Below are 71871 nucleotides of genomic sequence, written 5' to 3'. Positions count from 1 at the left end.
CAAGAAAAAACCCACTACAAAGCCCTTACCATTCTAACTAATATTCATGTTTTTTTTTTAATTGAATAAGCAATCCTCAGATTTTTGGAAGCCTTTGGTTAATTTACAGAGTTCTGGACGTGTTGTTTTTGACAATTTTTGTCCATGTTCTTATTGCTTTAATGGAGGAGTGGAATTTGGAGGTTAGTACTCTGCCATTCCTGATGACATCCTGGGAATGTGGACATTTTGATGTCCCCCTTTCCCGCTCTTTTCCGGGCGCCGTGGCAGGCACCTGTAATCCCAGCTACTGGGGAGGCTGAGGCAGAAGAATCGCTTGAACCCAGGCAGCAGAATCGCTTGAACCCAGGCAGCAGAGGTTGCAGTGAGCTGAGACTGCGCCACTGCACTCCAGCCTGGCAACGGAGTGAGATTCCATCTCAAAATAAATAAAATAAAATAAAATAAAATAAAATAAAATAAAAACAATACAATAAAATACAGCCAAGCAGCCATTTGCTGACTAGAGGTTATACGTGTACTCTGCATTCCCAGAGGGCTCACACTTTTTTAACTTTGGGACTTACAGCTCTCACCTGAGCCAACCAATCAGAGGTCACCTGCCTTGACCAATCAGGGCTCAACTGTATTGACCAATCGGAACAAAGGAAGTTTGAATCCTTCATTTGCATAAATGGACTTAATTGGGAACTGGGGTGGGAAGTTTTGCTATAAAACCTGGGCTTTCCCTACCATCAGAGTGAACAGGCAACCTACAGAATGGGAGAAAATTTTTGCAATTTACTCATCTGACAAAGGCTAATATTGAGAATCTACAATGAACTCAAACAAATTTACAAGAAAAAAACAAACAACCCCATCAAAAAGTGGGCAAAGGACATGAACAGACACTTCTCAAAAGAAGACATTTATGCAGCCAAAAAAACACATGAAAAAATGCTCTTCATCACTGGCCATCAGAGAAATGCAAATCAAAACCACAGTGAGATACCATCTCACACCAGTTAGAATGGCCATCATTAAAAAGTCAGGAAACAACAGGTGCTGGAGAGGATGTGGAGAAATAGGAACACTTTTACACTGTTGGTGGGACTGTAAACTAGTTCAACCATTGTGGAAGTCAGTGTGGCGATTCCTCAGGGATCTAGAACTAGAAATACCATTTGACCCAGCCATCCCATTACTGGGTATATACCCAAAGGACTATAAATTATGCTGCTATAAAGACACATGCACACGTATGTTTATTGCAGCAGTATTCACAATAGCAAAGAGTTGGAACCAACCCAAATGTCCAACAATGATAGACTGGATTAAGAAAATGTGGCACATATACACCATGGAATACTATGCAGCCATAAAAAATGATGAGTTCGTGTCCTTTGTAGGGACATGGATGAAACTGGAAAACATCATTCTCAGTAAACTATCACAAGGACAAAAAACCAAACACCGCATGTTCTCACTCATAGGTGGGAATCGAACAATGAGAACTCATGGACACAGGAAGGGGAACATCACACTCTGGGGACTGTTGTGGGGTGGGGGGTGGGGGGAGGGACAGCATTAGGAGATATACCTAATGCTAAATGACAAGTTAATGGGTGCAGCAAAACATCATGGCACATGGATGCATATGTAACAAACCTGCACATTGTGCACATGTACCCTAAAACCTAAAGTATAATAATAAAAATAAAAATAAAAATAAATAAATAAATACAATTTACCAAAAACAGAAAAAAAAAAAAAAAATAAAACCTGGGCTTTCCTTTTGTTCTCTGGAAAGCATCTTCATTTTACATGCAGGGTGTGTTTTCCCAGTTTGCAAACTTTTCACTGGAATAAGTATCTTTCCTCCAAATTCCTTTTCTAAGAAATTTTGTTCACAGTGCATTTTTAAGTGTCTAACCCATTTTTAATTGAGTTATCTGTGTGTTCTTTATAGACGTCTATTGGATATAAACTTCCGCCCATTTTACGTGTCACATATATTTTCTTTCATTTTATAGTTTGCCCTTTTACTTTCTTAGTGGCATTTTTTGATTAACACAATGTCTTAAATTTTAATGTAGTTCAATTTATTAATGTTTTCCTTTATGGTTAATGCTTTTTTGTGTGCGTCATTTAATAAATCTTTCCTATTCTAAGGTAGCAGTTTTTTTTATGTTATCTTTATTGTCTTACCCTTCACAGTTAGATTTGCCATCTACCCGGAATTTATTTTTGTGAATGCTGTGGGGTAGTGTTCCACGAAAGGACCGTATAGGTAAAGTGACCCCTGACTGTTCTGTGAAAGGGCTGGATATGCAAAGTGACCTACAAATGCAGAAAGAGCCAATAAACCAAAGAATGAGGCAGACAAATCTCTTTGGTGAGTAGGGGATGGTTTATTAGAGAACTTATGTACAGAAGCCTAGTCTTAGGTTGCAGCAAGACAGGTAGATTTCCCCACTGTTACTCCCTAAAATCAGAGCTTATATACCATAGGGAAAGAGTGTATGTGTTCTATAAAGACGATGAAGGGCAACCCTGCAGAACAGGCAAGAATGCTGTGTGTGTCATAGCCTATAAGTTGTATGATAACATCAAGGTTGCTTTGATTTAAAGGCAGGATTTATAGTGAGTACATGTTCTCACACTATGGACAGTAAATAAAATAGGAATCAGGAGGCATTCATGGGACTGGGGTTAATCAGAAGTCAACATGGTGTATTAGCATCCAAGATGGAGTCACGTTTGTCTTCACAGGTACGGTTTGGATTTTAATTTTTTTCTTTTTTTTTTTTTGAGATGGAGTCTCACTCTGTCACCTAGGCTGGAGTGTAGTGGCACAATATCTGCTCTCTGTAACCTCTGCCTCTAGAGTTCAGGCGATTCTCCTGCCTCAGCCTCCCCAGAAGCTGGGATTACAGGCACCTGCCATCATGCCTGCTAATTTTTGTATTTTTGTAGAGACGGGGTTTCACCACGTTGGCCAGGCTGGTCTCGAACTCCTCGCCCCAGGTGATCCGTCCACCTTGGCCTCCCAAAGCGCTGGGATCACAGGCATGAGCCACTGTGCCCAGACGGATTTTAATTTTTTCTGTGGATATTCAACTGACCCAACATCATTCATTTAAAAAACCTTAATTATATTTTATTATAAATCAAATATCCATCCACGGATCTATTTCTGGCCTCCATTTTGTTCCATTGGCCTTATCTTCCTCCTGTCGTACCTCATCATATTAATCAATATAGCTTTATAATGAACCTTGATATCTAGTAGGGAAAGTCTTCTCATTTTGTTCTTCTTTAAAATACTCTTTGCTACTTTTGGGTTTTTGCATTTCCATATACATTTTAGGATAGTTGGATAGATAGTAATTTTTATTGCAATTGCACTGCACCCATAGAACAATTTGTAGTCTTCCAATTCATGAACCTGATATATTTCTTCACCTATATAGATCTGTCATTTTTCTCATTAATATTTTATAGTTTTCTGGGTAGAGGCCTTACATGTCTTTTGTTATATTCTTTTTTCCAAGTATTTCATGACTTTTGATGCTGTTGTAATGGTATCTTTTAAAATTTATTTTAAAAAATTTTTGTTGCTGGTATATAGAAATATGATTACTCTTTTATATTAACCTTATATCCAGTAATTTTACTAAATTCACTTATTAATCCTACTAACTATCCTTAGATACTTTTGGATTTTTCTATAATTGTACACAATCATGTCGACTGTGAATAAAGACAGTTTTAGTTCTTCTTTTCCAATCCTTACCCTTTTAATGTCTGTTTCTTACTTTATTGCACTGGAAGCTCCAGTACATTGCCAAATGGAAGTAATAATAATGAACATCTTTTCCTCATTCCCAATCACAACTCCCACTTCCTCCCTCTGGGTACTCAAGAAATGTAAGTGCTGGCCAGGCACAGTGGCTCATGCCTGTAATCCCAGCAGTTTGAGAGGCTGAGGCGGGCGGATCACTTGAGGTCATGAGTTTGAGACCAGTCTGGCCAACGTGGTGAAAACCCATCTCTACCAAAAAATAAAAAAATTAGCTGGGCGTGGTGTCGCATGCCTATAGTCCCAGTTACTCAGAAGGCTGAGATGGGAGAATCACTTGAACCCAGGAGGTGGAGGTTGCAGTGAGCCGAGATCGTGTGACTGCACTCCAGACCTGGGCAACAGAGTGAGACCCTGTCTCAAAAAGGCAACAGAGTAAGTGCATCACCATACCACCCTCTCATCTATCCAGGTCAGCTCTGAGGTTATGGAAATGGGGTTTAGCCCTTGTCTGGAGATTAAAAAGGCCACAGTCTCCCCTAAGCATAACCTCCCTGGGTTCACACAGCTCAGAAGCTCAACCCATTCCTTGTTGGCATCTTGGTTGACAACTTCTCTGGAGAGAAGGGAGAGTAAAGAGGGGCATATTTCTAGGCTAGGCTGTGTCACTTGACCTGGTCTAGTGAGACAGGATTCTGGAACCTCGCCCAGTTCTGGAGCCAGCCTAAAATTTGAGTGATTGTTGGGAAGTCCTGTAATCCAAATAGGTTCCCTTGCTAATACTTTAAATTCCCCCAAGACAGTAATACGTAATCCTGTAATCTGGATTAAGTATTGCCTTCTCCTGATACTTCTCTAAAAATGCAAATGCCTTTGAAAGAGGGAAGAAATGAAGTCAGTGTCACATGGTGTCCAAGTGTCAAACAGTTGCTATAATACCAGCAACACACATGCACATACATGCAAAACATATACTGTATGGCATGTTCACCGAACTGCCCTTTTCTCATTCCAGAAAGACGTTGGGGAAATGTCCCAGGCAAAGAAAAGAAATGTCCTTTTTGGTGGTTGTGCACATGGGCTCTGGAGCCAGACTGCCTGAATTCACTGTCTGCTTTGCCATTACTAACTCATTAATGAGAAGCTACTGAGAAGCTACTCGACATCTCAGGGACTCAGCTTCCTTCTCTGTAAAATAGAAATAACAATACTATCTATTTGTGAGTGATAAGTGTTCATTAAATATTGTTGTTATTAGACAATATTAGCTCCCTGCCTCCCGTGCCTATGTTTGATGCAAACCAATTTTACAAATAGCAATAGCCAACCTAGACTGCCACTGCCTTCTAAGGTCTATTCAATGGCCAACTTCATTCAGCACTGTGATGGTCAGTTATAGTGTGTCAATTTGACTTGGCCATGGGGTGCCCAGGCATTTGGTCAAACATTATTCTGGACACTTCTATGAGGGTTTCTTGGATGCGATTAACATTTAAATTGGTAGACTTTGAGTAAAGCAGATTGCCCTCCCTGATGTGGGTGGGCGTAATCCAATCAGTTGAAGGCCTGAATGGGACAATAGGCTGACCTTCCTCTGTGTTAAGGGGAATTCCTCATGCCTCACTGCCTTCAAACTCAGCTTTCCCCTGCCTTTGGGCTTGAACTGAAATGCTGGCTCTTCCTGGATCTCAAGCCTGCTGGCCTTTTGACTAAAACTACACCATTGACTCTCCTGGTTCTCAGGCTTTCAGACACAGATTGAGCCTACACCACCAGCCCTCCTGGGTCTCCAACTTGCCAACTGCAGATCTTGGGACTTGTTAGCCTTCATAATTCCGTGAGCCGGTTCCTTGTAATCAATCTCTTCTGTCCATATGTTGAAAGAATTAAACATAAGAAACAGTTATAACCTCCTTTGGCTGACCGATGAACAAGAGGCCAGGGATCTTTCTGAAGGACATCCCTTTAGGCCTGAAGAAACTACAAAGATGACTTGAACGAGAAGATGTTGGAGTGGTCAGAATCAAGGTATTGGCCTCTGAATCTCCTTCTTTGGTTACCATCTAGGGATTGAAGGTCAGGGCAACTGACCAGTGTCAAGAAGAGGGTGATAAGCTGCAGGACACTTCGGGCACATTGGCTTCACTCTGTTCCTTAGATGCATCCAGCTCATCTCTACGTCAGTGCCTGTATGGGTCAGCGTTCTTTGTCACAAGGAGAAGAAACTGACTCTTGATGGCTTAAGCAAAAGGGGATGGCGAGTGGAAATTAAGCACAAATTGGAGAGGATGCTAAGAGACAGACCAGACCTAGGGAATACTGGATCCCATGAATTTCCAGAGGGTCAAGAAGCAGGCAGCAAGAAACAGCATGGCAGATTGTATACTTCCAAAAATAGCTACAGCAATATTTCCAGTCCCATAAGCTCTTCCAGAATGTTTCCACCTCTTATGATGAGTTGGAGTCTACTGGAACTGGGAGGAGCTGCCTCGATGAATAGAATGTGGCAGAAACAACACTAGGTGACTTCCAACACAAGGCCATAAAGGCGAGATGGCTTTCCTCTGGTGCTCCTTCTCTCTGGATATACTTGGCCTTGCAACCCAGCTACCATGTTGTGAGGAAGCCCAGGCCATGTGGAGGGGTCATGGGTAGGTGTTCTAGCTGACAGCCACAGCTTAGGGCCCAGCCAACAGCCAGCGTCAACCACCAGCAAGGTGAGTAAATGAGCTTTCAGATGATTCCAGCCTCCAGGCTTTGAGCCACCCCAGCTGTTGCTGAGTTGACCAGAGATGACCTGTCCCCACCAAGCCCCACCCAAATTGCAGATTCAAGAACAAAATAACTGTCATTATTATTATTATTATTTATTTTATTTATTTATTTTTGAGACGGAGTTTCGTTCTTGTTGCCCAGGCTAGAGTGCAATGGTGCGATCTCAGCTCACCACAACCTCAGCCTCCTGCGTTCAAGTGATTCTTCTGCCTCAGCCTCCCGAGTAGCTGGGATTATAGGCATGCGCCACCATGCCTGGCTAATTTTGTATTTTTAGTAGAGATGGGGTTTTTCCATGTTGGTCAGGCTGGTCTGGAACTCCTAACCTCAGGTGATCCGCCCACCTCGGCATCCCAAAGTGCTGGGATTACAGGCATGAGCCACTGTGCCTGGCCAATAACTGTCATTATTTTAAGCCTTAAGTTATCATTTGCTTGTTACCAGCAATTGGTAACTGGAACACAGCAACTGTATCAGCAGAAATCACCTGGTTAGAAGACTGCCTAGGGCTCTACCACCACCACCACCTTTAGTGCCTTCTGAAGCTTCTCTCTGTTCTGCTCTCTTAAGATCCAAGTTCCAGGAGGGAGCATATGCATCTTCTGAGTCAAGGCGCCCACTGTGGGCTGTACTGAGGGCAGGCTGCAGAAAGATCTGTCTTCCTCAGCCTAAGGAAGAGAAAGGGGCCGTGGGAGATGGGAGCCACGGGTCACCCTCCCCACAAGACTGTGTGGGAAAAGTGATTCCCCGTAAGTGTTACAGGAAAGGCCTCAAACTGATGCATGTGGCCTCTGCCTGGAACATAGTTCTCTACATCTTCGCACAGCTGACTCTTCACGTGCAGTAAAGCATAGCAGCTGAGAGTACAGTCTCTGCTGGCCTGAGTTCAAATATCAGGTCTGCATCTTATGTGCTGTGCCATTGTGTATAAAGTGGCTTCATTTCTCTGTGCCTCAGTTTCCTCATTTGGAAAAAGTAAAGAATAATAGCACCTACTTTCTTACGTTACTATGAAAATTAAATAAATATGTGTAAGGCACCTGAAACAGTTCCTGGCAGGTAGGAAGCACATTAACTAAGTTAAATTTTAATCATTATTTTTATTGTAATTATTAACATTTCAGCTCAAACATCACTTCCTCAGAAAGTCTTTCTCTGGTGCCTCCATCCAAAGTAGGGCTATCTTGGCTGGGTGCAGTGGCTCAGGCCTGTAATCCCAGCACTTTGGGAGGCTGAGGCAGGCAGATCATCTGAGGTCAGGAGTTCGAGACCAGCCTGGCCAATGTGGTGAAACCCTGTCTCTACTAAAAGAAACAAAGAAAAACAAACAAACAAACAAAAACTAGCCAGGTGTGGTGGTGTGTGCCTGTACTCCTAGCTATTTGGGAGGCTGAGGCAGGAGAATTGCTTGAACCCGGGAGGTGGAGGTTGCAGTGAAACAAGATTGCACCACTGCACTCCAGCCTGGGCAACAGAGCAAGATTGTGTCTAAAATAAATAAATAAAGTAAGGCTATAGGGCTATCTTAACTCCACCACTCAGGGAGAGGTGGCTGTCACTTTTATTTTCTTTTTGGCACTTATTCACTAAATTTAATTAGCTTATTTATTCACGAATTTGTCTACTTGTTTACTTTTATTTCTCACTGTACTTTTCATATCTTTTCAAATGTGATTGAACACCTGTCTCCACCGGCTAGAGGATAATCCCTGTGAGCACGAGCCTAGGCAACCTATCATGTCACTGCTCTGTTCTTGGGGTGGGACAGAATGTAGGTGGGGGACATGGAAACACATGGCTCAGAGTCCCCTCAATGGAGGGCTCATTCCTCAAACTGCTGTGAGTGCTGCAGACAGATGATCCTTAGCTGTCAGCTGCTCCAGGGCTGGCCCCTGCTGTAGAGAGCTGTCTTACCCAAAGTCATGTCCCTTCCTGGGTGAATCGCTAACAGAGGCAGGCATAGGAAGGCCCAGCCATCGTGGCTCAAACTGGATAACTCAGATAGGCCATTCTAGCTCCAGAGCTGCCTGGGGTCAGGACAGGCTGTCTCTGGGCCTGCCCCATGGTTCGATTCTTCCCTCTGCACACCCATGCTCCCCCACTCCCTTCCATGGGTGTTGAACCCTAGATCACTCCTTGATCAACATCCTGCATCCTAAACTCCATCTCACAATCAGCTTTCTAGGAACTCAGCCTTCAGCAGCCGAGCTCGAGGCATACAGATAGTTGGCATTTGCTGGAAGGATGCGTCTGGAGCCACCACAAGGGGAAATGGATCTGGGACACGTGGAGCCTCCCTGAGGGAAGGAGCATCTTTATACGTGGAGTAGCAGATGGCCTCCTGTTCCAGGGAAGATGCTTACAGGGTTCCTTTCACTTGTGACAGATGCATAATAGGAGAAAGGAACCCACATGATGAGAGGAGGGGTCCCTGGTCAGTCGCTCCATAAGGATTGGGCCATGAATGCAGATTCTCACAGCGTGACAGAGCTAAAAGATCCAGGGGGTCACCATGCTTCTCAAATATTTCTACCCAAGTATCTCAAAAGGAAAGGAAGGTGAGCGCAGATCCCTGGCTCAGGGACAGGCTGTCTTCACCCAGTGACCAGGGATATGGGAAACTCAGATCAGAATGGAAATCCAAAGCTAAGGCCAGATCCATCTGGGATCTGAGTGAGGTCAGGGGTCAGCCAGAGCCTGGATCAAGGCTCAGTGTAGGCTCAGAGCTCAGTCTTGGATCAGAGCTCTGCTTGAGGTTAGGGCTTAGTGTGGGGTCAGGGTTCACTTAGTCAGGATTGGAGCTCAGTCTGGGGTCAGGACTTAATCTGAGGTTGGCATGAGAGCTCAGTCTGGGGTCAGGATTGTCTGGGACTGGACCAGGGCTCCATGTGGAGCCAGAGGTCTGTCTACAGCCAGAGTCAAGTCAGGATTTAGCTGTGGTAGGATCCAGGGCTTAGTGTGAGGCCAAGGTCTAGGGCTCATCTGGCATCAAGGTCATGACCTAGTTAGCCTCTGCGTCACGGCTGTCTCTGGGGTCACAAGCACAAGCTGGAGCCTCATCCTAGTTTCAGTCCGGGGCTTGTTAAGGGCTTGGCCTTGTTCAGGTTTGGGCTTGATCCTAGGGCAGGGTGTAGCCTGGTGTCAGAGCTCAGTCCTGGAGCAAGATTTGAAACGATGCGTTGTTCTACGGCAAGGTCAGCCAACTACAAGCTGTGGGCCAAACTTGGCCTGCCACCTGTTTTTGTAAATAAAACTTTATTGCAACACATCCAGGCTCATTTGTCTATGTACTAAGTATGGCAGTTTTCATGCTATAGCAGCAGAGTTGAGTAGTTGTAACAGAGACTCTATGGCCTGCAAAGCCTGAAATATTTACTATCTGGTCATTGACAGAAAAGTTTGCCAACCTCTGTTCTAAAGGTTTGGAGGCCCCTCTGGTATGTGAAAGCCCAGATCCCTGACCTAACTTGGTGTCAAGGGCCTTCATGAAGTTTCAGATAGTGTTTAAGAGACAGGGGGACTCAATGGAAGCAGGAGTCCTGAGGCTCAGTAAAGCCCTGTTGCTGGTGTCCTTCTGAGTGCCCCATGGCCAGCCAACTCTAAGGCTTTTCTCAGTCTTGAACTACCTGTTCTGCCCTTCCTGTGTTAAGGCCATGGTCAGGGTCTTGCCCTACCAGCTGAAAGGAATTCCCTACCTGCACATTTTTCTTTGTAATTTCCAAAACCACATTCCCACTCACACTCTCCCTTGGACTTCTAAGCTGTCTTCTGTCAATTTCTCCAGCTCTCCCACTCACAAGCAGGGCTTTCTCATTGGCTGTTGGGGCGGCTTCTGCTTTCCACCGGGGCTGGAATAACCAGGGAGGCCAGTTTTGTCCCATTAAAGCGCTACTCGAAGGCGCCAAGGGCAAGAGCATTGTGCTGGAAACAGAGCTACATGGCAGGTGGCCCTCACCACCTTCAGCGACATTCCCCTCCCTAAACACCTACAAGGGGACTTCAAAAGTTTCATGGAAAAGTAACATTAAAATATAAACATAAAAAGTAGAAACTTTATTTCTCAACATGAGCTCTGTCAAGTTCAAGATATTTTTATAAACAATAATACCTTCCATTTAGTCCATCCCTAAAGAACTGAGGGTCCAGGGGATTTAACCATGTCAACACAGTCTTTTTTTTTTTTTTTTTTTTAACACAACTGAAGAAAAATGGGCACCCTTTAAAGAGTTTGTTTTTAAGATTAGGAAACAGGCTGGGCACAGTGGCTCATGCCTGTGATCCCAACACTTTGGGAGGCTGAGGCAGGAGGATCACTTGAGGTCAGGAGTTTGAGACCAGCCTGACCAACATGGTGAAACCTCATCTCTACTAAAAATGCAAAAATTAGCTGGGCATGGAGGCACACGCTTGTAATCCCAGCTACTCAGGAGGCTGAGGCGGGAGAATCGCTTGAACTCAGGAGGCAGAGGTTGCTGTGAGCCGAGATTGCGCCACTGCACTCCAGCCTGGGTGACAGAGCAAGACTCTGTCTCAAAAAAAAAAAGAGGAAATAAAAAGAAGTCAGATGGAGCCAAATCAGGACAGTATGGTGGATGCTTAATGAATTCCAGTCAACACTCTCACAAAATTGCCTTTTTTTGATGAGAGGAATGAGCAGGAGCATTATTGTGGTGGAGAAGGACTCTCTGGTGAAGCTTTCCTGGGGCTTTTTCTGAAGGCTTCAGCTAACTTTATCAAAACACTCATAATAAGCGGGTGTTGTTACTCTTTGGTTGTCCAGAAAGCCGACAAGCAAAATGTCTTGAGCATCACAAAAAACAGTTTCCACAAGCTTTGCACCTGACCGGTCCACCTTTTTTTTTTTTGAGATAGAGTCTTGCTCTGTTGCCCAGGCTGGAGTGCAGTGGTGCAATCTCGGTTCACTGCAACCTTCACCTCCTGGGTTCAAGTGATTCTCCTGCCTTAGTCTTCTGAGTAGCTGGGATTACAGGCACACACCACAACACCTGGCTAATTTTTGTAGTTTTAGTAGAGATGGGGTTCACCTGGCCAGGCAGGTCTCGATCTCCTGACCCCAAGTGATCCACCCACCTCGACCTCCCAAAGTGCTGGGATTACAGGTGTGAGCCACTGTGCCTGGCTGGCCAGTCCACTGTTGCTTTGACTGAACCACTTCCCCCTCTTGGTAGCCATTGCTTCTATTGTGCTTTGTCTTTAGGACTGTATTGGTAAATCCATGTTCCATCCTGTTACAATTCTTTGAAGAAATGCTTCGGGATCTTGATCCCTTGTTTACAATTTCCATGGAAAGCTCTGCTCTTGTTTGCAGCTGATCTGGGGGCAACCGTTTTGGCACCTATTGAATGAAACATTTTCTCAACTTTAATTGTTCAGTCAGAATTGTGTAAGTTGAGCCCTGCGAGGTGTTGGCTGTTGTTTGTGCAGTTAGTCACTGGCCCTCTTCAGATTTGGGGCTGCAGATTTTAGGGAAATGCAATCCAGTTTGGGCCCTTCCTTTATCTTCTTAGATTATCCCAGGCAGCAGTCGCCCCTCAGATCCTGGGCCTCTGTCTTCACTGAGGGAAAATCTCCCTTTGCTTAAAATCTAATGCTTTTTAGGATCAGGACTTAGGAGGTATAAATGGCACACACACGGGCCTCAACTCTGCCTCTAGCTCACCCTGTGGCCTCTGTAAGTTTCCTTCTTCTCTGTAATGGGAGTGTTGAGGGATGGTTAGGTTCCAGCTCTGATACTTTTGGGTTCTCTGTCAGGACTGTGGGGAGGATCCTTGGCTCTTGATGTGGCCAGGGCATTTGAAAAGCAAGGAGAGTCCAAGGGTCAGCCAGGGTGACAGCGAGGTGGCAGGGCGGAAGATGGCAGAGCCGAGTGGGCCAGGGTTTCTCTGATGCTCGGGTCTGTCAGCCTCCCAGCCATGGGGATGACAGATGAAGGTTGGAGAGGATCCCTAGGTTCTTACATCATCTATGGTTGTCCAAAAGTTTAAGGATTACTGAGTGCAACCCTTCATTTTACAGAAGAGTAAACTGAGGCCCAGGAGGAGAAGGAACTTGCCTAAATTTACAAAGTAGGTCAGAGGTTGAAGCAGGATTAACTGAGGACTCCTGGTTCCCATGTGGAAGAGACAAAGAATGGGCAGGAGGAGGACAGGGTCCGAATCCACCCCTCTCAGTCCCTCATGATCCATCACTTGGCAGTGGCCACATGGACGATCACAAAGCCCTTGATGTCCGGGAAGTGCGGGCTTACAAGGTCCACCTGCAGCTGCCTTGGGCCACTCTTGGAGGGGGTGATGTCAAACTGGACTGAGGCCCTCTCCTGAGGCTCCAGGGTGGGCACACTGGAGGAAAAGGAGGGGAGAAAGGCAGACTGTCAGTCCTCTTGCCATTCTGAGTCTGGCCTGCCAATCCACGGCTCCCCATACTCCTCAGGATCAAGTTCACCTTGTGGCTTGACATTCAAGTCTTAACAACATGTTTCCAACCCAGGTGCAGTGGCTCACTCCTGTAATCCCAGCACACTGGGAGGCCGAGGCAGGTGGATCACCTGAGGTCAGGAGTTCGAGACCAGCCTGGCCAACATGGTGAAACCTCACCTCTACTGAAATACAAAAATTAGCCAGGCGCGGTGATGCACACCTGTAATCCCAGCTACTCAGAAAGCTGAGATGGGAGAACCGCTTGAATCTGGGAGGGGGAGGTTGCAGTGAGCCAAGATTGCACCACTGCACTCCAGCCTGGGCAACAGAGTGAGACTCTGTCTCAAAAACAAACAAACAAACAAACAAACAAACAAACACAACAACCAAAAAAACATGTTTCCAATTTAATTTTCTCTTCTACCACCCGCACTCTTCCCATCCAGCCAGGCTAGTTTTTGGTCTGTGCCCTGAACTTCCCTCCTCTGGGCTTTCACCTGCTCTGTTCCTCCCACCTAGGATGCCTTTCTTATTCCAATCCACCTAAGGCCCAAATCAAGTTCTCTTCTTCCAGGAGACCTTCCCTGACAACACCAGCCATCAGGTGTCGACACCAAGACCTTTGCCTGGCAAACCATCCTTCCTTCTTGATAACTGAAAATCCCCTGTCCTCCTCCTGCCCATTCTTTGTCTCTTCCACATGGGAACCAGGAGTCCTCAGTTAATCCTGCTTAAATTCATCATTTAAGGCTCAGCTCAAACACCAGCTCCACTGGGACTTCTTCCTGGCCTCACTCTCACTTAAGGGCTGCTTTTGCTCCCCCAGACCTTAGACAAGATCTTTTTCACAAATCACACTGTCCTCATGTGAAGGGCCATCTGTATCTGAGAGCCCTTCTCCAGGCAAAACGCCTTCTGTCCATCTTAGTTCCTAACAATTACACATGGGCCAGAGCACGGGTCAGTATAATCAAGGACCACATGAGTAGCAAGTGGATGAATAGAATAATGAAGGAGTGAATTAACGGTTGACAATGAATAAGTAAATAAACGAATCCATGAACGAATGGGAACATGTGTGAATGAATGAGTGAAGCATAAATGTAGGAATAAGTGAATGAAAAAATGAGTAAATGAGTGAATAAATGAGTAAGCAAATTGAAGAATGCATGAATAATGAGTGAAAGAGAGCAAATGAATGAAAGTGAGTGAATAAATGGTTAAATAAGTGAAATTATGAATGAATGATATGAGTGAATGAGTGAATGAGTTATATGATTTGACTAAATGAATGAATGAATGAAAGACTAAATAAGTGAATGAAGGCTGATATGTATAGGCTGTGGGCTGGTTCCTGGGGTGTCCAGAATCTCCCACACTCCCCCATCCCTGGCAACTTCTCTCTGGCTCATCCATAAGGAAGGGAGCCCCATTCCCTGCCAGCCCCCCAGGCTGGCACTTACTCGATGCTGAGCTGTTCCTGGAGAAGGCCACTGCCCTCCACCATCAGCGCACAGTCCTTCACTCTCTCTAAGAGGGGGTTGACTACCGTCACTTCCACCGTAACTGCCACTCCCACCACAGCTGGGCCCAGAACCTGAAGGGGACAACATCCATGAGCCATCGCGCCTACCCCTCCTCCCTCCAGGAAACCGATGGTCCTGGTTGAGTTAGAGGATGGATCATTAGTCATGTCCACCCCCGCCTCCATATACCCCATTGCTGAGTGCCACTGTTGCACCCATCCTCTTATGTCAACCCAGTCCTCCCACCCTGGAGAGCTAAAGCTGGAGTTAAAGGCACAAACCCCCCAGCTTCTGACGCCCTGCCCCAGCTCTGGGGAGTGGGTGCCGCTAGGAACAGCATGGTAGATGCAGGCTGAGGTCACCTGGATGGTGATGAAGTCCTCTAGAGTAATGTCCTTCTCCACTAGAAGCTTCTCTCCTTTGGTGACAAGGCACATGGCAGCCAACAGGATCTTCTTGTCCTCTGTCAGGTCTTCTTTATACTTAGAGTAAGATACTGTAATTGGGATTCTCTTCTCTGGAAGGGAAAGCAGAGGTGGGAGTTGGGGCTTTATGTCTTTCTTCAATGGCACTGGGAAGTAGGAAGGGAATGCCCAACTAATAGCTCCTTTTTCTCTGGTCCTTGCAACCATTCTGAGACAGGCTTTATTCTCTTCAGTTCTCAGATGAAGAAACCTAATGCCCAGGGCAGGTATTTTCCTGTTCAAACTCATATAGGAAGTAAACCAAGATAGTAAGATGAGGTGGGAGTCAAATTTAGGTCAGGGAGCTACCACAATACCAGATCATTTCTCCAAGAGCCCTCGGAGATGTTTCCAAGCTTTCCCTACCTATTCAAGATGGAAATCTCTCAGCCCATCAACCATTCATCTCATCCTTCACTGTTCATTGAGCACCTACTATGTGCTAGGTGCAGAGAAGAGGAAGACCAAAGGCATGCCTCAATCTTCCAATCCTGTGAGGCCAATTTCCCTACAACTTTTCCAAATGCCCGCCTCCGTGAAGGCCCAGTCCTGGTCAGCCCCACCAACTGAGGGAAGTCTTCACTGACACCTCCACCCAGTGCTCTCATGCTCTCTGAGCTCCTGTGGTCCTGGCCATCTCTATCTCCCTCTCACCAGTCACAAACATCCTGCCTAGGTACTCTTTTCTTGTAAGCATGGATCACCACGAACCTCAGTCTTTTTTTTTTTTTTTTTTTTTTTGGAGATGAGTCTCGCTCTGTTGTGAGGCTGGAGTGCAGTGACATGATCTCGGCTCACTGCAACCTCCACTTCCTGGGTTCAAGCAATTTCCTGCCTCGGCCTCCTGAGTAGCTGGGACTGCAGGCACATGCCACCACGCCCAGCTAATTTTTGTATTCTTAGTAGAGATGGGGTTTCACCACGTTTGCCAGGATGGTCTCTATCTCTTTTTTTTTTTTTTTTTTTGAGACGGAGTCTCGCTCTGTCGCCCAGGCTGGAGTGCAGTGGCGCAATCTCGGCTCACTGCAAGCTCCGCCTCCCGGGTTCACGCCATTCTCCTGCCTCAGCCTCTCCGAGTAGCTGGGACTACAGGCGCCCGCCACCGCGCCCGGCTAATTTTTTGTATTTTTAGTAGAGACGGGGTTTCACCGTGGTCTCGATCTCCTGACCTCGTGATCCGCCCGCCTCGGCCTCCCAAAGTGCTGGGATTACAAGCGTGAGCCACCGCGCCCGGCTTCTATCTCTTGACCTCATGATCCACTAGCCTTGGCCTCCCAAAGTGCTGGGATTACAGGTGTGAGCCACCATGTCCAGATCATATTTTTTTTTTTTCCAACTACTATATATTCTTTCTTTTAGGTTCAATGTGCTCTTTCTGGCTTGCTCCCAGGCCCTCTCATTCCCTACTGTTCTACTCCCCCTGCTTCCTTTATTTCTGTTTTCTTCCTGACTCTGAAGGCATCTGAATTTTTAACTCATGGAAAAGGTCCTTAAAGGGCTCAACTTGGCTCATGCACTCTGCTACCCCAGGGCTTTGCATATCGTAGATTCTCCCGAATGCCAGCAGGCTGATTCATGTGTTAAAGTATGATTTTGTTTTATGGGCTCCCTTAGTTCAGTAGGTCATTACTGGAAGAACCTTTACTACAATAACAGTAATAAATAATAATTATAGGCCGAGTGCAGTGGCTCACGCCTGTAATCCCAGCACTTTGGGAGGCGAAGGCAGGTGGATCACCTGAGGTCAGGAGTTCGAGACCAGCTTGACTAACATGTTGAAACCCTGTCTCTACTAAAAAAAAATTACAAAATTAGCAAGGCATGGTGATGTGTGCCTGTAATCCCAGCTACTTGGGAGGCTGAGCAGGAGAATTGCTTGAACCCAGGAGGCGGAGTTTGCAGTGAGCTGAGATTGCGCCACTGCACTCCAGCCTGAGAGACAGAGAGAGACTCTATTTCAAAATAACAATAACAATAACAATAATAATTATAATTATAAAAGCTAACTTTTACTAAGGGATTAAAGTGTACTGCACTTGGAAGTGCTTTCACAGATTAACTTATTTAATCCTTACAACAATTCCATGAGCAGGTATTATTATTTTTATTTTATTGATTTGTTGATTTATTATTTTATTGATAATATATTATTATTGATAATAATATCAAAAACACTGATAATAAACATCATAAATCGAATGTTCATTAGGTAGTAGGAATGATGCCAAATACTTTATATACATTATATCATTTACTCCTTGCACGGTGATAGACCACGGTTCTCCAAGTGTGGTCCTGGGACCAGCAGCATCAGCGTCACCTGGGAACTTGTTAGAAATGTAAATTCTCAGTCTCCAGCATGAAGAACCATCATATGCCACCATATGATACACATGAGCAGAGCTTTGGGCATCAGCTCAGACCCTGGGAGAGAGGAGGAGGAAAGTAGCCCTTTAAAATGTTTGGATCAGGGCTTCTTGAAGTTCTCTGACTCATAGACTCCACTAACAATCTAATAAAAGCTGAGACAGCTTTCCCTAGAACAATGGTTCTCAATAGCACCGTCACTCAGCTGGACATAACTGACTTCTGTAGAATATTGCATCCAACAACAGCAGGATACACATTCTTCTCAATCTCACACGGAGCATTAACCAAAAAGGATCACATTCTGTGGCATAAATGACACATTAACAAGTTTAAAATAATAGAAATTATGCAATATATGCCCCCAGAACACAATGAAATCAAACTGGAAATTAATGACATAAAGGGAGCTGAAAAATCTAAAATACCTAGGGATTAAACAACACACTTCTAGAAGAACACATGGGACAAAGAAGAAGTCTTAAGAGAAATTTAAAAGTATTTCGAAGTAAATGAAAATGAAACTACAACTTATCAAAATTTGTGGGCACATGCCTGTAGTCCCAGCTACTTGGGAGGCTGAGGAGGGAGAATCACCTGAGCCCGGGAAGTTGAGGCTACAATGAGCCATGATTGTGCCACTGCACTCCAGCCTGGGTTACAGAATGAGACTCTGTCTGAAAAGCAAAACAAAACAAACAAACAAACACCCCTCCCCCAACACACAAACTTGTAGGATGCAGCAAAAGCAGTGCTTAGAGAGAAGTCTATAATATTCAATACATATGATAGAAAAGAAGAAGGATCTAAAACCAATAATCCAAATTTCTGCTTTAGGAAACTATAAAAAGGAGAACACGTTAAACTCATCTTAAGCAGAAGAAAAGAAATAATAAAAATTAGAGCAGAAATCGGTAAAATTGAAAATCAGAGATCAATAGAGAAAATCAGCAAAACCAAAAGCTGGTTCTTTGAAAAGATCAATAAAGTCAATAAGCCTCTAGCAAGGCTAACTTAGAAAAAAACGAGAGAAGGCACAAGTTACTAATATGATAAATGCAAGAGAGGACATCTCTACAGATCCCATGGACATTAAAAGGATAGTAAAGGTAACAAGTTTGGGGAGTTAGGAAAAAAACAGACAGTAAAGGAATATTATGAACAACTTTATGCCCACAGGTTTGATAACCTAGATGAAAGGGAGCAGTTCCTGAAAGAAAAAATCTGCTAAAATTCATATAAGAAGAAACAGACAGCATGAATAGGCCTACATCTATTAAAAAACGGAATCAGTACTTAATAATCTTCCAAACCAGAACACATTAATCCCAGATGGGTTCATTGGTGAATTATACCAAGCATTTAAGAAAAAAAAAATTATAGCAATTCTCTACAATATCTTCCAGAAAATGGAAGCAGAGAAATACTTCCTAATTCATTCTATGAGGCCAGCATTACCTTTATGTCAAAAACCAGACAAAGACATCGCAAGAAAAAGAAAACTACAGACCAATATGAACACAGATGCAAAAATTCCCACAAAATATTGGTGAATTGAATCAACAATGTATAAAAAATTACATGCTATGATCAAGTAGGATTTATTCTAGGCATGTAAGGCTGGGTCAATATTAAAGATCAATTAATATAGTCCATCAAATCAACAGGAAAAAATAACATGATCATATCAATAGATGCAGAAAAAGAATTTGATAAAATCCAACACCCATTCCTGATAAAGCTCTCAGCAAACTAGGAATAGAGGAGGAATTTACTCAACTTGATAAAGAACATCTACAAAAAACCTACAGCAAACATTGTCCTTAATGGTGAGAAACTGGAAGCTTTCCCATGATGATTAGGAACAAGGCAAGGATGTCCGCTCTTACTATTCCTTTTCGACATCATTGGAAGTCCTAGCTAGTGCAATAAGATAAAACAAGGAAATAAAATGTATACATATTGGGAAGGAAGAAATAAAGCAGTCTTTGTTCACAAATGATATAATTGTTTATGTAGAAAATCCAAAAGAATTGTCAACGACAACAAACAAAAAATCCTGGAACTAATGAGTGGTAATAGCAAGGTTACAGGGTATAAGATTACTAATATACAAAAGTCAATCACTTTCCTATATACCAGCAATGAACAATTGGAAATTAAAATGAAAAACATAATACCATTTATGTTAGCACCACCAAGAATGGAATACTTAGGCGTTAATTTAACAAAATATGTACAAGATCTGTACTCTTGTACATAGAACTGTACATAGAAGAAGATCTGTACTTAGAAGAACTGTACATAGAAGAACTGTACATAGAAGAAGATCTGTACTCTTGTACAAGAAGAACTGTAAAACTCTGATGAAAGAAATCAAAGAACTAAATAAACGGAGAGATATTCTATGTTCATGGATAGAAAGGTTCAATATTGTCAAAATGTCAATTTTTCCTAACTCGATCTATAGATTCAATGCAATCTGAAGAAGTTATTTTGTGGATATTGACAAACTGATTCCAAACTTTATGTGTGGGTGGGAGGCAGGAATGAAGAGAAGTTGGATAATGGGTACAAGATAGTTAGAAAAAATAAGTTCTAATATTTCATAATATAGTAGGGAAATTATAGTTAAAACTGATTTATGGTATATTTCTAAATAGCTAGAATAAACAAATTGTATTGTTTCGAACACAAAGAAAAGATACAGAAAAATGTATAAGGTGATGGATATCCCAGTTACCTTGATTTGATTGTTACACATTCTATACATGTATCAAAATATGTGTACCCACAAAATATGTGCTATTATGATGTATCAATTAAGATTTTTTTAAAGAGCCATGACATAAAAAAGTTTATGTCAAGAGGCAAAAGACCCAGAGTAGTCAATAGAATTGTACAATTGTACAATATTGAAGGAGAGGAACAAAGCTAGAGGACTGGCACTACCTGACTTCAAGATTTACTATAAAGGTACAGTAATCAAGACAGTGTGGTATTAGTGAAAGAATGGACAAAGACAGGCATACCTTATTTTATTGTGCTTCATTTTATTGTACTTTGCAGATATTGCATTTTTTACAAATTGAAGGTTTGTGGCAACCCTGAGTCAGGCAAGTCTATAAGAGCCATTTTTTCCAAGAGCATGTGTTTGCTTCTATGATCAGTGATCTTTTTTTTTTTTTTTTAAGACAAGGTCTTGCTCTGTCACCCAGGCTGTAGGTGCAGTGGTGTGATCATAGCTCACTGCAAACCTCCAACTCTTGGGCTCAAGCAATCCTCCTGCCTCAGCCTCCAAGTAGCTAGGACTACGGAAGCATGCCACCACACCCAGCATATATTTTTTATTTTAAATTTTTGTAAATACGGGGTTTTGCTGTGTTGCCCAAGCTGGTCTCAAACTCCTAGCTTCAAGCAATTCTCTCACTTTGGCCTCCAAAAGTGATTGGGATTGGGATTACATATATGAGCCCCTGTGCCCAGCCCTTGATCAGTGATCTTTGATGCTATTATTGTAACTGTTTGCTGGCACCACAAACCATGCCCTGTAAGATGTTGAACTTAATTGATAAATGTTGTGTGAGTTCTGACTGCTCCACTCACTGGTCATTTCCCCATCTCTCTCCCATCCCTCGGGCCTCCCTATTCCCGGATACACAACAATATTGAAATTAGGCCAATTAATAAACCTACAATGGCCTCTAGGTGTTCAAGTTAATGAGAGTTACATGTCTTTCACTTTAAATCGAAAGCTAGAAATGATTAAGCTTAGTGGGGAAGGCACATAGAAAGCCAAGATGGGCCCAAAGCTAGGCCTCTTGTGCCAAATAGCAAGGTTTTGAATGCAAAGGGAAAGTTCTTGAAGGAAACTAAAAGTGACATAGGAATGATAAGAAAGCAAAATAGCCTTATTGCTAATATGGAGAAAGTTTTAGTGATCTCCATATAAGATCACACCAGCCATAACATTCCATTAAGCCAAAGCCTAATCCAGAGCAACGCCCTGATTCTCTTCAATTCTATAAGGATTGAGAGATGTTAGGAAGCTACACTATTCTGTGTGATAGTGGAATGAAGTGGAAGCTTCACTATTCTGTATGATAGTGGAATGTTAGATACATGCCATTATACATTTGTCAAAAGCCATAGAATGCACAACATAGAGTGAACCTTAATGTTAACTATGAATTTTAGTTAATAATACTGTGTCAATATTGGCTCATTAATTGTAACAAATGTACCACACTAAAGCAAGATGTTAATAACAGGACGAGAGGCGTGGTGGTGGGCAGGGATATGGGAACTCTCTGTACTTCCCACTCAAAGTTTTCTGAAAACCTAAAACTACTTAAAAACCTAATAATTTAATAAATTATATGTTTTAATAGTCTATCATTTGGCCAAAGAATTTTACTTTTTTTTTTGTTTTCTTAGACAAGAGTCTCGCTGTCACCCAGGCTGGAGTGCAGCGGCACAATCTCGGCTCAATGCAAGCTCTGCCTCCCGGGTTCACGCCTTTCTCCTGCCTCAGCCTCCCGAGTAGCTGGGACTACAGGCACACGCCGCCACGCCCGGCTAATTTTTTTGTATTTTTAGTAGAAATTTTAGTAGGGGTTTCACTGTGTTAGCCAGGATGGTCTCGATCTCCTGACCTCGTGATCCGCCTGCCTCGGCCTCCCAAAGTGCTGGGATTATAGGCGTGAGCCACCGCGCCTGGCCCAAGAATTTCACTTTTGTGATATAGTATGACAAAAGTCCAAAATCCAGAGGAAAAAAAATGATTTCTTTTTGCATCAAAATGTTTACTTGCTTGCCTGACACTCTGTAGATAAATTAAACAAAAGTTTAGTGTTATTTTTAGTAGCAATAAGCTGATAACTACCTAAAAGAAAAGATAGGTCACCATATATTTATTTAAAGATCTATTAAATTCTATTTATTTAAACATCCATTAAAATGATGTTTGTGAGGAGCTTATAAAAATATTCAAAATACAATGTAATATGAAAAGAGCAGGGCATTAATGACTATTTGCAATATTTAACTAGAACTGTTTTTCAAAAAGCAAACAGGCATTAAAGATTTGGAAGTAAAATACATTAACAGTTTGTAGGTGGGTGGTAGAATCATAGGTGATTTTTCTCTTTTGCTTTCCAAATTTTTATGAATATGTATTACTTTTAATATGAAAAAAATTGCTAAAAGCCAGAGGGAAGTGTATGTTAATTAAAATTTTATGATGAAGTGTTATTTTGTGATTTAGACTTTGTGAAAAATAAATGACAAAAAAAGCTAAAAAAGTGTGACACCTCCTTCATACATTTTCACACCCTATGAAAATCCACAAGCTTCACTTACCAGAAACTGGCCCAGAGCAGCAATTTCTTTGTTTAATTGAATCCTTAGAGTTCAGAAAGTATGTGAAAGAAGAGAGAGGCAAAGGAGAGATAGAGATACAGAGATAGACTGAGAGAGAGGAGAGATAGAGAGACAGATGAAAAAACCAAAGAGACAGAGACAGAGAGAGAGACAGGGAAGGAGAGACAGATGGAGAGGGAGATACGGGCAAAAAGACAGACAGACAGACTAGGAAAAAAGTGCAAGAATAATCAAAGAGGATACATTTAATAAATCATCCATGAAGTGCTATGTGTTCAAGGATCACAAAACAAATCCTTTAACCTCCGCCTCCCGGGTTCAAGGGAGTCTCCTACCTCAGCCTCCCGAGTAGCTGGGACTACAGGCATATGCCACCACGCCCAGCTAATTTTTTTGTATTTTTAGTAGAGATGGGGTTTCACCACGTTAGCCAGGATGGTTTCGATCTCCTGACCTCATGATCCACCTGCCTTGGCCTCCCAAAGTGCTAGGATTACAGGCGTGAGCCGCCGTGCCCAGCCTCGATATATTTTTTTAAGAAACAGTTGGAATGAGGTCAGTTAAAAAAATACAAAAACCTTTAAAAAGACTGAAGCTATTCTCTTCTGCTATGAAATACTAAGGATAAATTTTAGGCAAATGTACCATTAGGTGTGTTGAGCATATTTGGTGTGGGCTGACCTGACCATTCCATAACCTGCAGTCAAGCAATTGCATCAGCTGAGTAAATGTGCACTGTGGTCAACGTTCCTGGCCTTGAACCCTGGCTTTGCCCCTTTCTGGTCTTGGTCAGGAGTGTGTCTCTCATGCCAGACTGCCTGGATTTGGGTCCTGCAACTATGCACACTGACTGTGCGACCCTGAACTCGTGACTTCACCTTTCTTGGTGTAAGTTTTCTCCTTTCAAAGATGGAGCTAGCACTAGTACCATGCACAAGGTGGCTGGAGGGATTATGCTGTCACATGCAGAACTCTTGGGACAGGGCTTGGCACATGTAAGCACTTAATAAACATCTCTGGCCCGGCACCGTGGCTCAAGCCTGTCATCCCAGCACTTTGGGAGGCCAAGGTGGGCGGATCACTTGAGTCCAGCCTGGGCAACATCGTGAAACCCCTTCTCTACTAAAAATACAAAAATTATCTGTGGTGCACGCCTATAGTCCCAGCTACTCAGGAGGCTGAGGCAAGAGAATCCCTTGAACCCGGGAGGTGGAGGTTGCAGTGAGCTAAGATCACACCACTTCACTCCAGCCTGGGTGACAGAGCGAGACTCTGTCTCAAAAAAACCTGAAAACCAAAACAAAGAAAACCATCTGTTACCAGTCCAGCCCTCTCCCACAGAACACCTGGAGCCAAATGGGCTCCAGATTTTTTTTGGATTTTAGAAAAGTAATGCATGGCATATTCCATATATGCTGAAATACCCCCAGCATGTATTTATTTGGTGTGTAAATATTCATTCTAATTAAAAACATAGAAACTATAAATCACATCTTCATCAGATTGCCACCGGATGCATGTGGACTTGCATTACTGTTATTATTGTTTTGCCCCTCCGAGTCTCAGTTTTCTCATCTGTAAAGTGGGGACAAGAGGCAAGGCACTGAGCACAATGCTCAGGAATGTCCCCTTCCTTCCTGGGGATGAATGCAGTCCTGGGAAATCCCCCTGATCTCCACAACCCTCCTGAAGAAGGAGGTGGCTTGGCTTGATTCCACCAAGCCAGGGTACACTTACCTTCTTGCGGCCCCAGCCTCACGGCGTGGGATTCATGTAGGATCTCTGCCACTGGCTTGCGGGTGTAGAGGATGGTGGCACCGCTCAGGTTGACCCTCACCCGCTGGGCCCGGGAGCTGAGGTTGGCCAAGCACAGGGCCAGTCTCAGGTCGTGGCCCAGCATGGGAGGCTCTAGCACCTTGAACTTGCCAGCGATGCTGGGCTTGGTGGCAGGCTCTGGGAGGTCGTCACGCCAGAGACAGCGCCCCCCAGCCCTGCGGATCCGGGTTCTCCTTCCAGAGGCTTCCACGCCGAACAGCCTCTTCACCGCCTTGCTGTACACCTGCCTCTCTTTCCGGGACCCTGCAGGGCATCACACAACGTCAGCGGCAGGCACCCCCTTGCTCCTTTAATTTACCATGGCTCGTGGAAGTCAAACTGGCAGTTCAAGAGCCATACACACACCGGCGCCACATGCCTTGTGTTTGATTCTCTATGTAAATAAAATTTTAAATCAGTTGCCAGGAAATTTCACATAAAAATGCAAATTTCCAGCTTCTCTGACAGCTGGGTCAAAAGCCTCATATAATGATAGCTAGCACTTTTGCAGATTTGCTATGTGTACTCTAGCACTCGGTGCTATATTTTTTTTCTCTAGGAGCTACTACGGAGGTATTATCATCACCCACATTTAACAGACAAGGAAGCCGAGACACAGAGAAGTAAAGTAACCCCTCAATCACACAGCTTATGTGGTAAGTGAGGGAGCTGGGACTTGAACCAGGCAGTAAAGCTCCAAATTCCATTTATGCTCCCTTACCACTCTCTATATGGCAATAACAGTCTTGAGGCAGGAGGCGGGACTTGACTCTGGAGTTGGGGCTCAAACTCAGGACTAGATTAAAGACAAATGGAAACAGGGAGGAGGCAAAAGCACTTCTCTATAAGACTTGCCCACCAGTGCTATGGCAACACCCAGAACTTACTACCCCTTTTCAAGGTAATCACCTGGAAGTTACCACCCTTTTCCTAAAAATTTCTGCATAATCTGCCCCTTAATTTGCATTTAATTAAAACTGAGTATAAATATGATTACAAAACTGTAGGGTATAACAACTTCATTCTTTTGCATGTGGATATACAGCAGTCCCAACGCCATTTGTTGAAAAGACTGTTTTTATTCTTTCTCCATTGAATTGTCTTGACAGCCATGTAGAAATCAATTGAACATAATTTTAAGGGCTTCTTTTTGGACTCTCAGTTCAATTTCTTTGATCTATATGTCCCTTCTCATGCCAATATCACACCGTTGGGGTTTCTGTATATTTGTAGTACTTTTTGTTTGCCTGTTTGTTTTTGAGACAGAATCTCACTCTATCACCCAGAGCTGCTATGCTGGGCATACTGCCTGTGGGGTAGCCCTGGCCAACAAGGAGCAGCACCTTTGCTGTTACTACACACTGCTGCTTCAAGAAAAGTTGCTAACACCACTGGCTCATCCTTGAATTCTTTCCTGGGTGATGCCAGGAACCCTCCTGGGCTAAGCCCGCATGCCCTACATCAGTCTAGAGTTGAGCAATAGCAGCCCCCCTAAGAGGGAATGCACTCTCTGGTTGTCCATGATCTTCACCCTGTAATTCTCACTCACGGGGTTCTATCAGTGGGGCTCCTGTAGACATGTGAGTTTAGGGCCCCTGATACATCACTTTCCCCACTGCTAGCACAGACTCTCTTTTGAGCTCCAGAACAATACAAGGAACTGGACAGCACCCCCCAGGTGTCTCACAGGTGCCTCAAATCCAACCAAACCCACCAACTGCCCAGCAGCATTCCTCATTCCAGCCAATGGTGCAGCCATGAGCCCAGGTGTACAAGCCAGAAGCCTGGGGGTGTTCTTGACTCTTCTCTCACCTTTATCACTCACAAGAGAGCCCTCACCAGGTCCTGCTGAGCATCCTCCTTAGGCTCTGGAATCTGTCCTCTTCTCTCAACTCTCCTCCCCCATCAGACCACCATACAAACCGCCTCACCATGAGGTCAGTGTGTGAACTTTTATTACTGTTTTCATTACTCTGTCCCTGCAAGCTTCAGTTTTCCTATCTGTAAAGTGGGGACAAGAGGCCCACAAGCAAGGCACTGAGCACAATAATCAAGAACGTCCCCTCCCTTCCTGGGAATATAGGATCCATCCCATTCCAGTTCTGTTTCCACTCTGATGATTCCAAAATCCAATTCTGATGGTTCCCCTTCCCTACTTGAAACCTGCAGCATGTGGTCTTCACACCACTCTCCCCCGAAGGTATCCTGATACTGTGTGACCCTGGTCTGATCACTTGGTGATCGCTTGGTGTTGCTGTGGGCACCAAGGTTCTTTAACATTCCATGTTTTATTATTAAAATGTATGTGAATTCTGCTATTGCACAATATATTTTTACTATGAAAATGTTTCACTTCCCTGCCAAAGAATGTAATGCCACCTTCTCATGGAGGCCTTCTCTGACCACCTGATTTTTTTAACAACTTTATTGAGATATAATTCCATAACACACAATTCACCCATTTTAAGAGTGTAATTCAATGTTTCTTAGTAGTTTACAGAATTGTGCACCCATCACCACAATCTAATTTTAGAACGTTTTAGTCACTTCCCCCGAAAAAATTCTGTAACCATCAGGAGTCACTTCCCATTCCTTCCCACCCCAATCCCAGCCCTAGGCAACCACTAATATAATTCATAATTTGCCTATTCTGGACATTTCATATAAAGGGAATCATACAACATGTGGTCTTTTGTGAAATTTTTCCACTTAACATCATGTTTTCAAGGTTCGTTCATGTTGTAGGTAGCATGTATCAGTACTGTGTTCCTTTTTATTTCTGACTAGTATTCCATCTGATGGATATACATTTTATTTATCTATTGATGGGTATTTGAGCTGTTTCTACTTTTTATCTATTTTAAATAATGTTTCTATAAATATTCATGTAAAGTTTTTGTGTGGGTGTTTGTTTTCATTTCTCTTGGAAATGTAGCTGGGAGTGCAATTGCCGGGTCATGGTAACACTATGTTTAACATTTTGAGAAACTGTCAAAGTGTTTTCCAAAGTGGCTGCACAATTGTAAATTTCCACCAGCAATGTATGAGTGTTTCAATTTCTCCACATCTTCGCCAACACTAATTGTCTATCTTTTTGATGACAGTAGTTCTAGTGGATGTGAAGTGGTATCTCATTGCGGTTTTGACATGCATTTTCCTAATGACTTAATGATGTTAAGCATCTTTTTATGTGCTTATTGCCCATTTGTATATGGTCTTTGGGGAAACGTTCATTCACATCTTTTGCCATTTTAAAATTGGATTATTTATTTATTTCTTTATTTTGTAGAGATGGAGTTTTGTATGTTGCCCAGGCTGGTCTTGAACTCCTAGCCTCAAGTACTCCTCCCAGCTTGGCCTCTCAAGGTGCTAGGATGGACCAAGCATGGTGGCTCATGCCTGTAATCCTAGCCCCTTGAGAAGTCAAGGCAGGAGGAGCACTTGGACTTTCAGGTGCTCTAAAAAAAAATTATATTTTTTTTATGGTTGAGTTGTAAGAGTTACATATACATATATTCTAGATGAGAGTGCTTTATCCATTCAATACATGATTTGCAAATATTCTCTCCTATTCCATGGGCTATCTTTCCATTTTCCTGATGGTACTGTTTGCAGGACAAGTTTTTAACTTTGATAAAGTCCAATTTTTTCCTTTGTTACTTGTGCTTTTGATGTCGTTTCTGAAAAGCCTTGGTCTAACCCAAGATCATGAAGATTTACTCCTATGTTTTCTTCCAAAAGTTTTTTAGTTTTAGCTCTCACGTGTAAGTCTATAAACCATTTTGAGAATTTTTTGTGTATCATGTGAGATAGGAGGCCAACTTCACTCTTTTTATTTTCCTTTTTTTAAATTTTTCATGTAACCAGTGGGGTATAACAACTTCATTCTTTTGCATGTGGGGATATACAGTGGTCCCAACACCATTTGTTGAAAAGACTATTCTTATTCTTTCTCCATTGGATTGTCTTGACATGCTTGTAGAATCAATTGAACATAACTTTAAGGGTTTATTTTTCGACTCTCAGTTCAATTTCTTTGATCTATATGTCCATTCTCATGCCAGTATCACACTGTCTAGGTTACTGTATATCTGTTGTAATTTTTGTTTGTCTGTTTATTTTTGAGACAGAATCTCACTCTGTCACCCAGGCTGGAGTACAGTGGTGCAATCATGGCTCATTGCAGCCTCAACCTCCCAGGCTCAAGCAATCCTCCCACTTCAGCCTCCTGAGTAGCTGGTAGCCATGCCACCACACTCAGCTAATTTTTAAAATTTTTTGTAGAGCTGAAGTTGTCCATGTTGCCCAGCTGGCCTGAAGGGAGATTCCTGAACTGAAGGGAGTCTCCTGACTTGGCCTCCTAAAGTGCTGGGATCACAGACATAAGCCACCATGCCTGGCTGTAGTAAGTTTTGAATTTGGGAAGTATGAGAACTCCAACTTCTTTTTCAAGATTGTTTGGGCTATTTGGGGTTCCCTTGCGTTTCCAAATGAATGTTATGATTAGGTTGCTAATTTTGGGGAAAAAAAACTCAGCTGTAACTTTGATAGGATTTTGCTGAGTCTGTAGATCAATTTTGAGAGTATTGCAATTTTAACAATATAAACCCTTTCGATCCATGAAAATGGGATGCATTTTCATTTATTAGAACATTAATTTCTTTCAACAATGTTTTGTAGTTTTAGCATATAAGTCTTGCCCTTCTTTTGTTGAATTTATTCCTAAGTATTTTATTCTTTTTGATGCTATTGTAAACAGATTTATTTTCTTAATTTCATTTTTGGATTATTCATTGCTAGTATCTAGAAATATGATTAATTTTTGTATATTGATCTTGTGTTCTGCAAACTTGCTGAACTTGTTTATCATTTCTAATAGCTTTTTAATGGATTCCTTAGGATTTTATATATACAAGATTATGTCATGTGCAAATAGAGATAGTTTCATTTCTTTCCAATTTGGCAATCTCTCTATTTCCATTTCTTCTTTCCCTCCCTCCCTCTCTTCCTCCCTCTCTTCTTTTGTCTTCTTTCTTTTTATTTTAAAAATTGTGATAAAATACATATAACAAAACATTTACCATCTTAATCATTTTTAAGTGTACACTTCAGTGTCATTAAGTACATTCATATTGTTGTATAACCATCACTACCATCTATCCAGCGCTCTTTTCATCTTGATTGAAACTCTGTACCTAGTAAACAATAATGCCCATTCTCCCCAGATCTTAGCCCCTGGCAACCACCATTCTACTTTCTGTCTCTATGAGTTTGGCTACTCTAGGTACTTCATAGATATAAGCGGCATCACAGAATATTTGTTCTTTTATGTCTGGCTTATTTCACTTAGCATAATGTCCTCAATTTTCATCTGTGTTCCAGCATTTGTTGGTATTTTCTTTCTTTTTAAGGCTAAATAATATTCCATTGTATGTATATATCACATTTTGTTTATTCATTCATTCAGTGATGGATACTTGGGTTGCTTTCACCTTTTGGCCATTTTGATGAGATTGGGCGCATTCAGGGTGGTATGGCTGTAGATGTTTTGGCTACTTTGAATAATGCTGCTCTGAACATGGGTGTACAAATATCTCTTCGAGGTCCTGCTTTCAATTATTTTGGGCATATACCTAGAAGTTGAATTGCTGGATTGTATGATAATTCTATTTTTAATGTTTTTATTAAATATTTTGGCAACATATTCAAGACATCAGTGCCAAATCCAACATTATGAAACTTTTCTCCTACGTTTTTTTCTAAGAGTTTTATAATTTTAGCTCTCATGTTTAGACCTTTGATCCATTTTCAGTTAATTTTTCTATATAATGTAGGAGTCTAATGTTCAGTCTTTTGCACATAGATATCTAGTTTTCCCAATACAATTTTAAAAAAGATATCTATTTCTTTTTCTTGCTTAATTTCCCTGGCTAGTACTTCCATAAAAATGATGCATCAATGTGGCAAAAAAGGACATCTTGGTCTTGTCCCTGATCTTGGGGTGTAAATGTTCAACCTTTCACTATTAAGTATCATTTTAGCTGTGGCTTTTTTATAGGTGACTTATCAGACTGAGGAAGTTTACTTCTATTCTGAATTTGTTGAGTGTTTTTTTTTTTTATCATAAAGGGGTATGAGATTTTGTCAAATGCTTTTTCTGCATCTACTGAGATGATCATGTTGTTTTGTCCTTTTTTCTATTGATACGGTGTATTATATTAGCTGATTTTCAGTGTTAAACCCATCTTGTATTCCTGGGGTAAATCCCACTTGCTCATGGCATATAATCTTTTTTTAATATGTTGCTGAATTCAGTTTATCGGTAACTGAATTCATTTCATATTCATGAATTTTTGCTTTCATTGTTGATTTTTGCTTTTCATTGTTGATTTTTGCTTTTCACATTCATAAGGAAGATAGATATGTAGTTTTCTTTTTTTCTGATGTCATCTGGTTTTGGTATCAGGATAATACTGACTTTATAGAATGAGCTGAGAGGTATTCCCTCATCTTCTACTTTTTGGAATAATTCCTGAATAATTGATATTTGTTCTTTTAATATTTGGTAGAATTCACCAGCGACATAATCTGGGCCTGATTATTTCTTTGTGGGAAGTTTTCATATTACTAGCTCAATATGAACTATTACTAGTTCTTTACTTGTTGTGAATCTATTCAGATTTTCTATTTCTTTTTGAGATAGTTTTGGCAACTTGTGTCTTTCTAGAAATTTACCCATTTAATCTAAAGTTATCTAATGTGTTGTCATACAGTTGCTCATAGTATCCCCTAATAAACTATCATTAATTATAGCAATTCTGACTCCAAATGTGTGGGGGTTTTTCATACCAACCAATTCTCCAACTCTCTGGACACCAACTGGGTCTCCTACAATTCAATTCAATTCAATTATAACACTAACTACCTGGAGTTAGCATCAGACTCCACAGGTTTAAGGGCTCAGTCCCACAAGACTGAGACTTCAGACTCCAGTCACAAGTATTGGTTACTCAGGGTTGCTCACACTTCTGTCCAACTTTGCTACAGATTTGGGGTTCTCATAACTGCCCCCAGCCTTAGGTTTCATAATTTGCTAGAGTGGTTCACAGAACTCAGAAAAACAGTTTACTTACCATTCCTGGTTAGTTATGAAGGACAAAACTCAGGAAGAGCCAAGTGGGAGAGATACACAGGGCAAGGTATGGCAGGTGGCAGAGGTGGTGTGGGGTTTCCATCTCCTCTCTAAGCATGCCACCCTCTCAGCACCTCAGTGTTGTCCCCAACCTGGAACCTCTCCAAACCCCATTGTTTAGCAGTTTTTACAGAGTTTCATTACATAGGCATGACTGATTAAATCATAGGCCTTTGGTGATTAACTCAATCTTCAGCCTCTCTCCCCTCCCTGGAGGTCAGAGATGGGGTTTAAAGTCCCCAATCCCTAATCATGTCTTGATTTTTCAGGCAACCAGCCCCCATGCTGAAAGTGATCTAGGTGCACCTAGTCATCTCACTAATGTGCTATAGCTGATGATCTTCTCATTCTGAAGACTCCAAGGGTTTTAGGAGCTGTGTGCCAGAAACTGGGGATGATAACCAAATACTTTTCTTTAAAAACCACACTCGTTATAGTTCTTTTCATTTTTGCAGGGTTGGTAGTGACGTCCTCTCTAATTTTAGTAATTTGATTCTTTTCTTAGTCTAGCTAAAGGTTTATCAATTTTGTCAATCTTTTCAAAGAATCAACTGGTTTTGTTGATTTTCTTTTATGATTTTTCTGTTCTTTATTTCATTTACATTTATTTCCACTTTAATCTCTCTTGTTTCCTCTTTCTGCTTTTTTAGGTGTTTAGTTTGCTCTTCTTTTTTTGGTTCTTTTTTTTTGTTTTGTTTGAGACAGTCTCGCTTTGTGAACCAGGCTGGAGTGCAGTGGCCTGATCTTGGCTCACTGCAACCTCCACCTCCCAGGTTCAGGTGATTCTCCTGCCTCAGCCTCCTGAGTAGCTGGGACTATAGGTGCATGCCCCCACACCCAATTAATTTTTGTATTTTTAGTAGAGACAGGGTTTCCCAATGTTGGCCAGGCTGGTCTCGAACTCCTGACCTCAGGTGATCCACACACCTCGGCCTCCTAAAATGCTGGGATTATAGGAGCGAGCCACCACATCCAGCCATTTTTCTAGGTTCTTAAGGTAGAAGATTAGGCTATTGATTTGAAATCTTTCTTCTTTAATATAGGTTTTACTGCTATAAATTTCCCTCTGTGTACTGCTTTAGCTGCATCTTATAAATTTTGGCATACTGCGTTTTCATTTTCTTTCACTGCAGAGTATTTTCTAATTTGACTTGTGATCTTTCCTTTGGCTCATTGGATATTTAGATGTATGTATTGTTTAATTTTCACATATTATTAATGTATCAAATTCTCTTCTGATACTGATTTATAATTTAATTCTATTGGAATAAGATTATACACTTTGTATGATTTCAATCCTCTTAAGTTTACAGAGGCTTATTTTATGGCTGAGCATATGGTCAATTCTAGATTATGCTACCCTTGTACTTTCCAAGAATGTGTATATGTTTCTGCTACAATGTGGAGTCTTCTATAGGTGTCTGTTAGAGTCCACCTGATTTTAAATGACAAATGTTCGCTTCCTCTCAACCAGTCCCTAAACTCTTTCCCTTCTTTATTTTTCCCCAGAACACTTATCCGTATCTGAAATACTAGTTATTTTACTTATTTGTTTACTTTTACCTGCCCCATTAGAATGTCAGCTCCTTTATCCTTTAAGATAAAGATCATATGCATTTTGCTCATTGGTTGCCTGGCACTCAGTAAATGCTCAATAAACACATGCCAATAGAAAAAAATGTGAAAATGTGGCTTATATGTCCTGTAGCTTCACATAAGCCAGTCCTGCAGTCAACAAAGCAAGGCCCTTCTTGATACAACTCAAACTCCTTATGGCATTAAAAGCCCTTCATATGCTGTTGGCCCCAATTCATTCATTCCGTGAATCTGTACTGAGCACCTACTATGCAGTTGATGCTGCTGTAGGAGTTGGGGATACAGCAGTGAACAAAACAGTCAGGCTTCCTGCCATCCTAGAACTCTCAGTCTAGGAGCATTCTAGGGAGACAATAAAGATTCAAGCAAATATCAAGTTGGGATATGTGCTTAGAAGGAAGTCAATAGGGTGCTGAGACCCCTGGCCAGGCAAAAGTTTGGGGTGAAGTCAGCAGGTCCTTCCCAGGCAAAGAAAGCATCTTGTGCCAAGTCCTTTAGGTATAAAAGAGCTGCTAATGACCCTTCCCTTTTGCTGTTATCTAAACAAGTACTGCCCTTGCTGCTGCTGTTCCCTGATCATTCTGTACCTTGGCAGCCTGACCTCATCACAGTGCTTTGGGGTTGTCTGCTTTCCTGTGCTTCCTGTCCACTCTCCCACCTGGTACTTGGGGGTACCCACTAAATGCAAGAAGGGAGGGAGAGAGAAAGGCACAGTAGAAAGACAGAGAGCAGAATGGCTGGGAGAGAGGGAGTGTGGAAGGAGAGTGTCTTGTGCTGGTCACAGGGTCTCTGCATCAACCTCTCAGCAACTGTAGTCCCACAGCCACTGCACTCACTGTTTCCTGTCTGCTTGGCCAGCCAGGCCCCTGGGCAGTAGGTGCTTAGTCTTCCCACATAGGCTGCAGTGGGTTGAACAACGTCCCCCCCAACAATATGCCCAAGTCCTAACCCCTGGTACCTGTGAATATAACCTGTGAATAGGATCTTTGAAGATATAATTCAAGATTTTGGGATAAGATCATCCTGGATTTAGGGTAGGCTCTAAATCCAATGACTTTTGTCCTTGTAAGAGAAAGGAGATAGGAATTTGAAACACATAGGAGGAAAGAAGGCCATGAGAAGATAGAGGCAGAGATTGGAATGATGTGACTACAAGCCAAGGAATGCCTGAGCCACCAGAAGCTAGAAGAGTCAAGGAAAGAATCTCCCCTAGAGCCTTTGGATGGAGCATGGCCGAGCCAGCCCCTTGATTTTGGACTTCTGGCCTCCAGACTGTGTGTGAGAGAATAAATTTCTAATGTTTTAAGCCACCAAGTTTGTGGCAATTTATTATGGCAGGCCCAGGAAACTAATACACAGGCCCAGAAGCTGATGGCTGGACAGGTGCACCAGCCTTGCTTCCCTGCTGGCTACTGGTACCAGCCTCACCAGCTAAGATCTTGGCTTTATATTTTCTTTGTTTGGAAGGTTCATTCTCTGTTTGCTTAGTCTCCAGGCTGTCTTAGGAGTATGGGCAAAGCACATTGTACCCAGGGGCTCTGAATCTTTGTGCTCTAGCATGTGTCCTGGTTCCACAGACAGAGCAAGAGCTCATGACTCAGAGAGGCACAAGCCCCTGTCATTTCATCTGTAGAATACTGCTCAAGCAAGTCAAGGATGTCTTGGCTTCCATGAGCAGTATTGCCCAGCATGAGTCTGGAATCCCGCTGGACCCTGTCTTCCTGGAATGCCTTCTCAACCTTTCATCTCCTGGCTAAATCTTACTCCCTTCAGCATTCCCTCCCATAGGCTGCTTTTCCTGATACCTTCTGCCCTGGCCGAATTAGAGACTCCTCCTCTCTGTTCCTTTAGCCTCTGGACGCCCCAGTAGAGTGCCAGTCACTCCGAATTATTCTGTACTGTCTGCTCACCATGTGGTGAGTTCTCTGGGGACTTCTCTTTGTCCCCTTGCCTCTGAATCATGCCTGACACTCAGGAGGGTCTCTACTTTGAGAGCACATGAAAAAGCCTAGCATGGTGTACGGCACACCAAGGCCACTCAGCGAAGACGTGCAGTCTAGCATAGTAAGGAGGGCAGAGGCCCTAAGAGTAGACTGCCTTGTTAGAATTCCAGCTCTTCTGGGCTTTGGAAACTTGGGGAAGTTACTTAACCTCCCTGTACCTCAGTTTGATTATCCATAAAATGATTTTATTTTATTTTTTGAGACAGAGTCTCACTCTGTAGCCTGGAGTGTAGTGACGTAATCTCTGTTCACTGCAACCTCCGCCTCCTGAGAGCAAGCAATTATCTTGCTTCAGCCTCCTGAACAGCTGAGACTACAGGCAGCCACCACCATGCCCAGCTAATTTTTGTATTTTTAGTAGAAATAGGGTTTCGCCATGTTGGCCAGGCTAGTCTTGAACTCCTGACCTCAGATGATCTGCCCACCTTGGCCTCCCAAAGTGCTGGGATTGCAGGTGTGAGCCACCATGCCTGGCTCATAAAATGATTTTAAAATAAATATTAAATGAAATAATGCATGGACATTGCTTATCATTTTGCTTAGCAAGTTCTAGATACCGTTACTATTATTTTTGTTAATCTAGATGTGAAATTACGTTGCCCACAGTAGGCAGTCAATAATCAGTGGACAATATTATAATTAAATAGTGGCAGTGCAGTGCAGAGTGAGGAGCATGGGCTCTGGGTTCTGCAGGAGAGTTCTTCCTTACTAGCTATGTTCCCTGGCTGGGTCAACTTGCCTCTCTGTACCTCTGTCTTCTCCTCTGTAAAATAAACGTTGTACTAGTGTCTCACTTAAAAGCTCATGGTAAGGGCTTTGTAAACATTTGTTAAATAAAATAACTACATAACATGTGAAAATGGCCAGCCCACAGCAGGCGCTCAGTAACAGTGATTGCCATCACTGTCATCATGTAACAGGATGTTAATTTCTCCTATGGCCATGGTTTTTTTTTTTTTGAGGAGTTTCGCTCTTGTTGCCGAGGGTGGAGTGCGGAGTGCGATCTTGGCTCACTGCAACCTCTGTCTCCCAGGTTCAAGCGATTCTCCTGCCTCAGCCTCCCAAGTAGCTGGGATTACAGGCATGGGCCACCATGCCTGGCTAATTTTGTATTTTTAGTAGAGATGGGGTTTCACCATGTTGGCCAGGCTGGTCTTGAACTCTTGACCTCAGGTGATCTGCCCACCTCGGCCTCCCAGAGTGCTGGGATTACAGGTGTGAGCCACCGCGCCTGGCTGGTCATGGTTAAATCTTAGGACAAAAGACCCACTGACCTCATGTTCTTTTTTTTTTTTTTTTGAGACAGGGTCTCACTGTGTTGCCCAGGCTGGAGTGCAGTGGCACAATCTTGTCTCACTGCAACGTCTGCTTTCCAGAATCAAGCGTTCCTCCCACTGGAGCCTCCTAAGTAGCTGGGACTACAGGCATATGCCACCATGCCTGGCTAATTCTTTTGTATTTTTTGTAGAGATGGGGTTTTGCCATGTTGCCCAGGCTAGACACCATGTTCTAAGTTCCAGAAGCTCCCAGCAGAAGGGACCCAGCAATCAATCTGCAGGTCTTATCAGAGAGGTGCCAGCTCAGAAGAGGCCTTACCACATACTCCCCTCATCCATAGCTCACCCCCAAGACATTAAGAAGACGGCTAAAGTGGAAGATGTCTTTGACAGTCAAGAAAGTGCCATGTTCCTGGAGATAGGAGCTAAAGTGTGAGTTGGGGGTATGTGTAGGTGTTTAAAAGAATCAATATTAAGGTTTGGGGGTATCTTCAGCAAGAAATGACTGGCTGATCTAGATTGGGGGTGCCTACAGAAAGGGAAGTTGGTATTCCCCTCCCTGTGGGAGGTCTGTTTATCCTGTCTTGCTTACTAAGCCGTGTACTACCTGAGCAGGGAGAAGAGAATTGAAGGGAGAGAGCAGGTGGGAGACAGCCAGTCAAGACTGCTCCTCCTACCCACAAGTGTCAGGTTTCAGTTCCCAGCCTTGGAGTGGGACACAGTGGAGGTTAGGGTTGGGGGCCACAGCCTTGTAAAACCTCTGCAGAACTTGGGGACAAAAATCATCATGCATCAGAAAGAAGCTGTGTTGAAAGGGCCCAAATAGCACAAGAAATCAGCAGTGTCTAGAGGAACAGCACAGGGATTAGTCTGGATGGCAGCAGGTTGTGATGGAGCCACCATCTGTCCTCAGCAAGCATAGATAGGAAACTAGGGCAGCAGCACCCGCCCACTTAGCCAGCACTGAATCCTCACCCAGTTAAGACAAAGGCATCTGCTCTCCTCTCTCCTCTTTTCCTCCCCCTTAGCCTAACAGTACTCTCAGCATTGGTTGCACACTAAAGACCACCTGGGAGCTTTAAAAAGTCCCAGTGCCAGAACCACATCCCGTAGAGACTATGATTCAATTAGTCAGGGGTGGAATCTGGCCTGCTGTGGTAGATTAAAAATGGCCATAATGCCTTGCAGCTTCCCACCCCTTGAATCTGGATTGGGCTCATGAATTGCTTTGACCAATAGAATGTGGCAGAAGTGACATGGTGCACATTCTGAGCCAGGCCTCTAGAAACCTCACAGCTTCATCTCTCACCTTCTGGGAATGTTGCTGCTATTCAGAAAAGCATGGGCTGGCCTGTTGGGACATGAGAGGCCAAGTGGGAACACAGACCCAGCCATCTCAGCAGTCCCATGTGACAGACATATGTGAGATCCCAACCAGCACCACCTGGAGAAGATGAACCATCCCAGCTGAGCACAGCCCAAACTGCTGACCCACAGAATTGACCAAATAAGTAATTATTGTTTAAGATATATAACTGAAACAGCTCCCTGGATAATTCAAATGTGCAACCAGGGGCCGGGTGCAGTGGCTCACGCCTGTAATCCCAGCACTTTGGGAGGCTGAAGTGGGTGGATCACCTGAGGTCAGGAGTTCAAGGGCAGCCTGGCCAACCTGGTGAAACCCTGTCTCTACTAAAAATACAAAAATTAGCTGGGCATGGTGGTGGGCACCTGTAATCCCAGCTACTCGGGAGGATGAGGCAGGAGAATCGCTTGAACCCAGGAGGCGGAGGTTGCAGTGAGCAGAGATCACATTATTGCACTCCAGTCTGGGCAGCAAGAGTGAGACTCCATCTCAAAGAAAAAAAAAGTGCAACCAGAGCTGTAAAATATGATGCAAGAGAGCAGAAAAGGGAGGTGAGGAGGTGTTCAGAGCAGATTGTGTCTCCTCTTTAGCAACCTTCCAGGGTCACTTCTCTAGCTTGTGCTCAGGGGACAGGAGGAGACAGGGTCTAATTCAAGTTTGAGCTTGAAGTCATAATTACTTGGTGACATGGTTTTAACAAGCAGAAATGGTTGAAAATATGTTAGTCAGATCACAACATTGCTAAGGAACCTGTTACACAGTGGGAAAGGGAGATTTTTAAAGTATATAGTTGGAAGCAGCTATAAGAAAAAATACAACTGTTTTGTTTTTGTAGCCTAACAAGTAGGGGCTCTTCAATGAACCAGTGGCCATAAATTGGTATCATGGCACAGGCCCTGGCAGATGCTAAACAGGAGATGCTATTACTATTAGTCTGAATTGGGCCTGTGCCATGTGTTTGTCCTAGGTGTTCAATAAATAATACCTGCTACTATCATCATTATTATTATTAGCAGTGATTATTATTGTATGTGAACATACCTAATGCAGTGCCTGGTATATGGCAAGTGTTCAAGGAAATGTAGCTATTATTATTACAAATGGGAAATCTTCTAAGGCAGAAGAGGTGTTTAGCAAACAGAGGAAGCTATTAATGTAGCCTAAATAAAGGCACTTGGCTCAGAGCACAGAGACAATGTGAATGGAAGCTGCTGTCAGCGTCATATACATGGGGCGGGGCCTGGCCCCAGGCCACCCGCAGTGGGCTCTCTGCAGCAGATGGACCATCCTGGGGAAGGTAATAAAGGCCGCCACGTGGCCCTTACCTTCCGGATACTTGTAGAGGTCAGTGATGTCCACGCGGGAGTCACTGCCCACTGCCTTCGTGCTGATGCATCTCCCAATCTTCTTTGTGTTTGAGGTCACACGCTCCCGGCTCTCATCCTCATGCCACAGCCAGGTGATGTAGTCAGCGTTGACCTCCGCAAACACGAAGGGGCCATCGTGGGCCAGGTGCACATCGCCCTCGCGGATGGCGGTGACTGAGGCTGGGCCGCACCGGAACACACCTGGGCAGGAGGGGTGGGCATGAGCAGCATGGGTAAGGAAAAGCAGGGGTCTGGAACTTACCCCACCCAGTTGAGCATACCTTCACTCTCCTCCTGGGGGGTGGCATCCAGAACCTGCCAGCCATTGTAAGAGGGGCCTAGGTCCTGCCGGGCAAACCAGCTCTCATTCCAGACATGGAAATTCCTGCCACAGAGAGAGGATGGGTGAAGCTGCCTAGAGTGAGGGCATAGGAAGGGAAGATCCTACTGAGAGGCAGACCCTGGGCTCCCTACTCTGCACAAGAACTGTGGCTGCATGTTGTGAATCACTCATTCAACCACACTAATGAGCACACAGCATTCATATATGTTTGTGTATATGTGTATGTGTGTATATAGATGTGTGTGTATATTTATCAAGAACCTGTTGTCCAAGGTACTGCAACTAAGACAGAAGATCTTTACTCTCATGCTGCTTACATTCTAACAAAGGAGACAGTCAAAGCTAAGTCAGCAGATAAATCAAACAAATGTAAGTGACAATGTTATGAAGAAAAAGAGGAGCTTAAGCTAGAGAACAACCCCTATAGACCTACTCTAGGTAAATGACATTGAAGGTGAGACTTAAGTGAGAAAGAATAAGCTATAGGAAGAGTGAAGGGAACAATATTCCAGGCAGAAGGAACAGCATGTGCAAAGGTCCTGAGTGAGACAAGGAAAAGCATAGTGTGTTCAAGGAGCAGAAAGTATTCAAGTATCTCTGGGATATGGCCAGCAGAGGGGGTAGGTAGGGTTCTGATTATGCAGAGCACTATAGACTCTGGTAATTTCAGCCTTATTTTTAACTCCCTGTGTTAAAAATGAGAATATGAGTAGGAAACATGACATCACTTGTTCAAGGTCTTGCAGAAAGAAAGGAGCAGACAGAAACATGATTCCCGGTTTGCCTGACTTGGCATCTGTATAGTCAGCCTCAGAACTCCTCTTTGGCAGGCAACTGTCTTTGTTGGGGAAAGTATCTTGATTAGCATTTGAGGATTAAAGGTGGGACCCTGATAACCTGGGTGGTGACAGAGTCCCCATCATCAAAATGAAGTGTCTGTGCTTTCTGCATGAAGAGAAGAGAAGAATGTGAGTATTTTGTGCTTCCAGGGCAAGGGAATGAAGAGAACCAAAAAAGAGGAGAGGCCAAGGGGAGCAAAGAGATGGTCTGAGCTGGAGGCCAGCTCGGGAAGGGCTCCTGGCACGCTTCCCTGGGGAACAAGGATACAAGGCTCTCCATGTCTCTGTGTTGTGTTCTCTTCACTGTCTCTCCTAATCTTTATTTTTTAAATTTTTATTTATTTATTTATTTTGAGATAGAGTCTTGCTCTGTCACCCAGGCTGGAGTGCAATGGCGCAATCTCGGCTTACTGCAACCTCCGCTTCCGAGGTTCAAGTGATTCTCATGCCTGGGCTTCCCCAGTAGCTGGGATTATAGGTGTGTGTCACCACACCTGGCTAATTTTTTTTTTTTTTTTTTTTTTTTTTTTTTTTTTTTTTTTTTTTTTTTTTTTAGTAGAGATGGGGTTTCACCATGTTGGCCAGGCTGGTCTCGAACTCCTGACCTCAAGTGATTTGCCAGCCTCGGCCTCCCAAAGTGTTGGGATTACAGGTGTGAGCCACCGTGCCCAGCTGTCTCTCTTAATCTTTAGAAAGCTGGCTTTGAGTGGCAGACTTGCACATGTGTGAACAGACATCTGAACAAGGTTATTCACTGAAGCCTTGTTTGTAAAAGCAAAACTTGTTTTTAACTGAGGCAACTGAAATGTCCATCCATATGGGACGGTTCGATGAACAATGGCTTTTTCATGCAATTGAGAGGCAGACTGAGTTCATACCCTTATGCTTCCACTCACTAGCTGTGTGGCCTTGGATGGGTTACTTAACCTCTCTGTGCTTCAGTTTCCTCATCTGCAAAATAGAATCAATGATCTTAACTTATTCACAGGTTGTTTGAAGAAATACATGAGTTAATCTATATACAGCACTTAGAACTGGACCTGGCACAGACTAGGTGCTCAGTGAGTGTTATGTTACTATTTAAAACATTATGGAAAATAAGGAAAACTCTTTGTGTATTGATGTGGAATTGTTAAATGTCCCAGCAAGAACAGTATCAAATAAAGCTGCCAATACTGTTTAAGCGGGGAAAAGGCAGGGAGGCACTGTAGGTACGTATGTGCTCATGTCTGCAGAGCATCTCTCTGACAGGAGATGTAGGAGACAGTGATAGTGTTGCCTCCAGGAGGAGGATGGGGAGGCTGGGAAACTGGGTGGGAGGCAGACATCACCGCAACCCATTTTGTACCTTTCGAATATTAAACCACATGAATGTTTTTCCTATTTCAGAAAATTAAGTAAGTTAGAATGAATTTTTTTTTTTTTTTTTTTTTTTTGGACGGAGTCTCACTCTGTTGCCCAGGCTGGAGTGCAGTGTCATGATCTTGGCTCACAGAGACAACCTCTGCCTTCCAGGTTCAAGCGATTCTCCTGCCTCAGCCTCCAGAGTAGCTGGGACTACAAGTGCCTGCCACGACGCCTGGCTAATTTTTGTGTTTTTAGTAGGGATGGGGTTTCACCATGTTGACCAGGGTGGAGTGCAATGGTGTGATCTCAGCTCACCGCAACCTCTGCCTCCTGGGTTCAAGCAATTCTCCTGCCTTAGCCTCCTGAGTAGCTGGGATTACAGGTGTGAGCCACCACACCTGGCCTAGAATGAATTTTTAAAATCTTTATGTGAAGAATTTTGTTTTAACTGAGGAGTCTGTTTCCCACCTGAGACACACAGCACGGAGAACTGCAGCTGATACGGAAGCAGGAGCCTGATCCAGAGGTACCTGTGCGGGTGGAGTTCCCACCCCACCCCAGAAAGCCACAGATTCCCAGAGAGAGTAGAACCAGGCGTTCAAGGCAATCAAATCTTGAGGCCCCTCCTGACCTCTGAGTCTACATGTCTTGACCTCAGACCTTACATCTTGGAAGAGGTACCACTCTATCCGCAGGGTGCCTCTCGCTCCCTCCAGAGTTGGCTCAGACTCAGAAGAGCTGGGCTCTGGGCCTGCAGCTCCCTGGTGGTGTTATGGAAGATGATGCCTTGCTCCACCTGCTGGGCTTCCAGAGCCCTTGGGCCTAGGCTGGGGGCAGGACCCACCACATGCTGTCTTCTGTCAGGTCCTCCAGAGTCCGCCCGAAGGAGTCCACATATTTGTCCACGCTCAGGTTCTGGTCTGTGTCGTGGGCTGAGTTGAAGTTGGACACGACCCGTGTGGCTATCCCCAAGCACCTGAGGACTGCAGAGCAGAGACTGGGAGGCTCGGAGCCGGTGGGACCCCGGCCCCTAGGAGAGGGGACTGGCTTCCACAGCAGGCCCCCGGCTCATTTGTGGCCAAAGCCCTCTGCCACCCCATCTTTTTCTGTGTGTCTACTTTGTCAGGTTGCGGGGCTGAGATTCCCATCTCCACTCTCAGAAATGCCACCATCTCCTGCACATTCTCTCAAGGACTTCAGGAGACGTTGTTGCCACCTCATGTGAGCAGACAGGCTTTGAGGCTGGCAGGAACTTGGAAGCCATCTAATAGAGCCCTCATCTTCCTGAGGGGACTGGAGGCCAAGGGAGCCACAGGGCTCGCCCAAGGCACTCAATGAGTGAGAGACAGAGGGAGCTAGGACTCCTTCAAAATAAAAGATCAGATGTTAAGGAAATAAATTCTCTGGCTTCTCTCTTCATTAGCCAGACTTTGTTCTCCCCGTCAATGAATCCATCAATGAAGATGGGTTGCAGCATATGCAAATATATGTAAATACATATAGATAGAGGAGGCTGGGGGAGGGCCCCTTCTCTCCCAGGGTACCTGTGCACATGACTCCCGCGAAGACCCAGCACTGGCCATACTTGACTGGCTTGTACCTGCCCTTGAGCCACTTCTGCAGAATGGCCACGCTGCCGCGCCAGTGCAGTGGGCTGGTGCCGCTGCCGTACTTGCCCTGCCACTGTCCTTGCACCACACCTCGGTCATTGTTGCTGTTCACCTGGGCAGAGGAGGGCACAGGTCCACCACCAGGCAGGGCTTCCTACCTCAAGAACCACATCGTGGTAAAATCCTCTCCAACTTTGGACCACCAGGTCAATCGGGGTCACTCTTGCTTTTTAACTATCTGAAAATTAGGGGCATCTGTTGCCTTAAAATACCTACTTCCTGGCAGCACTTGTCATTTTTCAATTATCTTCCATTTGGATACTGTGTTGTAAAAATCATTACAACTTTAGAGCATTTCCTATGTTAAAGGATCTGTTTTGGAGGACTGTTGGCATTATAGGGACAGCTAACATTTATTAAATGCTTAGTGTGTGCCAGACACCACTATGCCAAGAATTTTGTGCACACTATATTAACCCGTTGAAGTTTACAGTGTAGGTTTATTATTCTCCTTTTTTTTTTCAGATGCAAAAACTGAGCTTCAGAAGCATTCATGGACCTGCCCAAATCACACAGCAAGTTAGTCCAAGTGGTGATCCATGAGTCTAGGACTTGGACTCAGGAGCCTTGAGTTCAGGACTTTCACTGTCCTCAGGGCTGTGATGCTCTGCTGTTTGGGATTGTCACTCATGTTAATTCTCTGTGCTCCAACTGCTCTCTGAGATCTTGAGGAATTGAGAGTATCAAATAGGAGAAATATAGCTTTGTGCAATTTTGGAATCTCAGATACCCACCCACTGACCTTAATACCTGCATGTGGTAGAGGGAGCTGGTGGGCCCTGCAGACACCTTTGGGAGGAAACACCACGGCCTGAGGCCTGTGATAGGTTAAAGTTGTCATGCCTCCCATGGAGAGGTGGGTCTATGTCCCACTCAAAAGGAGGGGTCCTCTTGAGTCTGGGCTGGCCTGTGACTACTTTGACCACTGACTATGGTGGAAGTGATGCTGTGCCAGTTTCCAGGCCTAGGACTTATAAGACTGGGAGCTTCCACTTACTCTTTCTTGGAAGAATTGCTTGGGGCAGGGAGGTGGGGGTGGGGGAGCCATTGCTATGCATGAGACTGCCATATTGTGAGGAAGCCCAAGCTAGCCACATGGAAAGGCTGTGTGGAAAGAGTGATGACTGGTGAGTCCCAGCTGCTCCAGCCTCCCCAGCCCAGGGCCTGACATGAGGGTGGGGAAGCCATCCTGGACATTCCGGTTCCAGGAGACATGACATGGATGGCAACCTAGGAACTGCCAACCACCAGAACCAAAGCCCCAGACAGAGGTCCTGTCAAACCATCCCAGACGCATGTAGCCATTAAGATACCCCCAGAAGAGCCACCTTGGAGCGGAGACAAACCATTCTCATGGTGCCCTGCCCAAATTCCTAGTCTAAAAAACTGTAAGCATAATAAAGGGTTGTTTTACACCACTGAGTTTTCGGGTGGTTGGTTATGCAACAACAGCGAATTAAAACAAGGGGTGATGGGAAGAATCACAGGGTGTGGTCCCGGGGTTGGCTGGGGGATCCTTGAGGAAGTACACGTGCAGGGACGGAGGGGCTTCTTACCATGGCGCTGATGACCCTGGTGACGTAGATGGGGTCGTGGCGGCAGGACACGTCGGTGGCTGGATTGTTTTGGTGACTGGGGCTTCGATCCAGGATGGAGAGGCAGATGTTCAGGATGTCCTCCTCAAACTGCTCCCCAGAGAGGCTGTGCTTAGAGGCTGTGCTCAGTCACCCATATTCCAGGCCCTCCCACAGCTCTCACCTGGTCAGTCACCCCATCTGTGCGGCTCAGTTTGCTGCCCCCTCCAACCACCAGGGGCATCACAGAGCACCCCCTAGTCTTGGAAACCCTTCCTCAAAGAGTCACCTAGGGAATCAGAACCGCAGCCTTAATCATGCCTCTCCCCTGCTCAACAACCTCCCGTGGCTCCCGACTACCCACAGTAAAGTCTGGGCTAAAATTGGTGGCTCTTGAGCCACATCTACCTGTCTGATATGCTCATTTGGTCTATATGATGTTTTCAAAGACATTTGAATTAGTTAGCAACATTTAAAAACTGGGGAATTTTTGCATACACATTTAGGTTTCTGGTCTCTGATAATTTGGAAGGTCTAGCAATAAAAAGTGGGTGCTGAGTAGTGGCTACCCCTTAGGGGGACCCTAAACTCTTCACTGTATCTTCCCTGCCCAGCACCCGAATCCCAAATGCTTTAAGCCCCTGGCCTGCAGGGCAGTGCGCGACTCCTCAGCCTGACAGTCAAGTCCAATCTTTCTTCCACTGGGCACCCGGAGCTCAGGCAGACAGAACTCCTCTAGCAGATTCAGGACTCCCTGCTTCCCACCTCCGTGCAGCTCTGCCTGCTCTTCCCTCTGCCTGGTCAGATCCTGCCTCACTGTAGAGACCCATCCACAATATCATGTAAGCCTCCACAATGGCCGAGGTGGAGGTTCCTTTCACCCTCTTCTGGACTCCCTTTGCTTCCATCCCTATCATTCTGACTTTTTCCTTCCCCTGTTGCACCTGGTATTGGAACTACTTATCTAAGCCAGTGGCTCTCAAAGCATGGTCCTAGGCCAGCAGCATCAGCATCACCTGGGAACTGGTTAGAAATGCACATTCTCAGGCCCTGCCCAAGACCTACTCAGTCGGCAGCTCTGGGGGTGGGGTCCGGCACGCCATCCCTCCTGGGATTCTGATGGATGCTCGAGTTTGAAAACCACTGATCAGAGCTATTCATTTTTCCACAACCATACTGACCTGTTCTGTGTCCAAACCATGTCCAAACCACCTCCCCTTCCCCAGGACCCGGCGCAGGCCCTGGCCCAGTGAATAGTAGATGAATGAATGAACAAGTGGGTTTTCTCTAGGAGAGAGCCCCCCTTGTCCCTCCTGAGAAGAGTGAGCAGACAGAGGGACTCCAGTCCCACCGCCCTCCCCATGCCCCAGCCCACATCCCTGTCTGGCCTGTGCCCCTGGAGACCTGCCCGTAGTTCCAGCCCTGGGCTCGTATGTGCTTCTCCACGCCTCGGAAGATGATGCCGCTGTCATTGAGCACGTACTCCTGTCTCTCCTCCTCTGAGGCCAGAAACACATCGTCCTCTGAAAAGCAGTCATCAGGCCCGGTGTGGACTGGGGCTCTGGCCTTGCTGGCCTGGGGAAGGGGCTGCATCAGGGATCAGCAGCAGGACAGCGCCCGGGGGCTGATTGGGGCAGGGGAGGTCAAGAGGGGGCTTGCAAGCTCCTGTGCTGCCTCCCTGCCAAACTCCATCCCTCCTGGCAAGTCTTTATCGAAGCAGGGACCAATCCCAAAACAGCCCAAGACTGGAGTTTTATGGGACCTGACACCTTTGGGTGGCCCTCCTTGATGTCAGTAGTGGCCTCATATTCTCATATTTCTCATATTTCTTTCTTTTTTTTCTTTTCTTTTTTTCTTTCTTTCTTTTTTTTTTTTTTTTGAGACAGAATTTTGCTCTTGTTGCCCAGGCTGTAGTGCAATGGTGCGATCTCAGCTCACTGCAACCTCCACCTCCTGGGTTCAAGTGATTCTCCTACCTCAGCCTCCCGAGTAGCTGGGATTACAGGCATGCGCCACCACAGCTGGCTAATTTTGTATTTTTAGTAGAGACGGGGTTTCTCCATATTGGTCAGGCTGGTCTTGAACTCCCGACCTCAGGTGATCCACCTGCCTCGGCCTCCCAAAGTGCTTGGGTTACAGGTGTGAGCCACTGCACCTGGCCATATTTCTTAAACATTGATAATAATACTGATCCTGGCCACCCCTTACAAAGGCCTTACGATGTATTAGCCCTGTGGATTTTCACCGTAGTCCTAAGAGGTAGGCACTGTTATTTTTCCCATATTACAGATGAGGAAATGGAGACTGGTAGAGGGGAGCAGCTCAGCAGAGCTAGGACTAAACCAAGGCAGTCTGATTCCCAAGTCCTGGCTCTTACCCACCCCTGGGCCTCTCCTACCCACTGGGTCCTCTGGCACAGGCTTTGAAGCACCTGCTACCAGGTTTCTCTGACCATTGCCTACCCCTGCCTAGGCTAAGTTCTTGCCCAGCTCTTGGCATTCAGCTTCTTGTCCTTTAACGCACCTCCCAGGCCCCCTCCAAGGGCAGGCTCTCCCCTGAGGATGTCTTTTGGAAAAACCTCTACATTGGACTTGGCCACTCCTACCTGCACACCATGGGTTGAAAAGGAGAACAAACTCGCCCAGCCTCCGGTTGCTGTGTTTGCGGTGAGAGGAAAGCCTGATGCTCAGCAGGTGGCGGCCAATGACAGCATTGGGAGGGCTGGCGAGACTGACGGTCAGAGTGTTCTCCATCTGAGCCTCCTTTGCTGCTGTCCAGCCCTCACCCTGCTCCAGCTCCGATGTCTGGAACACAGCTTTGGTGTGGAGGGCCTCAGAAGCCCGGGGTCCTGGAGGAGAGGAGAGGGACTCAGGAGACCCTGCCCCTGGGAAACCCGGCTTTAGAGAAGTGAAAAAAGCTCAGGCCTGGAAGCCCCACCTTCACCCCCTGAACTGCTGGGAGGCTTTGGGAAAAGGACCTGACCAAGAGCAAGAAGGCCAGTGGCCGAGTGAGGGTCCACCTCAGCTGCCCTGACACCCCAGCCACTTCCAGGCCAAGGAGAAAGTGACAGCATCCTTTAAAACCAAAGTCTGCCTATGTCGGGCCAGGAAAGGAAAGAAAAGCTTGGGCTTCAAAGTGCTTGATGGTTTTTCATACCCTTCCAGAGCCCCGGGTGTCTGGTACACACAAGGTTCCAGAGAGGTCCTCCCATCCATCCCACTGTCTGCTGGCAGCACCTCCCAACCACCCCCAGAAAGTCGCCACCAGAAGCCTCCAGGGTTCAAGGCTCTGTCTACCTACAGGGACTTGCTTCCCCCAGAGCCTGAGCTGCTGACTGCAAGGTCTCATGTTACTGGGTCATAAGACAGGTCCCTCCAGCTGCAGACTAGAAGGGGGCGCTGGTGAGCCCAGTTACCTGTCTCCACCGTGAAGATGAGGGTCTCCTCACAGTCCAGGGCTCTGCTCAGCTCCAGCGTGAGGCTGAACGACTGGCCCCTGCGAACCACTAGCTCAGGGCAGGGGTACTCCTGGGTGTGGTGGGCAGCGCCATTCCTTGACCGCTGCCAGTCCACCTTAGTGACTCTGATCCCTGGGTGGGGAGAGGATAGGGAGATGAGGCCACGGCCTTGTGTTTCTCACCCACTCTGAGCTTGTCCTCCCATTCACTCCCGGCCAGTCATTTGTTCATCCAGCTGCTATTTATCATATACCAGCGATTCTCTGTTTGTTTGTTTGTTTTGAGACAGGGTCTCACTCTATCACCCAGGCTGGAGTGCAGTGGCGTGATCTCAGTTCACTGCAACCTCTGCCTCCCAGGTTCAAGCAATTCTTGTGCCTCAGCCTCCTGAGTAGCTGGAAATACAGGTGCACATCACCACACCTGGGTAATTTCTTTGCATATTTTCGGAGAGATGGAGTTTTGCCATGTTGGTTAAGCTGGTCTCAAACTCCTGACCTCAGGTGATCTGCCCGCCTCAGCCTCCCACAGTGCTGGGATTACAGGTGTGAGGCATCTTGCCCAGCCTCTTAGTCATTAAGTTCTGTAAAATCACTGCAAAGGTTGAATTAATGAGAACTGACCCATTGCCCTTAGGGAAAATAAATACAGGTTTAGGTTCCTGTGAGCCTCTGATCCCAACTTATTCATCAATTGATCAGTATATAACCTTATTATATGTGCGTTTCTGTTTAAAGATACATTATTCAGGATGGGCGTGGTGGCTCACGCCTGTAATCCTAGCACTTTGGGAGGCCGAGGTGGGCAGATTGCCTGAGCTTAGGAGCTCGAGACCACCTTGGGGCCAACGTGGCGAAACCTCGTCTCTACTATAATACAAAAAATGAGCCGGGCGTGGTGGCGGGTGCCTGTAATCCCAGCCACTCAAGCAGGAGAATCGCTTGAACCCAGGAGGTGGAAGTTGCAGTGAGCTCAGATTGCACCACTGCACTCTAGCCTGGGCCACAGAGCGAGACTCTCCTTCTCAAAACAAACAAACATAATTTAATATATGTTGTTGATTCGTTAATATTGAACTTGTGGCCAGCAGTGCTATAGTTCATTCCTGAATGTTCACCTAACACATATTTTTCATGTAAGGCAGATCGCAGCTTTCCTGCTCCTAGGAACATGAGACAGCACTTCAGTCCTATGCTCTGCAGCCATTTTAAACAGAGAAATCACCAACAAAAAAAGCACAAAAATGCAAAAAAACCCTAGTTTTAAATGAACAGAGAAAGGTTATTTGTTTATAGTATGACAGCTGAAACAAGAAGGCAGAATATCGCCTGTTCAGCTTCAGCTGGGAATATGCATGTCAGGTCAGGTGACAATTTTTCTGCACTCTGTGCATGTCTGTGAATGGCCAATAAAGCGCAGAGTATCGATTTTGGATTTAAAAATAAATATTAGCAATGTGCATATACAGAATCCACAAGTGTTGAGGATTGACTGTATGATCTCTATGCCAGGCTGGTGTCTGGTGCTGAGGATATAGATGTGGGCTTGCCCTCAGTGCATGGTGTGGTGAGACTGTATGGCTCAATGGCTATGAGGAGGTCTTCTGGGGGCAGCTGACATGGGTTCAGATTCTGACTTGGCCATCTACTGGCTGAACCACCTTCCTTTCCTTTATTGAAACAGAGTGTCACTTTGTCACCCAGGCTGGAGTGCAGTGGCGCGATCTCGGCTCACTGCAATCTCTGCTTCCCAGGCTCAAGTGATCCTCTCATCTCAGCCTCCCAAGTAGCTGGGACTGCAGGCACATGCCACCATACTCAGCTAATGTTTTGTATTTTTGGTAGAGACCAGGTTTCGCCATGTTGCCCCGAACTCCTGAGCTCAAGCAATCTGTCTGCCTTGGCCTCCCAAAGTGCTGGGATTACAGGCGTGACCACTGTTCCCAGCCCGCCTTCTTGACCTCTCTGCATCTCAGTTCCCCGCTCTGCAGAATGGGAATAATGCCTGTGGCATGATTGTGAGGATAATGGCCCCTGTCGTTTAGAGTCCTCAGAACATGAGAGCTCAATAAATGTTACTTATTATGTTCCAGGGGTGACACGTAAGTAGGTGAGTCCACATAACTCATTCTTGCTTTGATACATGCTATCAGGGAGAAGGATAGGAGCTGAAAGAACAGTAACAGAGGGCTTGGCCTGGTCTGAAGGGGGACAAGCAAGGCTTCCTTGAGAAGGCAGAATTGAGGCTGAGTCCTAAATTGAATGGGGGTCCCCAGGAAAGAATTGAGTGATGGATCTAGTCTCAGTCCAAGCATCCTCTTCCTCTATTCAGGGTTCATTCATTCAAATGCTGGGCATTGTGCTGGATGCTACAGACCCAACAGTCTGTCAAATACCCACTATCACGCAGTTGATAGCCCAGTGGAGAAGACTGGCATTAAGCATATAGACCTCAAACGTTTAGGGGCAAGCTTTGAGATGAACCCTAAGGGAGAGGCATTGGGAGTCCCAGGAGCACAGAACACCTAAACTCAAGTAGTTAGATTAACAAAACTATTCACCAGAGTAATATAAGCAACAGCTTAAAACTCTAGGATGTGTGCAGTCTTGAATTCTAGCCAGCAGCTATGGTGCTAGACAGAGAGACAGGAGGGAGTACGGTGACTTCTAAAATTTGAGAGAAAGCAGATGTGTGGGGAAAGCAATGAGGTCGGAGGGGCCCATAGTCGGCAGACCACCAACGCTTGGAGTGGGATGAGGAGTCTGCCTTTTATCCTAAGGACCGTAGTCAGCCAAATATTGTTTTAAGCAAAGCTGTGATGTAATCAGATTTGCACCTTGGAAAGTTCATTCTGGTGCCATGTAGAAGATTAATTAGATATCTGGTGAGATGCTTTAGTAAGCAAAGGGATGTTCCATGAAACTGCTGTTTCATCTTGTCAAACATCTGCTGCCAAACCTCCACTGGATGCCCCATTGTCTGTTATGATCTGTCCAAGCTCCTTCATCTTGGACAAGGAACCAGGCAGGATCCCATTGCTTTCCATCCCTCCAGCTCACCCCCACCCTGTCACAGCTCCATTACTCTTCGCTCTGGCTGCATCAGACTCTAGCTCTGCAACCTCCTGCCCCGATGTCCCACACATCTCTTTCCTGCCTTGTGCTTTTCCTAAGGCCCCTCCTGGTTGGGTTGCCTGTGATTGTCCTCTGAGATGTTCCAGCCTCGGCCCTGCCACTACAGTTCATCTCTCCTTTGTCCACTCAGCTATTAGATTTGGGATAATACAAACAACAATAATAAAATCTTTGTATGTATTCAAGTGCTTATGCCTCCTAACATACACCTAAGGGAGGTACTATGACCCTTTGCATTTTCTAGATGCTGTCATGCTCACTGGGTTCCCTCTTTCACCTCCCCTGTGCCCCCAGCCCCGCATATCCTCAGGGCTCAACATGGAAGCCAGAAGGATCCTGTTAAAATCTAAGATCACTTCGTTGCTCTCAAGCTCTCCATTGGTTCCTGTCTCTCTCAGCAGAGTTGAAGTCCCGACAATGATCCACAAGCCCTTCAGGATTAAGTGCTTTGATATCTTTTTGGGCCTTCTGTTTCTCTTCCCCTTTCTCATCCCCTTAAGCCACACTGACCTCCTTATTTCTCTTTGAACCTGTGGACAGGCTCCCTTTTCAGGGCCTTTGCACCTGCTGTTCCCTGTATGTGGATCACTCTCCTTTCGGATTCCTGCAGAATCTGCTTGCCTTCAAGTCTTTGCTCAAATGTCACCTTTCCAGTGGGACCTTCCCTGACCACCCCTATATAAATTGCAAATCACCCCTACCCTCTTTCTCCACTATTTTCCTCCACGGCACTTACTGACATCTTACACTAATTTTATTTCTTTATTTTAATTGCCTACCTTCCGTTTCAAGAATATCAACTCCATAAGGGCAGGGAGCTGTGCCTGTTTTGTTCATTGATGAATCTTCAGTGCCTGATACATGGAAGGTGCTCAACAAATATTTCTTAAATGTATTAATGAATGAATGAGGAAACTGAGAGCAAGAGAAGTGAAATAACTTGCCAAAGGGCACACAAACAAGCAAGGGCTGGAGTGGAGTCTGTGGGCATTCTGGCTTCCAGCTGTTGACCACTGGGCCAGTGGTTATACTAGTTTTATTGTGGTTGACATAAGAAACAGTTTTAAATGTTCCATACTCCATATGCCTGCAAACATATATACATGCACAGATAAAAACTGAAACAAAAGTTTCGTTACCATTTCCCCTTATCATGAATGATGAATACTGAAATTTATTTTCTTTTTCTGTCAAAGCTCTCTAGCCAAAGACCATCAGGAACACATCAGTACAATGAACAGGAAGGGCTCATCGCTCGTGGCAATGAGAAAGACTGCTCACCACAAAGAACCACGGAACATCTCCGGAAGAGGATATTAGAGAGGACTTACAGGATTGCAGCTTGTGTTAGGTGGTTTTGGGGAGAGTTCAAAGAAGCAGGGCTTTGCTCGGGATTGGAGGCTGCTCTGGGAATGAGGCAAGTCTATGTCTGAGTATCTTAATAGTCCTTATGTAGAAGGTGGGAAGAATGAATCGAGGCTAGTGTCACAAGTGGTAAAGAAGCAGCCATTATTCATATCAGCCCAACTATAGGGCTAATATGTCAGTAAATCGAGACCAGTAAATGGAGACCAGTAAATGGCTTAGAAAATGTTCATGTTTTTGTCTGTGTTCACTCATGATTACAGAGTGGTCTTGTTTTTGTCTTGATTCACTACAGTCACAGGATGGCATCTGATCACTTCATCATGTCTTCTGGTAAAGTTTCAATAATCATTTACATACTTAAGTATGTTTAGTGAAAAATTGATTTCCTCTTATTTACTATTTATATTATAGTTAGGATACAATTTTTTAAAAAGTGGTGTAGAGGTAGGTAAGGAACCTGAAATTCAATTTCAGGTTGGTGAAGGGACACTATTAAATATTTGTTATATTGAGAGGGAGGGTATTAGGGACAAAAGAGTTGATGTTTTACTCATCTATTGCTTCTTAACCAATCTGTTTAACCCAGAGTTTAGCTTGGAAAAATGATAATCATATGTTATCTTTCATGGTTTCTGTGGGTCAGGAATTTGGGCAGAACTCCACTGGCCAGCTCTTAACTGGAGTTTCTTATGTGGTTGCAATCAGACATTAGCTGGGGCCATACTCATCTGAAGGCTTGACTGAGGCCGGAGGATACACTTTAAAGGAGACTAACTTACATGGTTGGCAAATTGGTGCTGAATACAGGTTGAGGCACCTTGCTTCCTTTCCATGTGGATCTTTCCATGGGAATGCTTGAGTGTCCTCCTGGCATGGTGCTTAGTTTCCCCTGAGCAAGTGACCTGAGAGACCATGGTGGAAGCTGCAATGCTTTTTATGACCTAACCTCAGAAGTTACACAATGTCACCTCCACCTTATCCTATGGGTCAAGGCAGTTACAAAGGCCTACCCAGGTTCAAAGAGAAGGAACATGCCCCATCTCTTGCCAAAAATGTACCAATGTCATGTCCCATTGTAAAAAGAACATTGAGCTGAGATGTATACTGATATGACTGCCCTGTGAAATATAATCTGCCACAGCTGAGAACCACTGAAGTTATATCACCAAGTACTCCCCACCCAAGGACACTTATCATGCAACTCTTTTTTTTTTTTTTTTTTGAGACAGAGTCTCACTCTGTCACCCAGGCTGGAGTGCAGTGGCGCAATCTCAGCTCACTGCAAGCTCTGCCTCCCGGGTTCTCGCCATTCTCCTGCCTCAGCCTCTCCGAGTAGCTGGGACTACAGGTGCCCACCACCACGCCCGGCTAATTTTTTAAATATTTTTAGTAGAGATGGGGTTTCACCGTGGTCTCAATCTCCTGACTTCGTGATCCGCCCACCTCGGCCTCCCAAAGTGCTGGGATTACAAGCGTGAGCCACCGCACCTGGCCAACTTATCATGCAACTCTTGGCTGTATCTTATTTGATGCCAAGCATACAGGAAATGTTCAGTAATTTTTGGCTAGACCATTGGATAGGTTTTATTTAATAAATCTTCCTATGAACCAAGTGCTTTTCCAAATATTTTACAAATATTAGCTCATTTAATCTTAATAAACCATATGAGAGAGGTACTATTGTTAACTCAATGTCACAGATGATAAAACTGAGGTACAGAGTTACACAGCCTGTTTTTTTTTTGTTTTTTTTTTTTTTTTTTTTTTTTTTTAATTTGAGATAGGGTCTTGCTATGTTGACATGTTGACCAGGCTGGTCTCCAAGTCCTGGCCTCAAGCAATCCTCCCATCTCAGCCTCACAAAGTGCTGGGATTACAGGCATGAGCCACTGCACATGACCCAGAGTTACATAGCCTTCTAAGTGATGGAGCTGGGAATCTGCCTCCTGAGTTGGTGGCTTGTCTATGGTGCCTTTATCTTTGACCCCATAGGAGTCACAGCCTGGAAGTTCCAGACTGTAAAATTCAACACGAGCTTCACCACAGGCATCAGATCAGTGGCTTGTGTGGGCAAGTGTCTGGACAGAGCTGGTCAAAATGTTTGACTTTTTAAAGATTCCAGCATCTTTGTGCAATCTTTTAGTTAACAGCATGTGGCAGATTGATTTTCCAAAAGTGGTTGCAGTAATATCTCCCATCCCACATACTCTTCTTTCAATATGATGTTGATACTCCTCTCATTGAGAAGTAGAGCATATATTCCCACCCTCTGGACCTGGAAGACTTGTGGCTAAGACAGAGTGACACATTGTGACTTCTAAGGCTAGATTATAAAAGTTAATACAGCTTCTTTCTGGTTCCCTTGGGTTGCTTGCTCTTAGAACCCAGCCACCATGCAATGAAGAAACCCAAATGGCCTATGGAGAAGCTCACCTGGAGAGGAACCAAGGCTTCCAACCCACAGCCCACTGAGCTCCCAGCTGACAGACAGAACTATTTGGAAGCCATGGGACTGAACCATCTGGCAAGTGGGTCCTTCAGCCCCCAGGCAATCTGCCCCAGCTGATGCAGACACAAGCTGTCCCTGCCATGCTCTGCCCAAATTGCAGGTTCCTAAGCAGGAGAATGATTGTTGTCTGAAGCCCCTAAGTGCTGGGGCAGTTTGCTACACAGGAATTGATAACTGAAACATGGAGAGAGCCAAGATTCTTGTCTAGACCACAACAGCCTCCCAACTGCCCTCCACCTGTGAGCTGTCTGGGCTGGCGCTGTGGTCTCAATAATCAGGCTTGAGATTCATGGAAAAGACTAGTTTTAGCTTAGCCTAGGCCAGAAACCCCTGCTGGCATCATGATATGGGGATAATGACTGAACATGTGGGTAGGAACTCACACGGCTGACACATGTATCCCAAGATTGGGAGCTCCTACAAGCCTCTGCTGTGGTGACTGAGCAAAGACTGTGCAGGACCAGTGTTCAACAGTGACCCCGTGTGGCATGAGCTGGAACAACAGTGCCAGGGGGCTTTCCCATTACCCTTGCCAATCCTCACAACGGAAAGTAGAACCAAAGCTTTCACATCAAGTTAGCCCCAGTCATTCTAGCGCAGGCACAAACCTCTGAAATTCCAAAACTTTGAGCTCAGATGACCTTGGTTTAGTCAGAAAACACAAGCAGGACCCTCTCCCCCAACCAGGTACCTTGTACATAGAATTGTCCAGTCTAATATCAGCAGAGCTGGAAGAGCCATTAGGAGCTCAGGTCTCCATTTACTGACATATAAACTGAGACCCAGAAATGGGAAGAAAGGGATTTCTTGCCTGAGGACACACTGTATTTGTAGCCCACAATTCATGTTGCTACTTCCCAAGCAATGTATGTAGGGACAGGCCAGAACAGGATGCTATTTTTTCAGTGGATGAGTCAGAAGCAGGCGACGAGGTTGCTGGATGGTAATTATCTCAGCCCTGCTATGCCCCAGGGCTGGATACAAGGGGAGTTTGGGATTGGATGAGGGCTGCTGGACCCTGAGTCATGGGTTCAAGCCCCATGGATCCTGCACTGGTTTTCCCCCTTCCCTGCCACAGCCCAAAGCAGCTCCCATCACCCTCTGAGGCATCTGCATCCTTATCACAGACAAGCAAGAGGAGGTGGTGGGATGAGTCAGAACTGCCATTATCATCATTGTCCTGGAATCTCAGAGACCATTTCTCTCACAACTTCCTGCCCAGGTGCAAATTCCCTTGGCCAAATTCTTAGTGGATACTTGATCATGGTCCCAGCTTGCCATACCTCTGAGAGGTAGCTCACTCACCACCCAATGTTAGAAAGCCCTTCCTTCTGCTGAGCCAAGCTCTTTCTTCTTGCAACTTCTCCCAATTTGTCCCTATTTTGCTCCCCATTACCCCCATAGAACACACTTCTTCCTTTGCTCCTTGATGGGGTTTTGCAGAAACTATCTAGAAATCCCAATCTGCCAGCCCCCGGCACCTCCCCTGCCCAACTCTACATTCGCCCCATAACCCAGGAGGTCACTGTTCTGATCCCTGTGGAATCTGTCCCTGGAGTTGCTGCTTTGGTGATCTAAGTTGTCCACACCCATCAGCATCACACCTCCATGACCTGCCATTTGTGGGGTAATGGCCAGGGCTGGGGGAACTACTGGTGATTACAGATAAGTTCTGTCCTAGCCAGTGTCCTTCCTAGTCCTCATGGGGACAGTGAGACTGATGGGCATGGGGAGAGGCTCCCAGGTATATGGCAGCCCAAGGCGAGGAGATAGATGTGCACTTGGGATGGTTTCCAGGCCCCTTGTCAAAATAAACCCAGTATCACCCCTTCCATGTACTCAGCTCAAATTCTGTTAAGACAGAGGCTTCTGTCCCTTATCTGTGATCAGGGATGCTATGTTATAGTTGTTTGCTTACATATGTCTCTCCCTCACTGGACTGAGAGCTCCACGAAGGCGAAAGCTGAGTCTCCTCCTCTCTGGGTTGCTAGAACCTGGTTAAGGGCCCAGGGCATATTAGGTGCTCAGTGAATGTTGGTTGGATGAATGAATGAATCTCCTTCCCCATCCCTTGGCTGGGGTACGGAAGGCAGAGCTGATGCTCTGCAGCGTCCTTGGGCCCGCCCTCGAGGATCAACACCCACACCCTGTCAGCTGCTCACGCTCCGACCGTCCACACCCCACCCACCCCATAATCCCTCTCTCAAGCTGTCACATTCCAAAGCCTGCTTTTCCTTCTTAACTTCTTTCCTTCCACAGAGTGAGAAAGAGGAGGGTGTGTGAGGCCTCTGACATGGGCAGGCAGACTGGCCACTGACCACCCACTCCCACCCACTGCCTCTCTGGGTCTGTTTTCTTCTCTGTAAAATGACCCAGAAGGACTCTTATGGTTTGGATAGTCTGTGGTTTGCTGAAGCAAGTGCCTCTGATTACCCCCAAGGACTCCTCTCAGCCCTCCTCCCTACAAGACAACCCCCGCCTCAACCTCCCCCATCCCTGGCCAAGAGTGTGCTGATGTGAAGATTGTCACATAGCCTCTAGGACATGGTTTTCCTGCACTGGTTTTCCCTCTTCCCTGCCACAGCTCAAAGCAGCTCCCATCACCCTCTGAGGCATCTGCATCCTTAACACAGACGGGCAAGAGGAGGTGGGATGAGTCAGAACTGCCATTATCATCATTATCCTCGAATCTCAGAGACTGTCTCTCTCACAACTTCCTGCCCAGGCACAAATTCCCTTGGCTGAATTCTTGGTGAATACTTGATTATGGTCCCAGCTTGCCATACCTCTAAGAGGTAGCTCACCCCCTGCCCAATGGAGGGGATGGGAGAGACAGCATCTGCTCTGAGACTGCTCCAGGTGACAGTGAACCCAAGGCCCTGAGGACAGAATAGGCAGCCTGTTTTCAGCCCCGGCGCCCTTCACCCTTGGGATATGCAGGATGAGCTCCCAGCCCAGGGCTAAAGTCTCGCCAACCCCAGGGCTGAGGCTGTACACCCCAGGCACAGGGAAAGGATGTGGTAAGAGTGCTCCCTCTACCTGCCTGTTACCCCAAGCCTCACATCCCCTCCAGCTTGACTGCTCTCCTCCCCTTCTCCCTCTCATTGTCTTCTCAGCGCTTCCTTTCACTCTGCACAGCAACTAGGACCCTGATTTCGGAGGCACACACTTGAGCTCACATGCAGGCTTTGCCCCGTGTTGGCTGTGTGGCAAGTGAGTGAGCTCTGAAACTCAGTCTCCTGGTGATAATGAGGGTGATGATCCTACCCGCCTCCTCACGTTGGGAGGATTAAGTGAAATAATTCACACAGAGTATTTAGACCAGTACCAAGCACATACTAGGTTCTCAGGAAATGTGAGTGGTATCATCATTAGTATTTACACAGGACCTCCTAGCTGCCATTCCTGTGCTCTGCCAATTCATGCCATCCTGAATCATCTACTTGTTGGCTGTGTGGCCCTGGATCTGAGGATCCGATTTCCTTCTCCGGAATGTGGCAATAATATCTTTCGTTTAGGGTTCTGAGGAGGATTAAATGAGGTAGTAATTATACATAGGGTAGTGATAAAATGCATCACTTAAACCAGGAAATTCTGAGAGTGAAAAGAGAAGCCATTAATAAACACTAAGGCAACGGGCTTCCACCAGGATCAACGTCTCCCTATTCATCAGGTACGTAGCCTGGTGCTGGGTCCACAGTGATGAGCTCTACAAACAGGGATTTTTTTTTTGAGACAGAGTCTTGCTCTGTCACCCAGGCTGGAGTGCAGTGGCACAATTTCTGCTCACTGGAAGCTCCACCTCCCGGGTTCACGCCATTCTCCTGCCTCAGCCTCCTGAGTAGCTGGGACTACAGGCCCCCGCCACCACACCCTGCTAATTTTCTGTATTTTTAGTAGAGATGGGGTTTCACCGTGTTAGCCAGGATGGTCTCGATCTCCTGACCTCATGATCTGCTCACCTTGGCCTCCCAAAGTGCTGGGATTACAGGCGTGAGCCACCGTGCTCAGCCTACAAACAGGGATTTTTCCATCATCACCTCCTTTCCCCACATCTCCCCCATCACTTTGGTCCTCCCCTCCCCAGTTCCTACATTCACGGGGTTTCTTGTTATTCTTCCCTCTTTGCTTCTCGCTTAAGCGACTGTATGGCCCCAACAGCCTCAGAGTGTTTTTCAGCTCGTCCTCTTCAATCCATCCCATCACTATGGAGAAACTGAGGTTCAGAGAGGAGAAGGGACTTTTCTGAGTGTCAGCATGTCATTTTCCCTGCTCAAGCATCATGGAATCTACAGCCATCTTGTTGGCATTGAAGGTCCTTGACAGTCAGGCCCTGCCCATCACTTCTGGCCCTCTGACCTCCTCCCCAACTCACTTGCTCACCAGCTGGCCCCAGAGCTCCACCTAAGAAAGGGAAGGGTCCATGTGCAGAACATCGCTTCCTGCCCACTTAGCTCTCCACCCATCCCCACCCCTAGGCCTAGCTCATCCATCTTCCTCCTCCTGCCGTTGGGTAACACCAGAGAGCTGAGTGATACAATCCTCCCCAATTCTTTGTCTCAGCCCAGTGGGGTTGAGCCCTGGAAGCTCTGTTGAAGCCAGCGGCAACTTCCAGACTCTGGACTAAGCATAATTGGTTTTTAATGGGCCCCATTTTAATCCTATGCTTAGTACGCATCATGGGCACCTGAACTCCATGACTAAATGATTAATCGGGAGTTGCCTGGGGCTTTTCTGGGGCCACTGCCCCATCTCCCTTTCCTTCCTGGTCTTGTTGGAAGCTGCTGGCCTCTCTCTCACCAGGAGGCAGTGACTCGTCAACTCCAACCCAATGTCCCAGCCAGAGCCAGCCTCACACACAGTATTCCCCTCAATTCTTGGAATCTCTGAGCTGAAAGATGATTGTAATTTAATCATGGCAAAAGGGTCTCACCTCCTTTGTCAACACTGATCAACTGGTACTTAAAGAACTGGGTTGAGCATTCTGGGGCCACATCCAGGCTCCAGAGGGAAGAGCTCTGGGGTCAACTAGGGATGTCCACCATGGATGGAGTGTGGGAGGGGGGATAGGAGGAGCTCCAGGAAGATGAATACACTGTCCATCTAGGATCTAATGTCTCAGTCATTCAGGCACAGAGCCTGTGGTACGCAGGACCTACTGCTCTGAGGAACAGATCCTCCCAAGAAGCCAAGAGGACCCAGAAGACCCAGGAATTGAATCCAATCCAACATAGTCCATTTACATAGGCATGACAACTCCAGTGCTGACATTTCACAGACGGAGAAACAGAGCTTCAGAGAGAGGAACCCAGCAACTTAGTTACAGACCTGACAATGGGCATCATCATCAACTTTTTTCCTTCCTCAGCAATTAAACTTGGCACTGTCAAGTTTAAGTCTGATAGGTTATCAAAGGCCCAGGGAAGAGGGATCATCTAGGCGAGCTTTGAGAAGCAGATCTTGGAGGAACAAAGGCAATCTCGTCTGCACCAGGGCCATCAGGGAGGCAACCCCAGCTCTGGAAACAGGCAGTCTGGGCTGTGAGCTGGGGTTGGCAAGGCCTGGTCTTCAGAGGAACAGACCTATCCTAAGAGCCTGAAGGGCACAATGTGTCTAGCAATGCTGTTGTTAACTGCCAGGAGGAAATATGAAGAGGAAGCTAGACTATGATGAGGAAATTAAAATATCTGCCTTTGAAAGTTAAAAAAAAAATTTTTTTTTGTAGAGATGGGGTTTTGCCAGATTGCCCAGGCTGGTCTCAAACTCCTGAGCTCAAGAATTCCACCCCCCTTGCGGGGCGCGGTGGCTCACGTCTGTAATCCCAGCACTTTTGGAGGCCGAGGTGGGCGGATCTCGAGGTCAGAAGATCGAGACCATCCTGGCTAACATGGTGAAACCCCGTCTCTACTAAAAATACAAAAAATTAGCTGGGCATGGTGGCGGGCGCCTGTAGTCCCAGCTACTCTGGAGGCTGAGGCAGGAGAATGGTGTGAACCTGGGAGGCAGAGCTTGCAGTGAGCTGAGATTGCGCCACTGCACTCCAGCCTAGGCAAGAGTGTGAGACTCCATCTCAAAAAAAAAAAAAAAAAAAAGAAAAGAATTCCACCCCCCTCAGCCTCCCAAAATGCTGGGATTAGAGGTGTGAGCCACTGTGCCCGACCCACATTTTCTGAGTCTACTGTTTACAAGTCCCCACTTGAGATGTGTGGTGGGAGACCAGCACACGTGGTCTCACTAACTCCTCACAGCAGTGCTGTGAGATAATTTGCATTATAATCCCCATTACGAACATCAGAAAATGAAGTACCAAGGGCAAATTTTCTTGCTCAAGGTGATATAGCTCTTTTCACTTGAGCCAGAGCTGCTCTTGCCCTCAAGTGCTTGGGGTGGAATCAGGAGAGGATGCAGCCTGTGGGGGCCTCTCACTCCTTCCCACCCAGGCCACAATTCCCAACTATGCCCAGGAACGTCTCTGGATCCATGGAATGTGCATGGGGTGCAAGAAGATTTTCTTTCTTCTGCCCCCGCCTTCCTGTGCCCGCCTCCTTTAGTCCTGCAAGGCACAGGGGTGAGATCTGGCCCCAGCCCAGGAGACAGTGCCTGAGCCAGCCGCTGCCATGGGCTTGCTGGGTGGCCTAGAGCTGGCTTTTTCATCCTGGGCCTCATGAACACACACGAAGAGTTCATGTGTTCATGGTGGACCGTCCAGCTATAAAATACTAACAATTGATGATCAAACGTCATCCCACAGACCCGTGTTTCTTGAAGCCCCTCTCATGAGCCCTGGTGCCCCAAGGCCCCAGGCTCTGCCCACTCACCTGCCATGCGATGGCCAGCTGGACTCCTCTGTTCCTCCACACAGTGGTGTGTGCACCGTCAGGACAGTGTGGCGTGTCGCGGCAGCCAGCCAGACCAATTTTAACAAGGAAAACCTTGGGACACTCCTAGGCAGGAAAGTCAGAATTCAAAAGAGGAGGCGTGGCCCTCCACCCTAGCAGCGACACCCACGAGACACAAAATCATCCTGTAATTGCACCTAGAGGGGTTCACTGTTGGAGTGGCTCCAGCCAGGAGACCTTGGAAACATGGAGTTGCGAGTGGGACTGTGGATAAACTGAGGCTCAGAAAGGTCACAAGCCTGGCAAGAAAAAGAACGGGGAAAGAGAGAAGAGTGAGAGGGAACTCAGATTTATGGTTGGCCATTCTTAGCCCTCACAACAACCCTCAGATGAGAAAAAGCAGGCTCAGCGCGAGGACCCCAAGGTACATGGTTACACGCTGCAGAGCTGGGTCAGTCTGAGGCTCCCTCTACCCTCCTGGGTGAGACCAGAAGATTCCTGGGCCCACAGCTCCTCTCTGTTCTGCAGGCATCCAAAGAGGCAGAGGTCCACGATCCTCCTTCAGGGCCACTAGACTCCCCTAGTGGACACTAGACTCTTGAGAGGAGGTAGATAAGAAAAAGGGGAGAGCTGGTTCTGATTCAGAAGCTAGGCCCATCTGCCCTGACTTTGTGAGTGGCCTCCAGCCAGGAGCTTAGAGGCCTTGTGGCCATGGGTGTCCCGTGACCTTGGGCAAGACCTCTCCCCTCCTGGAACCCTGGTGTTTCTACCTATAAACTAAAGGGACTGGACTCAATTATTCTCCAGGGCCATTCCAGCTCAAAGTCTAAGATTCTGGGCTTGAAGATGCTGGAATTCAAGGCATCTAAAATCTTTAGTGTAATGAACTAGAGGGGATTTTATTTTCATGGGAGCTGATGGGGTAGGTTTCTTTTTTGCCGGAGAAATGCTTTGATGGATGACTTGGGGCTATCGGAGGCTGGATGTGGCCTGGGCCAGTGAGGAATGGGAAGTGGGAGGGGGTAGAATCGAGGGAAAGAGACAAGGAAGGGCAAGGAGACAACTGTGTGCTAAGCTCCCTGGGATCACCCCAATATTCAGGAAACTGCATAAAAATCCCAAAGTGTTTGATGTGGTTGGATTTCTTACAGAAAGTGGCAAAGAGGCTGAGTTCTGCTTCCTGGCTTGACATAGATCAAGCAGCTTTAATGGGCTGTCTGCAGACCCACGTAGCCTTATAATTACTGACAACTGGCAACAGCCCAGGGCAGCTCCTTCCTCAACACCCTGCAGGCTGCTGCCCCACAGACCCCAGGCCCTGCTGAAGCTGCTTTTCTGCCTATGCAGGGTCAGGCTCCTCCCCACTAATGATCATCTTATTCAGGGCCCTTTTATCTTTCATCCTGGGCTTGCTTGGACGGGAGCTCCCAGAAGACAGGGCATCAAAATCACTGCCTGCCCCACTCCTCGCGACCCCAAATAATGATTCATATTCCTCATTTTTTTTTTTTTTGAGACAAGATCTTGCTCTGTCACCCAGGGTGGAGTGCAGTGGCAAGATCTCAGTTCGGTGCCACCTCTGCCTCCTGGGTTCAAGCAATTCGCCTGCCTCACCCTCCTGAGTAGCTGGGACTACAGGCGTGTGCCACCATGCCTGGCTGATTTTTTGTGTATTTTAAGTAGAGACAGTGTTTCGCCATGTTGGCCAGGCTGGTCTCAAACTCCTGACCTCTGGTGATCTGCCCACCTCAGCCTCCCAAAGTGCTGAGATTACAAGTGTGAGCCACCGCACCTAGCCCATACTCAGTTTAGAAGTGAGCATCATAGCCTGGCAGTAGAGTCCTGGGTTCTGTTATCTCTGGGCCAAACTGGCTGTGTGACCTTCAGCAGGTCACTTACCTTCTCTGGGCCTTATTGCCTTCATCTGTAAAATACGGCTGTGAACTAGATATTACCAGTTCCAACATTCTCTGATTCTGATGATCAGGCTGGAGATGACAGACAGGAGCCAAAGCCTTGGGCGGCTCAGGGTACCCCAATGCCAGGCATAAAGTGGGTGCTTCACAAATTAAAACCTGTGCCTGGGGAATAATCAGATGCTTTAAAAGCAGTTTAATTGCTCTTCTGGCTATAAAGATAATACATACTCAGGTACAAAATTCAAGCAATACAGGGAACGAAGAAAGTATACATGCATATGGCTGTATACACATGGCAATAAATTTACATGAATCGCATCGTACACAGAAGCTGTTTTGTAACCTGTCCTTTTTGCTTGACCAAATATGGTGCTCTCTTTTCTTTTCTTTTCTTTTTTTTTTTTTTTTTTTGAGACGGAGTCTTGTTCTGTTGCCCAGGGTAGAGTGCAGTGGCTTGATCTTGGCTCACTGCAAGCTCCGCCTCCCAGCTTCTCACCATTCTTCTGCCTCAGCCTCCTGAGTAGCTGGGACTACAGGTGCCCGCCACCACGCCCAGCTAATTTTTTTTTTTAAATTTATTTTTAGTAGAGATGGAGTTTCACCATAGCCAGGATGGTCTCAATCTGCTGACCTCGTGATCCGCCTGCCTTGGCCTCCCAAAGTACTGAGATTACAGCTTTTCAAATCATAGAATATAGCTATGCATTGTCATTATTAATGTCATCTCTTGTGTGAATTTACATAATTTTACTAACCCTTCTTAAATTTATAAGAATTTAGGTCATTTCCACTTTTTTGCCCTTTTAAAGAAATTTAATTTTTTTGCATGTGTTTTTGTGTGCTTCTGTGGTGGGACAATTTCTGAGAAGTGAAACTGTTGAGGTGAACCACTCTTCAAGGCAGCAATTCTATGTGCAGGAATTTGTCTGACAGATGGATCCAAAAGTGTGGAAAGATTTAAGTACAAGGATATTTATTGCAACATTAATTATAACAGAAAGAGTGAAAACCCTCCTGTCTTCATTAATGGGATAAATTATGATCTATCCATGTAATAAAATACTATGTAGCTATTTAAAAAGTGGAGGCAGACTGATGCACGTTGATATGAAACAGTCTCCTGGGTACATTGCCAAGTTAAAAACAAAAAGTAAGGTGAAAAAAAAAGGAGATGGTAGAAACGAGAAGTCAGGGAGAAACCTAATTTTTGAACTCTTAGAAATGTTTGACTGTGGGTATATACTACCTTTCAAAAACATTATTATTATTATTATTTGAAATAACAAGCCGGGCATGGTGGTGTGCACCTGTAGTCCCAGCTACTTGGGAGGCTGAGGTGGGAAGATACAGCAAACCCAGTTTGGGTCCAGCCTGGGCAACGTAGCGACTCTGTCTCTAAAAACAAATAAACAAGCAAAATTATGATATATTTTGCCAAATTTCCCTCTAGATACATACATATTCTCAAACCACCATTTTTATTCTGTGGCACTCCTGATTCCAAAGGCCCTGTGGTTTCTCACTCCCAACAAGGTCCCAAGTTCAAACTCTTTATGGTGGACTTCAAAGCCTTTTGCAATACATTTTTTTTTTTTTTTTTGAGATGGTGTTTCACTCTTGTTCCCCAGGCTGGAGTGCAGTGGTGCGATCTCGACTCACTGCAACCTCTGTCTCCCTGGTTCAAACGATTCTCCTGCCTCAGCCTCCCAACTAGCTGGGATTACGGGCATGTGCCACCATGCCCAGCTAATTTTTGTATTTTTAGTAGAGATGGGATTTCACCATGTTGGCCAGGCTGGTCTCAAGCTCCTGATCTAAAGTGATCTGCCCACCTTGGCCTCCCGAAGTGCTAGGATTACAGGCATGAGCCACCATGGTCGGCCAGCAATACAATCTTAATTTATCCCAAGTCTCTTTGTTTCTCTTCATGAATACTTGGCCTCACACAGGCTCAGCAGCACCCCCCAGAATATCCCCAAGTCCACCATGGCATGAAGATGCTGAACAAGTTACTTCCAGAAATCACGTTCTTCTATCCTATGTGCTCAAGTAGGAGACCACAGCCAACAGTCAGATTCATGAATCTAAAGTTTAGTGGGTTCCTGGCATGTAGTAGATGCTCAATGTATTAATGTTTAGATGGGTTACCTGTATTTAGACGGTTTCCTAAGATCTTGGCTCTGGAGTCAAACTGCCTCGGTCAAATTTCAGCTTCATCACTTAGTTCTCTATTGGCAAATAAGTTAACCTTTCTAGGCCTCAGTTTTCTTATGTGTAATGTGGGGATAAAAGTAGTGCCTACCTCGTAGGGTTGTTGTAAAAATTAAATCTGAATATATGTAAAGCACTTAGAACACTGCCTGGCACACACCCAACAAGTATTAGTTGTAATTATTTTTACTTTCTTCTTTTTATTTACTGTATTGCTTTACTTTTCTATACAAATCTGTATTATTTTTAAAGTCAGGGGAAAAAAATAAAAATTTCTCATTCATTTTGCCCCTTTTTCTCATCCTAAAAACTGAATTCCAGCTCCACGTTCTTCCAGGAAGCCTGATTGCCATAGTCTCCAGGGTTCTTGCCTGCTTGGAGCTCCTGGGCACGTCCATCATCTATACCTCTGTCTGTCTGTCTGTCCACACACCGCACACTGCAGTGGCTTGTTTCCTTCCCACCACAGCCTCCTTGATGAGGATGTCTTGAGGGATTCAGGTCTCTGTCCTCCCATCTGCTCCCCAGCACCAAGCCCTAAATCCAGTGAAGAGGAGGTCATGCTAAAGCACCCTGTCCTTTGGGGAGGAGTTAGGGTCTCTTGATGGGGAGTGAGGATGGAAGAGAGGCTTTCTCCAGGGAGCCAAGCACAGACGCCTGGGCAGGGCCCTTCCCCTTTGATCAGTGATGAGTTGTTCATATGCTTAAGACACCAGTAAAGTGTGGATACCAAACCATTTTTTTTTTTTTTGAGGCAGGGTCTTGTTTTCTCCCAGGCTGGAGTGCAGTGGTGTGATCTTGGCTCACTGCAACCTCTGCCTCCTGGATTCAAGCGGTTTGATTCTCCTGCCTCAGCCTCCTGAGTAGCTGGGATTACAGGCGTGCACCACCATGTCCAGCTAATTTTTTGTATTTTTAGTACAGACAAGGTTTCACTCTGTTGGCCAGGTTGGTCTCAAACTCCTGGCCTCAAGTGATCTGCCCAAAGTGCTGGGATAACAGGCTTGAGCCACTGTGCCAGGCCTGAATTTTAAAAAAAATTTTAACATTTAAAAAAAAATCAAAGGAATCACCTTGGGAAAATAAAAGCTGTGTTGTGTTTACTTACTTTCAAGTTTACTTTTGTTTTAATTATATGGATTGGAAGGGCATCATGATTTTTTTGAGGACTCAGAGCACCTCCCTAGCCCTGAATGTACAGTGGAATTTTCCAGAGGCTCCATGATATATAATGTTTAAAAAATTGAATGCAAAAGCAGCTATGAGAATCCAGCTCTTCTCTATTAAGCCTGCCATTTAGTTAAAGAAATTTGCAAAAAAAAAATGTATATCTAAAACAATGCCACTCTTACTAATGCTATTTTTGTTCTTGGAAAGTACAGTTATTTTTCATAAATACATGTTGTATGTGTTAAGATGCAATGGGTTTTTTAGTTTCTAAGTGAATTAATGCGTACATTTTTGTAAGTTTCTCATTGTTAGCTTCCAAATCAGTAAGTATCTATAGTAACCCACATAAGCAAGTGCTCTTTGGCATCTCAATAATTTTTAACAGTGTAAAGGGGTCTTGAGCCCCACATGATTGAGAACTGCTGTCCTAGAGTGCACTTCCCCTCTAGGATTCCAGGTCTGTCCCTTAAGAGAAAACTTCAGACTGACCCAAATCACAGGGGAGGGGGCCTGAGGCTGTGGACTCAAGTAAAGATGAGACTGAGGGCCAGAAAAATCCAGAGCAGCTCTGCCCTGTGGGTGGCACCCCAGGCCTCTCTGCTGCTTGGAACCCCCATTTCCAGAGCCCCATGGGTCCAGCAACCACAGACCTGGTACTGCCCATGGGTGAGTTCCAAGGTCCAAGCAACCAGCTGGACACAGGATCCCCTGTGCAGTCTGGCTGGGAGTCACCTGTGTTGTTTTGGGAATTCATCCTCACAAGACAATGAGTTAGAACAACCTATCACAGCTCGACCTGGACTGGTCGGGCAGCAGGATGTCCCTTCCCCTCTCTGGGCCTCTGTTTACCTGGCTATAAAATGGAAGCTGATACTGTTCCCTCTCACCCTTGGGCAAAGTCATCGGACAACTAATAAAAGACTGTGAAGCTCTAACTCACCTCTACATCACCTCATTCTGACGGCCATGCCTGTAGCCAGTGACATAGGTGATAGGCAGCTGGCGTTCATGCTCTTGCAGGGAGGTGCTCACCCAGTTGGAAGGCGAGGTGCTCACCCAGTTGGAAGGCGAGGTGCTCACCCAGTTGGAAGGCGAGGTGCTCACCCAGTTGGCAGGCAGGATGCTCTAGTACTGTCATCAGCAGACCTTGTCCTTGCCCACCTTATGTGGGCCAGAGCTGTGCAGCAAGCCTGGAGGTGAGAGGTGGCCTCATCCCCTGTCACCTGTGTCCTATTGTGGCCCCGTCTGTCTTTCCACACATCACACATTGTTAGCACCTACAAGCGGCTCTGAAGCTGCAAAGACTTCAGAGCTCACTGTGTCACTGCTTTGGATGCTCAGGAATCACCTCACTTATGATCCCCTCTTCATTCATTTCTTCCATTCTGCATTCATTCATTCCTGTCAAAACTCATTCAGCAAATACTTCCTCATGCTCATTAAAGGGAGAGTCACTGTGGAACCTATTGAGATGTCAGTGGTTCTAACACTTTTTCTATCAACTTCTCAATGTCATCTGATTCTAGATCCTCCCCTCGGTTCAGTTCGGCTCACTCACTCTGTGATGAGGATAGTGTTTTTGAAATATTTTCAGCCATATTTCTGGTAAATTTTGTTGACCTGAGGTTCCCCACCCACTGAAGCCAAGAGTCTCTGTGCTTCCGGGAAAGGGCAGAAGAGACTAATTATAATGGGTCATCATCCAGCACTGACTGCCCTATCAGGTTTTTTGGTTTCTGTTTTGTTTTGTTTTGTCCTTCATAAGACAATGTTGTTTTTAAAGCTAGGCTTTGCCAAGAAAGGGTTTAGTAAACTCTTTAAGTTTCCATTAACTATCATGATCCAGGCTTAATGAATCATAGCTCATTGCAGCCTGGATCTCCTGGGCTCAAGTGATTCTCCCACCACAGCCTTCCGAGTAGCTGGGAGTATGGGCATGTGCCACTATGTCTGGCTAATTTTTATTTTATTTTATGTTTTGTAGAGGCAGGGTCTCGCACCGTGTTGCCCAGGCTTGTCTCAAACTCTTGGCCTCAAGTGGTCTTCCTGCCTCGGTCTCCCCAGTTGTTGAGATTACAGGCATGAACCACTGTACCTGGCCTGGATATACCATTTCAGGGAAGTCCTTTCTACCAGGGCACTGAGGGGAGCCCACCTCTGTTGAGTATGGGGAAGAGAAGTGAGACCAAGGAAGGAGAAGCAGGCAGATTTTCTATCTGATTTCACCTTTCTGGGGCAAATTTCCAAAGTTTCAGGGAAAAGCCAAAATTAAAGGGCTTTTGCCAACCAACCTATGGTATGAAAAAAATCAGAACAGTGGTTGCCTTTGGGGGTGGTTAGAGACAGAGATTGGAAAGGGGCATGAGGGGAGTTTCTGGAGTGATCATTTTTTCTATATCTTGATTGGAATATTGGTTACATAGGCATTTATTAAAATGCAGCAAATGTACACTTTAGATTTGTATATCTCATTATATGTGAATTTAACACCAAGGAAAAAAACTGTAAACAAATTTCAAACTCTAGTTAACCATAAGCATGCTGAAGTATTTAGAAGGAATTGTACCAATGTCTGCAATTGACTTTGAAATGCACCAAAAATTTCTTGGTTGGATGGATGTGTGGATGGATTAATGGATGGATGGAAGAATGATAAAATAAGCATAGTAAAATGTTAATGGTAGAATCCTAGGTGAGGGGCATATGGCTTTCAGTATTAAATTCCTTTAACTTTGCTCTATGTTTGAAAATTTTCATAATAACATGAAAAAAGGGTTTTTGCTTCATGTAGCATCATGTTGTCTAGCTGTCCAGTTCTTTTAATTGTTATTAAATTTTTTTTTAAGAAACAAGGTCTATGCTATGTTTCCCAGGCTGGACTTGAACTCCTGGGCTCAAAAGATCCTTCCATGTCAGCCTCCTGAGTAGCTGGGACTGCAGGCGTATGCCACTGCACACGGCTTGCAGACCCTTTTGAATGCCTTTGCTGTATTTTGCAAATTTCCAGCTTCAATAGTCACACCATCCAAAGCCAGAACACAGAAAACTCAAAGCCCAGCCTCCCTGGTAGGTAGGATGCAGGCCTGCCACATGCACTCATCAGATCAAACCCAGGCAAGCAAGACTCCAGCTCTGAAGTGTGCCATTGGATGGCATGGATTACCTGCAGAGGGCAGGTCTGTTGGCATGAGTGGTGGCAGAGACCAGCTTCCATGGGGATTATGGTTTACTAGTAGCTGCAGGATGAGTTCCTGCCCCAGAGAAGCATTGGCAGAGCAGGGGCAGGAGCACTGGTAGCAGCTTCTGTTTCCTCGTCAAGCTGGTTCTGTGGTTCTGGATCTTATTCCCGGAAGCTGAGTGCTCCTGATGATTCTGCGGGTCCTCCTTTATCCTTTTATAAATGCATTTTTGCAGAGAGAGGAGCTTGAGAGGTAGGCCTGAAACAAGCCTCCTGTCCATGGCAGTCAGGGATCCAGAAGTTCCAATATGGTCAAGGGAGGGGAATGGAGACGCTGAAAGGACTTGTTGACCAGCGGTAGCCTGGAGTTGGGACAGAAGCCATGGAAAGTGAGGACTTCTCAGCTGGAGGCACAGGGCAGGGACCACAGCCTCCAGTGCTGGGAGCCAACACCACATCCAGAAGGCCAGATGTGATCAGACACACATCAACTGTCACCTATCAAGGACCAGGCCAAAGCAGACAAGTCTATAAACAGAGAACATGTGGGTCCCAACCTCCCTCACAGAAGCCCCCATTCCAGGCTCCCTAGATGCAATCCTGGAGAACAGAAGGAGGAGGAGTCTGAGAGATTAAGCACTTACGCCGCAGGGGCTGGATTATAATTACAAGACCGCTTGAACTGGAAGAGTCTAAGGTATGATTGATCCAAGTTTAAAATGTGTTTTTTTCTGGAACCCAGCAGGACCAGGGCTCATAAAGATTAGATCAGTGATAAAAATAAAGTCATCTTTTCATTACCCATTGGAGAACTGCAGTGCTACCATTTACTGTGCACTTTCTACGTGTCAGGAGCTGCTCTAATTTGCATCTTAGCTACTACTAAGCACCAGTGTTGTTCCCACTTTTCTGAAGGGAAAACCGAGGATCAGAAAGAATACGCATACTTCTCAAGTTCACAAAGT

General features: G+C 45.4%; 1 protein-coding gene across 2 annotated transcripts; it reads right to left on the bottom strand.

Annotated features, from left to right (window-relative positions):
- Positions 1-12651: 12651 nt before the first annotated feature.
- TGM6 (transglutaminase 6) lies at positions 12652-62481 on the bottom strand. 2 transcript variants are annotated; one of them, XM_055265556.2, is made up of 13 exons: positions 62408-62481; positions 48537-48710; positions 47727-47969; positions 46526-46644; positions 45104-45232; positions 43422-43599; positions 42722-42860; positions 39630-39733; positions 39307-39549; positions 24470-24811; positions 14882-15036; positions 14457-14590; positions 12652-12915 (listed from the first exon to the last, which is right to left on the bottom strand). In XM_055265556.2, exons 1-13 carry the CDS (start codon positions 62412-62414, stop codon positions 12762-12764), a joined length of 2121 nt encoding a protein of 706 aa, XP_055121531.2. In that variant the 5' UTR covers positions 62415-62481; the 3' UTR covers positions 12652-12761. The 2 variants fall into 2 exon arrangements, with proteins under 2 accessions (XP_055121531.2, XP_055121532.2); XM_055265557.2 differs by lacking the exon at positions 14457-14590.
- Between the last annotated feature and the right edge of the window lie 9390 nt (positions 62482-71871).

This window comes from Symphalangus syndactylus, chromosome 24 (genome assembly GCF_028878055.3).
Source record: "Symphalangus syndactylus isolate Jambi chromosome 24, NHGRI_mSymSyn1-v2.1_pri, whole genome shotgun sequence".
Taxonomy (NCBI): Eukaryota; Metazoa; Chordata; class Mammalia; order Primates; family Hylobatidae; genus Symphalangus; species Symphalangus syndactylus.
This window is presented reverse-complemented; position numbering and strand designations above follow the sequence as displayed.

Bases quoted from the DNA above. Each gene is read 5' to 3' on its own strand.
- TGM6 (XM_055265556.2), bottom strand. The intron at 15,037-24,469 runs GTAAGTGTACCC...TTTCCCTTCCAG, and splicing joins GAGGCTGGGGCCGCAAGAAG to AGAAGAGAATCCCAATTACA. The intron at 12,916-14,456 runs GTAAGTGCCAGC...CTTTTCCTCCAG, and splicing joins CAGGAACAGCTCAGCATCGA to TGTGCCCACCCTGGAGCCTC.